This window comes from Phoenix dactylifera, chromosome 16 (genome assembly GCF_051530095.1).
Source record: "Phoenix dactylifera cultivar Ajwa chromosome 16, Ajwa_hap1_PhDact_Kaust_v1.1, whole genome shotgun sequence".
Classification (NCBI taxonomy): domain Eukaryota; kingdom Viridiplantae; phylum Streptophyta; class Magnoliopsida; order Arecales; family Arecaceae; genus Phoenix; species Phoenix dactylifera.
In genome coordinates this window covers 4,765,981-4,838,069 of record NC_143205.1, presented here as the reverse complement: position 1 = coordinate 4,838,069, position 72,089 = coordinate 4,765,981, and the positions used below count along the sequence as shown (strand labels likewise).

Sequence of the window (72,089 nt, the reverse complement as noted above, 5' to 3'; positions counted from 1 at the left end):
AAAGGAGCTTCACTTCCTTATGGTATGGTCTTAACTCAAGTTCTCTGTTACTTCAATATAAATCTAGAAGGAGAAACCAAGAAAGAATTATTGTCTTCTGATGTTTACAATGACAAATCACTGAAGAGGATGGGATTTGTCAAATCTGAGGAAAAATGGACTCATAAAGGGAAGGGAATTCAAGATGCAAGTGGTCAAGACACTCCTACACCACACAAAGGCAAAAGAATTCCTACACAAGCACCTCCAACAGAACCTTCAATCAGTCAGCCTCCACCTATTCAAAGGCCATCCGATCCTCCACTCAGACTTGAGAAATGGCAATTAAAAGCTATTGGGGACAATATTATTACAGCACTACTTAATTCTGGAGTCAGTTTTAGCAAAGTCAATCATCTCACTAACATGACCTAAGAAGTGAAAGCAGAACTGCAAGGTTTAAAGCAACTTGCAGCTAATCAACAAAGAAGAATGGTAGCAATTGAAGAGCAACTTAGGATTCAAAGAAATTCTGTTCAAGGTTCTGTACAAGCATTGAAAGAAGAACACACTCAGCTCAATTGCTCCATCACTGCACTGAACAGTAAAATTGACAAGCTGATGGGAGAGCCAAAGGAAGATCAGTCTGGACTATCATCTTCAAAATCTTGAACCTAGACTGACCTTAAACTGAACCTAACCAGAGCTTAGACTGAAACCCATGTTTTCAAAACATAACCTTGTACTAAGCTGAGTTTCATGATTTTTTTTGGCACACTTGTATGCTGTCTGATACAAATTAATCTCAATTGTAATCTTTTTGATTTATCAAGTGTACTTTATTTATCAATTGTAATTAATGCTTACCCTTCTTGAAATGCAGTGAATGTCTTTATTGGTTTGTATGCTGCTCTGATACATATTGAATCAATCCTTAATCCTTAATGTTTGTATCAAAAATTATTTTTAATTTCCTTCCTTTTGTTGATGACAAAAAGAAGGAGAAATATATGAAAAAGAATTCTAAACTGAGAGATAAGAAATGTGAAAAGAATTCAGAATACAAATCCGAAGAAATAGATGAAAAAGAATTCTAATCTGAGATATAAGAAATGTGAAAAGAATTCAGAATACCAATCTCTACATTAAAGATAATATATAGGGGGAGATTTAAATTATGATGGTAAACAAAACTTAAGAAAAGATGAAGAACAAGAACTCCGCATAATTCAAATGTTTATAATTGATAAGGGGAGACTTTTCTCCTTAATTTGGTGAAATTATGCATATATCTCTGAATGTCATATTTGCTCTTAACTTCATTATAAAATTCTGATAATTGTTGTGAAATTTATTGCAAAATTTTTTTTAACTCAATAGTTTTGTCATCATCAAAAAGGGGGAGATTCTCAACCCTAAAGAATGAATTTTGATGATTACAAAACACTTGAGATGATGTTGTATACTAATGACATTGGCTTAATTGTGAAGTTTTATAAGTCAAGAAAAATCAGAAGAATTGAAGCACTGCAAAATCTTAAGTTCTTTGCAAATATCTCATTGGATATGTTCTAAAAGGAAATGATCTTAATCTAATCCATGAAGATCGGAGATGAAGTCTAAAGTTTTCTGATTGAAAGACTTGAGTCAACTCCTAAGCAAAAAGGACAAGTTTAAGTTGATTCCGATAAGTTTTATTCAAGGAACACAGTCAATGAGTCGACCCCCGCAAAATATGAGTCGACCTTTGTGTAGTTTAAAGTAAACAGAAAGTTCTTACCGCTTGAGAAAAGCTTGAAGAGTTGACCCTCGTTCAAAATGAGCCGACCCCCAAAATTGAAGAGTCGACCCTTGCATTTGAAGAGTCAACCCCTGCTCAGTCTCAGCGCCGGCCAAAAAACCAAAGCATGAGCCGACCCTTATGTTTAAAGAGGTGACTCCTGATGAAGATGAGCCAACACTTAAGGATAAAGAGTCGACCCTTTGCAAAAATCACAGCATAAGCCCTCTCGACATTTTGAAGTGCCGATCCAGAATGAACATGAGTCGACCCATGAGATACATGAGTCGACCCTTGTACTGCCGGGACCATAACGGGAAGCTATGAATAACTTTTGTCTTCTTCTGTAACAGAAAAAGATTCTCATCAAAACGGAAAGAAAGGAATTCAAATCCCGCCGAAGAATTTGTCTATAAATACGAGGGAACCTCAGAATGGAAACAACAAGGAAAGAAAAAAGATTCTGCTGAAAACAAAAGATTTCCACTAAAAAAAAGAGAAGAAAAAGCTTAACAGTTCATCATCCTCACTAGCATTGTAATCTGAAACTTTCTCTTGTGAGGAGATCAGTTGAAGTTTCTCACTGCATCGTGAAGAGCTGCTGTTCGGACATTGGAACATCCTTCCACAGCCAACTTCTTCATCGGCTTCAGCTTTTACTTTCATTGATTTATTCTTTATATGCTCTGAAGCTTTAAGTTTTCTAGTTACAACATTCTTTTTGTTGGATTAATTGCTACTGTAATAGTTTCATTGATTTGAGACTTGTGATGGCTCTTCCAAACCTCGATTGGAAGTTGCTAAATTGGGAATAGTCAGCAAGAAAAAAGTTTTCGGTTGGTTTATCTGAAAACCAACTGGGTTGTTTGTGAGCCCGGAAAAACAAACGGTGTAAAGTTTTTAGTTGGTTTGTCTGAAAACCAACTGGGTTGTTTGTGATCTCGGAAAACAAAAGGTTTTCGGTTGGTTGCCTAGAAAAACCAACTGGGTTTTGATTGTGAGACCGGAAAATAATCAGGTTGTAATCTGCTGGGTTATGGTGAAATCTCAAGCTAGGCTTGAGGAGCGGATGTAGGTGCTGGGAGTGCACCGGACCACTATAAACCTTGGTGTTTATGATTGTGGTTCTTCTCTTCCTTTCCTCTGCATATTCCTGACTGCTTTCCTAACTTTATTCACTGTCGAATTTGTGCAATCTTATTTCCGCTGCTGAAACTATAAGATAATAGTAACTCATACTCTCCATACGTTTTAACTTTAATTATTTTTAAAGAGACCCAATTCACCCCTCCTCTTGGGCTGCACCTCTGGGCAACAGAGCAACCTTTGGGTTTCACTTCCAGTGATGGAGATCACAAAGTCTGCAAGCTGCAAAGGTTCATCTATGGACTAAAGCAAGCATCTCGGAGTTGGAACACTCGTTTCAATGATGCGATCAAATCGTTTGATTTCATTAAGAACGAATAGAAACCGTATGTTTATAAGAAGGTTAGTGGGAGTACTGTCGTGTTCCTCGTATTGTATGTGGACGACATTCTCTTGATTGGAAACGATATTTCCATGCTAACCTCGGTCAAGGTCTAATTGTCAAAAGAGTTCTCCATGAAAGACCTTGGAGAAGCATCCTACATTTTGGGGATTAAGGTCTATAAAGATAGATCTAAGAGGATGCTTGGCCAATCACAGAAAATGTACATAGGGGAGGTGCTGAAGAGGTTCAACATGGAAAAATCCAAAAGGGGCCTATTACCCCTTAGGCATGGGATTCATCCCTCCAAGAAGATATGCCCCAACACATCTGAAGAGATACAATGCATGAGCAAGATCCCTTATGCTTCGGCAATAGGGAGCCTCATGTAGTCATGCTGTGTACACGACCTGATATAACCCTTGCTGTGAGTGTTACTAGCAGATATCGGTCGAATCCAGGTGAAGAGCACTGGACAGCTGTGAAGAACATTCTTAAATACTTGAGAAGAACTAAAGATTTGTTCTTGGTCTTTGGGGGAGCATCAGAGTTAAAGATAGAAGGATACACAGATTCAGACTTCATGACTGATATTACTGATAGAAAATCTACATCTGGATATGTGTTCTTGTGCAATGGTGGTACGGTAAATTGGAAGAGTTCCAAAGAACCGATCATTGCTGATTCTACCATGAAAACTGATGAGAATACAAAATGTCATATTTTTCTTTCTTAATGTTTAGTCTTGTATACTTATTTTGTGCCTAAATGTACTCATTATTCTTATATTTTGATTTAGGAAGCAAATGGAAGCGTTAAGTACAAAACGAAGCTAATTGGATGATTTTGGACAGTTTCGACATTGCTTCGTAATCTAAGCATAACTTTCTCATCCGAGCTCTGATTGAGATGATTCAAGATGCTGTGGAATGCCAAGAAAATGTTCTACAACTTTCATGTTTTGAGTTTTGATAGATACTAATTTTATCAAGGTCCAAATTGGTCTCGAAGTTGCTGCACGTCCTTAGCCTGCAATACGTGGATTTGACTCGGTCAATTTTCAGAAGTTTCCAGATTTGATGCACGAAAATCCCAGCTGGAAACACCACTTTCCCAGTTATATTAGGACTTTATTTTATTTTCCGTAATTAGTCAGATTTGAATATTTGTTAGGAGATTTTTTTGGAAGGGATAAAGGTGAAAGAAAAGGGGCTGCAAAGGGGGCTGCAAAAGGGGGCTCTTTCTCTTTTCTCTTGGAGGACTCCTCTTTCTCTTTTCTCCTTGGAAGTTTGCATCCATGGCTCTGCGTGGCTAAAGCTTTTATTGGTCTAAGAAAACAGAAGCCTCGGAATCAATAAAACTGTGAGATCTGAATTTGTTTTAATTGTTCAATTCATGCTTTGATGTCGAATGTCCTTCTGTGCATATTTTCATGATTATTTTTGTTTAATGACTAGGAGGCCTACTAGTTTATTATTCGTTGCAATCTACTGCTAGGTTAGATATCAAATCCGTAATTGTTTGATTCCTCTAATCTGTGAAGCAATTAAGATCTAATAATTTGCTGCGTCAGAAATTTTCAGATCTTAGGAAGAATACTCGGCTAAATCAAATGCAACCGCTTGTGTTTGTGTTGTTTAGTTTCATCGATCTCTCTAATTCTTAAGGCTGCTACTAGATTAAACCTTTAGCGCTTGTCTTGGGTTGTTTAGTAGTTAGGGTTAATTAGAACGCTTGTTTTTAATTAACTACAACTAAGAAGAGATAGAAAAATATTTCTATCGGTGGACATTCAAAGTGCAAATTGATATCTTTGCATCAATGATCAGTTGTAAAATTCCGATGGTGGATGTTGACTTAGACCAAGATTTGTTCTTTTGATTGATTTCAATACTTAAATCTGAATTCTTCTTTAGTTGTTTTATTATTTTCGTTATACTCAAACTCCCCCTCCGTCCTTGTTCAAGTTGCATAAAACTAGGCTAGATACTCTCCGTGGGAACGATCCTTACTCGCACTACTACATATATATTTTTAGGAGTATAGGTTTTATTTTTGGTTGCCTGCGACAGCACACCAGAAACTGAGTATATCGCCGTCTCTGAAGCTGCAAAGGAAGCCTTCTGGTTTAAGAAATTCATTGCAGAGCTAGATGTAATACCATCAGATTGCCATAACACTCTACTGCTATAATAATGGCGCCATAGCTTTCGCTAAAGAGCCGAGGTCTCATTAGAAGTCCAAGCACATAGAGCGGCGCTTTCATCTCATACGTGACTACCTCGAGAAAAAATATGTCGAGGTGCAAAGAGTAGACTCCGCGGATAATTTGACGGACCCGCTCACTAAGCAGCTAAGTCAGCAGAAGACTGAAGCCCACCTTGAGAAAATGGAACTTAGATATATGACTGATTGGCTTTAGTGCAAGTGGAAGATTGTTAGATGTATGCCCTAAAAGCCAATCTGGCTGACACATTATTAATTCTAAAACATAATTTTGTACTTTACTTTATTATTATTGAATAATAAATGGGCATCTTTTTCATTCATATCATTTATGTGTCTATGGATCGTCCAAAAAATTAATAAGATGATGATACATATTCTCAAGAGTTGAGAATTTGAGCTATGTATCATTGGTAATTAAGTTCTAAATGCTCCTGATCAATGAAACATCACAAGGACGGAGATTGATCCGATGAAGATTCGAGTTCACAGTGTAGGGATACTGAAGTGATAGTACAGGTGCTTGTTAGAGAACAAGGGTACTGAGCATGACCAAGATAAGAAATCACTTGGATGTCTATCCACTTGTCAGTGACTTGCTTGATGTTGCAGTAGTGTGACTGGTCCTTTGACCTGCGATGCTTCGGCTACTCAAGTGAGGTTATTTTAGTTTGACTATACATATACATGGTCTCTAGTCATATGGGTCCTTGTAGTGTAAATTGGCTACAGTAGGTTTACTGTAGGAGTAGAGTATGCACCTATATGGAATCTATCGACCTTGATAGATGAAGAGTGATCCTATGTGATTTATAAGACTGAGTTCATAAGACCTTGGCCAGGGCAGTACGTACAGTGGAGAAAGAGTTTTCCACTCTCGAACTTAAGTCGAATAAATCTAGACATATGACAGACGACGGGGTTTGACGAGTTATCCATAACCTCTAGTCTGTAGGGATCCACGATAGAAGGACTGTATCATACGATAACTGCACCTAGAGGTTCATCATTCCATTCTGCTGGGTAGCCACTACATGCTGCTAGGTGTCACTGGTGGATGGTGAGACTCACAGGGACCATCTTGATGGTCGATAATCCCTGATGAGTTGAGTTGGAATTGTTCCAACCCATTGAAAGGAGTTTTCAATGATATTGTGATAGAGATTGCAATATATCTCCCTACCAGACAAAATAGAACCTATGGGGTCACACACATTAGAGGTATTGACTGATTCGATGGTTGAATTGTGATTTATGAAGTGATTGATTATATCCCTATTTGATTTTGATGAGCTCAAAGCATTTGAGTATATTTCATGTTGTACTAATAAATTCAATCTAGTGTGTCAGGCGAATATATATGTGATTTATCTTTAAGAGCATCGAGCCTTGGTTCAAAGTAATTTGGCTAAGTGTTGAACTCAATTGAGCCAAAGTCTGAAGCTCGAGTCGACTCCGAAAGATTGCGAGTCGACTCTAAGTGTTTCAGAGGGTCTGGCACAAGCTCGAGTCGACTCCGGTACACTACGAGTCGACTCCGACTGAGAACAGACAGAAGGACAGAAAGATGAATTTCAGACCCTGTCACCGAGTCGACCCCGAAGATTTCGAGTCGACTCTGATGCTTGCCGAGTCGACTCCCGACGGTTCCGAGTCGACTCCAAAGGGTAATAGACAGTAAGACAGAACGATGATTTTTAGACCCTGTTACCGAGTCGACTCCAGAAGGCTTCGAGTCGACTCCGATGCTTGACGAGTCGACTCTCTACAGATCCGAGTCGACTCCAAGGAGTAACAGACAGAAAGATAGAGAGGTGTTTTCTAGACCCTATTACCGAGTCGACTCTAGAAGAATACGAGTCGACTCCAACATTTGGCGAGTCGACTCCTAATCATGCAAGAGTCGACTCTCAGAGGAAAGCGGACTGAAAGGCAGAAAACCAAACTCAGTGAGCCTGTGAACGAGTCGACTCCGAGAATTCGAGAGTCGACCCCAAGCTAGCCGAGTCGACCCCAACAAAGTGCGAGTCGACTCCGAGGCAGCTCAGATCAACAGACACAGGATCGATTTTTCGGGCTCTGAGAGCCGAGTCGACTCCAAGAGAATCCGAGTCGACTCGAGAGAGAAATGCAGAAAAATAGATCTCTGAAATCCTGAGAACGAGCTATCTCCAAAATGCTGAGTCATCTCCAGATCTTGGCGAGTCGACTCCAGGGTTGGACCGAGTCGACTCCAGGTTGGGACGGCACTTTAATTCAAATCCTAAACAGTGGGCGAGTCGTCTCCAGTAAAGCATGAGTCGACTCCAGCAACAGCCAAGTCGACTCCAGATCGAGCGAGTCGACTCCAACCCCAACGGATACATTATCAGGAGGTGCAGACTGTGCAGAACAGCTACAAATCAATGTCTAACGGCTATTTTTCAAAAGGGATTGTTTAAATAGATAGAGTAAACAGTAGTAGACAATAAGAGAGTTACTCCATCTGTGCATTAAGGCATTTCCAACTACCAAGAGTCCATTGAGAGAAAAGACAAGCAAAAGAAGGAAGAAACGCATTCATTTCATTCCTAGAAGTTTTTCCTTCGCATTCAAGGCTCTTCTTCTGACATCAAATCTTCAGTGCACTCAAAGAGAAGACTCAGAGTTCGAGAAGCCCTTTCTTCCTCTTTCAAAATCTGTTTGAGGGCTTCTAACTTTACTCTACTCATATTGATTCATATTTGCTTTTTAAGAAGCTTTCCTTGTATCTTTTTCCAAACTATTTTTCTTACTTGATTCAATCAGAAGATTGAATCAAGGGTTGTAAGGTTTGTTGGTGAGCCAAAGTTAAAACCAACGGTGTAAGGGTTTGATTGTGATCCCGGAAAAATAATTGGGTGGTTCTAGTCAGTGAGCCTGTGAAAACCGACCGAGTTCGTTGTGATCTCGCGAAAATAACAAGTTGGGTTGTGAACTTGTAAAACAACCGGCTGTAATCCAAGGAATTATAGTGAACTCCCAAGTGAAGCTTGGAGAGTGGACGTAGGAGCAAGGGTTGGCTCCGAACCACTATAAAATTTACTTGTGTTTGCATTGGCTATTCGTCTCTTCCAATCTCCTCATCAAGTAGCTTAATTAACCTGCTTGCATTAGAATTAAATAATTACTCATCAAGTTTTAATTTGTCAATAATTAATCCAAACCCAATTCATCCCCCCTCTTGGGTTGTCTCCTTGGGCAACAAGTGGTATCAGAGCAGGTGCTCTCATATCGATTGATGTTCCAATCCGTAAATAGAGTCAAAGATTAAGATGACAACCCCTTTTGGGTCTTCCTTTAGTGAAGGGCAATCCACCAATAGACCTCCATTGTTTAATGGAGCTAGTTATACCTATTGAAAGGCTAGAATAAAGATATCTATCCAAGCTCAAGATTATGATGTTTGGGAGATCATAATTAATGGACCACATATCCCTTCTATCTATGTTGATAACATTGCTATACCCAAGCTTGAGAAAGATTGGGATAATAATGGTAGATGGAAGGCACAACTAAATGCTAAAGCAATGAATGTTCTTTATTGTGCCTTAGACCATAATGAATTCAATAGAATCTCTACTTGCAATTCTGCAAAAGAGATATGGGATAGACTCGAAGTGACCCACAAGGGCACAAATCAAGTTAAAGAAACTAAAATTAACATGCTAGTTCATAAATATGAACTATTTAAAATGGACTCTAGTGAAACCATCTCTTGCATGTTTACTCGATTTACTGATATTGTCAACGGCCTAAAAAGCCTTGGCAAAAGTTATACTAACAGTGATCTTGTCAGAAAAATTCTTCGCTCTTTACCAAGGTCATAGGAAGCCAAAGTCACGGCAATCCAAGAAGCAAGGAACTTGAAGCTGCCACTCGAGGAGTTTCTTGGATTCCTAATGACGCATGAGCTCACAATGAAACAACACAGCGAAGAAGAATCCTCTCATAAGAAAAAGGTAATTGCCCTCAAATCCACTTCTTCTAACAAGGAACTATCGTGCAGTGGCAGCAGTGAAGAAGAAGACAATGAGGGAGATGAAGAAGAGGCTCTTCTCGTGCGAAAGTTCAGAAGATTCATCAACCGGAAGAAGTCCTTTCATCAGAGGAGAGGTCCCTCAAGTTCCTTCAACAAGGATAAAGGTAAGGAAAAGGAAAGTGAGGGAATTGGATGCTATGAATGCAAGAAGCCGGGACATTTCAAAGTTGACTGTCCCTTGCTAAAGAAAAGCTACAAACTCAAGAAGAAGAAAGCTCTTGTCTCCACCTTGACAGATTCCGATCAATCATCATCATCATCGAAAGAAGAACAAGAGGAAAAGGCCAACTTCTGTTTTATGGCAAATAAAAATGAGGTAATATCTGAAGCACATTTAGATTTTACTTTTGATGAATTGTATGATGCTTTTAATGAACTAATGGATGAATATAAGTCAATAAACCTTAAAAATAAAGAATTGAAGCTAACTAATCAATCTTACATCCATAAATACGATAAATTAATTAAGGACAAGGACTCTATCATCAAAAAAAACTTAGAACTTAAAACAAGCAACCAATTGCTAACTCAAAAAACTAATACCTTAATTAAAGATAATGAAAGACTAACTAAAGAAGTTTCAGAACTTAAAAACAGTAACCAAACTATAAAAGATAACTTTACTAAAGATCTAAATTTACTAAAAACTGAAAAACTGAACTTAACAAAAGAACTTGAAAAATATAAACCTATAGTTGAGAAGTTTACTTTTAGTTCTGAAAAATTAGAAATGATTCTTAATAGTCAAAGAGCTATTTTTAATAAAGCCGGTTTAGGGTATAAGCCTAACAACAAACAAAAATTTCTTAAAATTTTTTTTGTAAAAGCCGGAGAAAATAAAATCAAAAATATAACTTATTTTTGTTGTGGTAAAGTAGGACATATAGCAAATGTATGTAACCACAAAAAAATTGAAGTTAAAAGGAAGCTTAAAAAGATTTGGGTTTCAAAAGGAACCAACGTTACTAACCTTGAAGGACCCAAGAAAACTTGGGTACCTAAAATTATATGATTTTCTTGTGTACGAGTGTCTTGCAACCAAGGTCAACAAACACTATTGGTACTTGGATAGTGGCTGCTGAAGACATATGACGGGTGACAAGGAGCAATTCTTCACCCTAGAGCCAAAAAGGGGAGCTGTGGTGATTTTTGGAAACAATAACCAAGGTCACATAATTGGTATAGGTAAAGTACAAATCACCCCTTCAACCTACGTTGATAATGTACGATTTGTAGATGGGCTTAAGCATAACTTACTTAGCGTTAGTCAATTATGTGATAGAGATTTTGATGTTTTGTTTAAGCCATCTTTATGCATCATAACCAACTCAATTGACAATAGCTTAGTATTCAAAGGAATAAGATGTGGCAACGTCTATGTAGTAGATCTTGAAGATTTTGCCAAAAATAGCCGTTGCTTAGTAGCTAGTGATACTAAGGTCAATGATGCAAGTTGGTTATGGCACCGTAAATTAGGTCATGCAAGTATGGACACAATATCTAAATTAGTTAAAAGAGATTCTGTGATTGGTTTGCCAAAGATAAAGTTTGAGAAAAATAAAATTTGTGAAGTTTGTCAATATGGCAAACAATCTAGAAGTTCTTTTAAATCCATAAATTGTGTCTCTACTACTAGACCCCTTGAACTACTTTACATGGATCTATTTGGACCAACTAGAACCACAAGCCTTGGTGGAAACAAGTATGGTCTTCTTATTGTAGATGATTTCTCTAGATACACATGGGTCATGTTTTTAGCTCATAAAGATGAAGCATTTTCAGTATTTAAGAAATTCCATAAGGAAGTAACTAACACAAGAAATACTTTAGTTATAGCTATCAGAAGTGATCATGGAACGGAATTTGAAAATCATCTGTTTGAAAAATTTTGCAGTAAGAAGGGGATAACTCATAATTTTTCTGCACCTAGGACTCCACAACAAAATGGAGTGGTGGAAAGAAAGAATAAAACCTTAGAGAAAATGGCTAGGACCATGTTATGTGTAAGTAATCTTCCAAAATATTTTTAGGAAGAAGCTATTAACACATCATGTCATATAATAAATAGAGTTCTATTAAGACCAATTATAAAGAAAACACCTTACGAACTTTGGAGAGATAGAAAGCCCAAAGTAAACTATTTTCATGTGTTTGGGTGTAGATGTTTCATTCACAATAATGGCAAATCTAATTTAGGTAAATTTGATTTCAAATCTGATGAAGGTATATTTTTGGGATACTCTACATCAAGTAAGGCTTATAGAGTCTTCAACAAAAGAAGTCTTATTATTGAAGAATCCATTCATGTTATTTTTGATGAGTCTAATGATGCTTCCTCCAGCAAGAGAGTAGCATTTGATGATGATGTAGGAATAATTGAAGAAAAGATGGATGACATGATCATACAAGAAGATGAACCAAAGCAAATTGAAGAGGGCTCAACAAGTTAAGAGGAAATGGCTGAACATGGACTTACTAAGGCTTGGAGGTATGCTCACGGTCATCCTAAATAGTTAATCCTAGATGATCCATCTCAGCCCATTAGAACTAGAGCCTCACTTAGAAACTTAAATAATCATCTTGCATTTGTTTCACATCAAGAACCTAAAAACCTTGATGAAGCTGAAAGTGATGTAAATTGAGTAAATGCTATGCAAGAAGAACTAAACCAATTTACAAGGAACAAAGTATGGAATTTAGTAGAAAGACCCACTGAATACCCGATAATTGGAACTAAATGGGTATACAAAAATAAACTTGATGAAAATGGAGTTGTAGTTAGGAACAAGGCTAGACTAGTAGCAAAGGGTTATAATCAAGAAGAAGGTTTAGATTTTAATGAGACCTTTGCTCCTGTGGCTAGACTTGAGGCAATTAGATTGTTGTTAGCATTTGCATGTTTTAAAGACTTCAAATTATTTTAAATGGATGTGAAAAGTGCTTTCTTGAATGGGTATATTAATGAGGAGGTTTATGTAGAACAACCTCCTGATTTTGAAAATCATCAATACCCCAATCATGTTTACAAACTAGAAAAAGTACTTTGTGGTCTAAAACAAGCCCCTAGAGCATGGTATGAAAGACTTAGCAAATTTCTGTTAGACCATAAATTTTCTAGAGGGAATGTTGATACAACACTATTTTTAAAAAGAAAAAACAAAGATATGTTAGTAGTGCAGATTTATGTAGATGATATTATTTTTGGTGCTACTAACAATCGCCTATGCAAAGAATTTGCTGTTTTAATGCAGAGTGAATTTGAAATGAGCATAATGGGAGATCTGAATTATTTTTTCGAGCTTCAAATCAAACAATCTAAGAAAGGGATCTTCATCAATCAAGCTAAATAATCAAGAAGATGCTAAAGAAGTTTGATATGGATGGAAACAAACCAATCAGCACACCCATAAGCTCATCATGCAAATTAGACAAAGATGAATCAGGTAAGTTAGTAGATCAAAAGCTGTATAGAGGTATGATAGGTTCATTATTATATCTTACAGCAAGTAGACCTGATATTATGTTTAGTGGATGCATGTGTGCTAGATATCAATCTAATCCTAAGGAATCACACCTAATTGTAGTTAAGAGAATTTTTAAATATCTAATAGGAACAAAAAACATAGGTCTATGGTACTCTAAAGAATCAAGCATAAACTTAATAGGATACACTGATTCTGACTTCGCTGGTTGTAAACTTGATAAAAAAAGCACCAGCAGGTCATGTCAATTCTTAGGAGAAAACTTAATCTCATGGTTTAGCAAGAAATAAAACTCGGTTGCACTATCTACGGTGGAAGCCGAATATGTTGCTGCCGAGAGTTGTTGTGCTCAAATTTTGTGGATCAAGCAACAACTTGAAGATTATGGCATTAAACAAGATAAGATTTCCATAAATTGTGATAATACAAGTGCCATAAATCTAACTAAAAATTCAATTCAGCACTCAAGAACTAAACATATTGAGATAAGACATCACTTCATAAGAGATCATGTGTTAAATGGTGAAGTGATGCTTGAATTTGTGTGTACTGATGATCAACTTGCTGACATCTTCACAAAACCCTTAAGTGAAGATCGTTTTTGTATTCTTAGAAGAGGATTAGGAGTGATTGATCCATTCGACTGATACTCCCCTATAATTCATTAATTTTGATGATTAGTTTATGTTGGATATTGGATTTCACCTCAGTGATCATCAAATCATTGCATAAATTCTAAGGATTTCTACATTTCTTACATTTTGAGCAGAATTGATTAAGACTCTAAGCGTGTGCCAGAGTTCGAGTCGACTCGAATAGATTTTAGAGTCGGCTCGTGAAGGAGTTGACTCGTGCATATTTAGGAGTCGACTCGCAACTTACCGGAGTCGACTCGAGGTCGAAAATCCGACTTTTAACCCTAAGCGAAATGTCTTTTTCTCCACTTCTATTTTCAGCCGCCACTGTTCAAAAGTCCTAGAGTCGTCTCCTACATCGTCCCCGACCCATTTTCGGCCCTTTTTCTCGTGTTTTCTCCCATTTTCTCTTGTCCTTCCCTCGGTTTTAGGTCAAAATGCTTAGGAAAGCCATTGTCCCGAGCCGGAAGAGACCTCTCACCGCGAGCAGCGCCGAGAGACGGTCCAAGGCACGGAACGAACCCGTGAGGCCAACACCTCCAGTTTCTTCTCCGCCTAGGCCGGTTCCCTCGCGTCCGTGCGCCGGGAGGGTTGTCTCTACCGGAAGGAAAGTCAACTTTGACTTCCTCTCCCGAGAAGGGTTCACCTTAGGGCATCGTCTTAGGGCCCAGGGCTTAGAGTACTTTTGTTCACTTGACCTCCCTACATACCCAGGGTTAGTTAGGAAATTTTACGAGACCGTCACACGGGGTGGCGGTGGTATCCAAGGGACTGTAGTAGATGTCCCTATTTTCATTTCGGAGGACTTCATTGCTCGAGTCCTCCATCTCTCCCAAGAGGGGATTGCTCCCACACATCCATCTGATAGGACTGAGGCCCTTACGGCCATCTTAGGGAGCCCACCTCAATCCCCTATAGAGGAGGTGTGTGCAAATCAGTTTTCAGCTTAAATGCGACTCCTCCTAAGTATCTTATCTAGGACTCTCTTTCCTGAGACCGGGAGGTTTGACTTCATTTCTGAGAGAGACCTAGGCTTTATGTTCCACATTCTACAGGACATCTCCCTGAACTTCCCCAAACTCATCTATAGATATATCTATGAACCCCTAGACAAACCTAGGTTGAGTCTCCCATATGGCATGCTTTTCATACTCATCTTTAGGGAGTTAGAAGTCCCTATCCCTGAGGGAGAACACTCTCGCTCCCTCAGATACACTGACCACCTGGGTGAGGGGACTCTCCACCGAATGGGTTTCCACAAGGTGGAGGGTGTCTGGGTTAGGAAAACATCCACACCATCTGACCCCACTACTCATCATTCCCCTAGCTCTGATCATGACCAGGACCACTACACAGCTCCTCCCACCTTTCCATCCACCTCTGGTCCCTCATTCCCAACTGAACCATCCACTTCAGCTGGACCATCTACAGCTCCACCACCTCAGCAGCCCCTAGAGGTCAGGATCAGCACTGAGCAGCTTCGGGAGCTGAGAGATGACATAGTGAGGGAGCTGAGAGGTGACATAGTGAGGGAGCTGAGAGGTTCACACAGTGCACCCTCCACTGACGTCATTCCCTCCACAGCAGCGGTGTCCATGATGATAGCAGACCTTAAGGAGGAAATGTCCAACATAAGGAGCCTAGTCCAGGGTCAATACTGGAGCCTTAGCGACATAAAGGAAGACACGAGGAAGATGCGAGACAGCATCAGAGAAGAGATGGGAAGCCAGAGTCAAGGTGCAGAAAGGCTTGCAAATGCCTTAATCCTCAAGCTTGACACTATTCAAGAGACTATGATCCAGCTAACTGAGATACAATCTAAGGCTACCTCTGAGATCATCGCACATCTAGGAAATGTATCTGAGGGGATAAGCTTGCTCATGCGACATACTAGACTGAGTACAGGAGCCACATCCTCCACTACTAAACGACCCTAGTGTATTTTTGTTTTTATGATGTATAGTCCCTTGAGGACTTTTCTGATATGTATTCATTTTTGTACTCAATCTTGACTTTAATACAATGAATAGAAATTTCCTTTCAAAAAAAAAACTGTGCAATTTGACTTGTTATCTCTTTCTGTGTTACGTGCCTTTTTGTCATGATGACAAAAAGGAGGAGAAAGTATGATGAATTGAAATATAAAGGGAATCACTAAACAAAAAAAAAATTCTTAAAGCAAAATGTAATTTGTTCTTAGTGGATTCGATACCTCGAGGCTCATGATCTCTCTGTTGGGGCTCCTCAAGTAATAATCTCCAGAATCTATTCAAGGAACATTCGGAGAGTAGTTGAACATACTCAAGAACAAATTGTCAGATTTTTCCTCTGAAAGTAAGAATTTAAGCTCAAAAGTTTCAAAACATTAAAAAAAAATTCAGAAAACTTAAACAAAATTGAATGCATATGTTGAGGGGGAGAATCTGAAATCTTAAGAAAACAAATTCATTAAACACATATAAGTCAAACAATTGATTGCATGATTTGAAGGCTTATATAATTCCAAATGAAAGGGGGAGCTTTAATTTCGGGATTTACTGATTCATACCTTTCAATTTTGGATAAATTAAATGACTAGACATTTGAATTCATTTCAAAACTTTACAATAAATCACCTCTTGGTTGAGCAATTCGCTTTACAAATACTCAATGTTTTGTCATCATCAAAAAGGGAGAGATTGTGGAGTGATTGATTATACCCCTATTTGATTTTGATGAGCTCAAAGCATTTGAGTATATTTCATGTTGTACTAATGAATTCAATCTAGTGTGTCAGGCAAATATATATGTGAATTTATCTTTAAGAGCATCGAGCCTTGGTTCAAAGTAATTTGGCTAAGTGTTGAACTCAATTGAGCCAAAGTCTGAAGCTCGAGTCGACTCCGAAAGATTGCGAGTCGACTCTAAGTGTTTCAGAGGGTCTGGCACAAGCTCGAGTCGACTCCGGTACACTACGAGTCGACTCCGACTGAGAACAGACAGAAGGACAGAAAGATGAATTTCAGACCCTGTCACCGAGTCGACCCCGAAGATTTCGAGTCGACTCTGATGCTTGCCGAGTCGACTCCCGACGGTTCCGAATCAACTCCAAAGGGTAACAGACAGTAAGACAGAACGATGGTTTTTAGACCCTGTTACCGAGTTGACTCCAGAAGGCTTCGAGTCGACTTCGATGTTTGACGAGTCGACTCTCTACAGATCCGAGTCGACTCCAAGGAGTAACAGACAGAAAGACAGAGAGGTGTTTTCTAGACCCTGTTACCGAGTCGACTCCAGAAGGATACGAGTCGACTCCAACGTTTGGCGAGTCGACTCCTAATCATGCAAGAGTCGACTCTCAGAGGAAAGCGGACTGAAAGGCAGAAAACCAAACTCAGTGAGCCTGTGAACGAGTCGACTCCGAGAATTCGAGAGTCGACCCCAAGCTAGCCGAGTCGACCCCAACAAAGTGCGAGTCGACTCCGAGGCAGCTCAGATCAACAGACACAGGATCGGTTTTTTGGGCTCTGATAGCCGAGTCGACTCCAAGAGGATCCGAGTCGACTCGAGAGAGAAATGCAGAAAAATAGATCTCTGGAATTCTGAGAACGAGCCGTTTCCAAAATGTCGAGTCATCTCTAGATCTTGGCGAGTCGACTCCAGGGTTGGACCGAGTCGACTCCAGGTTGGGACGGCACTTTAATTCAAATCCTGAACAGTGGGCGAGTCGTCTCCAGTAAAGCATGAGTCGACTCCAGCAACAGCCGAGTCGACTCCAGATCGAGCGAGTCGACTCTAACCCCAACGGATACATTGTCAGGAGGTGCAAACTGTGCAGAACGGCTACAAATCAGTGTCTAACGGCTATTTTTCAAAAGGGACTGTTTAAATAGCTAGAGTAAACAGTAGTAGACAATAAGAGAGTTACTCCATCTGTGCATTAAGGCATTTCCAACAACCAAGAGTCCATTGAGAGAAAAGACAAGCAAAAGAAGGAAGAAACGCATTCATTTCATTCCTAGAAGTTTTTCCTTCGCATTCAAGGCTCTTCTTCTGACATCAAATCTTCAGTGCACTCAAAGAGGAGACTCAGAGTTCGAGAAGCCCTTTCTTTCTCTTCCGAAATCTGTTTGAGGGCTTCTAACTTTACTCTACTCATATTGATTCATATTTGCTTTTTAAGAAGCTTTCCTTGTATCTTTTTCCAAACTGTTTTTCTTACTTGATTCAATCAGGGGATTGAATCAAGGGTTGTAACGTTTATTGGTGAGCCAAAGTTAAAACCAACGGTGTAAGGTGTTGATTGTGATCCCGGAAAAACAATCGGGTGGTTTTAGTCGGTGAGCTTGTGAAAACCAACCGAGTTCGTTGTGATCTCGCGAAAACAACAAGTTAGGTTGTGAACTTGTAAAACAACCGGCTGTAATCCAAGAGATTATAGTGAACTCCCAAGTGAAGCTTGGAGAGTGGACGTAGGAGCAAGGGTTGGCTCCAAACCACTATAAAATTTTCTTGTGTTTGCATTGGCTATTCGTCTCTTCCAATCTCCTCATCAAGTAGCTTAATTAACCTGCTTGCATTAGAATTAAATAATTACTCATCAAGTTTTAATTTGTCAATAATTAATCCAAACCCAATTCACCCCCCCCCCCCCCTCTCCTGGGTTGTCTCCTTGGGCAACATGATTAGAAATCACAAATAATCAATTTGATTGATAATTAGTTAACCCGCTAAGAGTTAATGAGTTGAAGAAGAAATAATTGCAATTGGATTGTAATTTAATTTAATTAATTAGATTTAATTAATTGGACTTGATCACGAGTCCTACTTGGAGTAGGATTCTTGGAGTCTTAATTGGATTAGGATTTCAAATTAAATTAGAGTCCTACTTAGAGTTGGATTTCTAAAGTCCTAATTGGATTAGGACTAAAATTTTAGTAGTCCTAATTAGATTAGGAGTTCTTAATTCCTAATTAATTTTAATCTAATTAAACCAATGACTCCTAATTAGATTAGGATTTAAGAGTTCAATTGAGTCATGATTTAATAGAATCCTAATTGGATTAGGATTTGGAGGAAATTGAAATGGGTCCACTAATCCAATTTTGAATAGGATTGACCCATGCATTGGACCCAACCCTCTCCACTTAATTTGATTAAGTGGGGGCTGACCAAATGGGATAAGAGGGAGGGGCGTACGCCCGTCCCTTGGCTGAATGCGTGAGATAAAAGGAGGGGCGTATGCCCCTCCTCTTTTGATTTCAAAAGGGATAAAGATGAGCTCCTAAAATTTAGGAGCTCATCTCTATCCACACGCCATCAAAAATGGGGTTCAAAGGAGCTGCCGATTTGTGGTGTTTTTCTCTCCTTTCAGCCTTGAACCCCTCCTCCCCTCTTCTTCCTTTGAGCTGCAAGCAATAAGGGAAAAAGGAAGCTTTGGCGTGGCCTCCTTCCTCCATTTGATTCCAAAGCAAGGAAAAAGAAAAAGCTGCGAAAGGGCCTTTAGATCTTCTTCCTTGGCTCTTCCTTCTTCTTCCTTCTCTCAAGGCAATCAAGAGTTGATTCAAATGAGAAGATATCAGCCATCAAAAGTCTTCTCTACAAGGGAGCTAGCACCCCGGGGAGATTCAAAGACGCAGATCGATCCACTGCCTCGTGTGGATACCTATAGAGGCCGGACATGTGTGCAGCTTCCATCAAACCTCCATCAAATCCACGAATATCAGATTTGCGGTGATTATCTACCCGCACAAGGTGAAGATCTGATCTTCCTAATGATTTAAAATGATTTAAAAGAATTTAATTCTAATCTATCTACGAACGATGTTTTAAAATAAGTTCATGCGATGAACGGGATCTCGCGCATGCCTTTCCGCTGCGCATTGAATTTTTCTAAAATTTTCTACAGCGTGCGAGGGATCCTAACACTTTGGCTATCCAAAGGATGTCATTTTGTTATCACAACAATGAATAGAAATGACTTTGGCCTATACTTTTTTGCCTCATTCTGCTTGAGCTTGTGCGTGAGAATGTTTGTTGATCCACTAAAGTAGCATAGATCGGCTTTGCTCTCAATCATCCTAATCAACTCTTAGGTTAGAACTTTTGAGGCAACGTATGGACCCATCCTTAATAGATTGTAGGAGTCGTTCTCCCCATTCTCAACTATGCTTGGATGAAGATGAAGACTTGCACTCATTCAAGGAACATCCGAAGGATCGGCAAGCTCATTGACGGTTTTGCGGACCTTGCCCCCTACTCCGGACTTCACCTAGCTGGTACTTGAGACATTAAACTATTTTTAAAAAGGGCCTCATTTCTCGAGCCATTTAGACTCAAGAGTCCCGTTGCAGTCGGCGGAAGCTCATTGCAGTCGATGGGGGAATCTAGTTAAACCCTCATTGGTTTGAAAGTCATCATCTCTATCTAAGCCATCTTGATTTTGAGAGATTGGTTGGCTCACTAGGTCTTCAGCACTAGGGTCAATTCAGGATAAAAGTGTTGCCTCCTTAGGGCCCTAGTATGGTTCGCCCAAATTGTGCACCCGAGCTGCCAAGATCTTGATGGATTGGTTAGCTCACCAAACCTTCAATGTGAGGGCCAACTTAGGATAGAGGTGTTACCTCCTGAGGGCTATAGAATGGCTCACTTGACATGTGCACCCAGACCATTCCGACCTTGGAGAATCAGTTCGCTCACCAAGTCTTCAATGTGAGAGCTAGTCCAAGATAGAGGTGTTACATCTATGCGGCTATAGAATGGCTCGCCTAGCCTGTGCACCCAAAGGTTCTTTCATTGGTGGTTAGTGAAAAGACTTGCCCAACTAGAATGACTTAGGTGTGCTTTCATTGTGGGTATTACAATCAATGGGTTTTTACGAACAACCCATTCTCCTACAGCTAATTGAAGAGTGAGTTTCCCAACCTAAAACACTCTTGACAACTTTTGGAAGAAATAAAGTTTCATTTATTGAGGCCAGATTTTTATAAGACATTTCTTATTGATAATACACTTAGAGATTGGCTAAATTCCATATCTGAAATACAGGTTTCCCATCAAGATATTACAGGCGATAAGTCCAAGGTGAACAACCTCTAATTGCCGGTATGGTCCTTCCCAATTAAGTTTAAGCTTGCATTGTTCTACTAGTTGGGCGACGTCGGTCCTTCGGAACACTAGATTTTCAGGCCAGAAGAACTTAACTTTCACACCAAACAGCAAATGGTGATGACCACTTCCCAATGAGTCATCCGGGTTGCTTAGTTATCATTAGCCTAATAAAGACTGATATTTTGAAAGATTTGCAAGAGAACAGGTTTTGTTGTTTCTTCTTCAAAATTTTCATGCTAGTTTTTTACTGGATCTTTGTCACAAGTTATCAAATTACAAGAAATTTAAGAAGTTCAAAAGCTTGGAAGTAGCTAGGCAAGGATTTTTGTCTCATTGCTGCATAGATCACTTGTTGACGTGGAGGGAAGCGTGGGATAAAGATTCAGCCCTAATTTTGTCCATGTAAAAATGATATATTAATTTATGCCTTCAAATACTTGGTGCTAGTTTAAAATCTCACTTCATGCTAAGTGTAATTATTGATACAAGGATTGCCATCTCTAGAGAAACATGAACATTAAAATAAGCCCAAATGAATGAAGATATCTCGTTATGTTCCAAATGATACCACTCAGAGGTGCTGTCATTTGTGATACTTAATTCTTCATCTGTTCACCTTGCAAATATTTGAACACTCCATATGCAACTGTGCCACCCACAAACAAGAAGACGGTTGGAGTGAAGGAAGGATATAGATACTTCACGAAAAAATTATCCCATTCCTCTGGCAGGAAGCCTGCACATGCAGAAATCCTAGGGTTATGGAAAAGCAGTGCCATGTAAAAAATTTGAAAGTGTGAGAAAACTGAAACAAGGAATTCTCAAACCCATTTAATCTCCTTTCAACATTTTGGTGCATACTGTTCTAGTAACCTCAACAAAACGGCTAAGTTGGATGTTAGGTGGTGATTGCACAATGAGTTTTGCTATCTTAATCGTATCATTAGTTACTTCATGATAAAGAAAATTGCTAGAGATCACCCCCATATCATGCTCGGTTCATAGGTCCTATATGGAAATTGGTAATTGACAGAACAATATTTGGGATGCCGAGCAAAATCACCTACCTCCTAATGCACCATACCAATCCCTGACCGCCACAGCCAGTTAAACCGAGTGGTGATTTGGCAAGTGATCACTAGCAACAGTCCATGATAAAGTAGGTGAATCCCCTTACCTATCAATTAGCCTTTTAATTATAATGGCAGGCTCATCTGTCACACGGTTGTCCAAAGACAGCAATTAAGTGACAAATCTAGAGGGTTGACATCAAAACAAGAGCTGCTTGTGACATGTTTTCAGCTTTAATTGGATCATATGTCAAGCCATAGAGATTTCCTTATAGATAAAATGAAGCACATTAATTAAGGTCAAAACATTAATTATTAAAAATCATATTCCACCCAAGGATCACCAAAATCATCCCACTTCTTTTAAACTTGCTGAAGTGAACGACCTAAAAGAAAGACTCGCATAGAGATCCTGTTTTAATCATATGCACAGTAGATACTAACATACTGCAACATCGGCAATGCCCATAATATTCCAGAGACTAAGTACCTAATACAACAAACTATAATCAACCTATCTGGTAGGCATTTGTGATGCAAGAGATAGAGCCTTTTGCTTAAATTTCTTAATCCTTTATAACAGAGCTACTCATTAAAGACCTTGCCAGTAGCTACCACCTCTATCTTTCACCTTGGTATTACAAACATCCTCATGTCACCCAAATATTCAGAAGCAAATTCCATCTATCGGTTAGATTCCACTAATTAATGCTGGTGGGTATCATGTGAGATGAATAGAACTAAATCAAGATGAAATAATTTAATGATGCTGCGAATCTTATGAACCAAAAACATGTCTGCATTATAATATTTGCCATCTTTTTTCTTTTCAAAAAAAAAAATGTCAATAACAAAAATACTCCCAATTTTTGTTAGCCTACTTTTGCCTGTATCTTTGAAACATAAACATTGAAGAGAGACAATTAATGAGAGACCAATCCACCAGGAGGTCTTGATCAGGAGCATGAGACACAAAAAAGGACACAAAAAGGCCATTAACACGTTGTCTTGGCTTGTGGATTATTCCAACCAAGAGAGCGATTCATCAAGTAGAGACTTCACATCCATAAAGGAACAACAGAGAGATTATCAACGCAAAACGTGTCCGTGCCATTATCCATGGCTCAGGTTGCTTGCTGATCAGAGGATTTTTCCAGCAGTAAGTCTTAGGACATGTCTTATGGTGTTAGAAAAGCAACAGAAATTTTTAGGGCCTGTTTGGCTGTTCAAAGATCTTATTGGTTAAGATCCGACTGACCTAATAGGATCTTCTGGCAGGGGTTTCTATATCGAAATACAATGAAATGTAGATGAGAGAAAGAGAAGTTGGAAGAGCCGATAACTAATCCCAATTAATGGAAACTGCTAGATGGGCAATTTACATTATCCCAGAAAAAATAGGGATAATTTGTGATCAGGTGGGCTTCCTAACCACTTTCAATCCCACATAGTTTTAGACGAGAAGGTGGTACCATGACCTTATTGGACAATAACATCACCCGATGTCCAAAAAGGCCCTTAAGGTGCTTTGATGGGCATACCTATGTTCTCATTTATATTCCGTTTTTAATTCTTATTTAGAAAAGCTCCAGACGTCATAAGGACAGGTTTCGAAATCTGTACTGGTACTCGTTTCAAATTGAAATTCTTTTGTGAACTCTAACTTGAATAAACATACAAAATCTAGGGGCTAGCTAGTAAATATAAAAAGTTGTTTGGTCAGCTGGTAAAATAATTTGGGAGTTATTTTGATTAAATGAAAGACAACGAAGAGTTTGTAACCATCGCCAATCCCCTCTCCCTCTATTTTTGAGATGATGGGTAAGGCCCATCAAAGTTTATTGTGATTATAAATTGTTGCAAGATGAGACTTGTGGTAATGGGTACCCAAACCCCAGTGACTGTACCCACTGAATTAGTTGGCACCCTTAATTCTTCCCTTTTTCGAATTCTTCTCCGCAATAAACTTTCTCTAAATCCCTTTTCCTTTCTTAACTTCTTTTTTTGTTAATAAAGACCCTTGATCTGAACAAAGCTTCAACATATTTGAGTTGTTTTCAGCATTCTATTTCTTTGATCATTTACAAGTATTGAGATCCAGGATAAATTAAAGTCAAAACCCAAACAGAACGTTAGAATCCTGTCACATACCTTCTTTTGGTATGCCCATTAAATATTGATTGGCCCACATATGTATTAAATTCAGCAAAAAAGTCCTATGTTGATTAGGATTAACTTTGAATCTTGAATAAGGCCACAAAACACTACAAGTTTTACTATTCAACTAGAGCCAAATTTGAAGATCCAAACTAGAGTATTGTCTCATATGGGAAACTCATTTAGTTGCATATTATTTATTTTATCATAGATTTTAGGTAGTTCATCAAGACAGAGTGAGTGAGAGGTAGTTCAAATCCATGAAAGGCTCCTATTAGATAAGGCCATAATAGACTAGCACATGTGATCTGAGAAAGGATGGAATCTCATTCGTGAAGAGATCGAAGTACATTGAACATTGTAATGCAAAAAAAGAAGGTAGCCTCAAATTAATATATTGATAACAAATAAGAATTCAAGGATAGATTGGTCACTTCTGAGGGACAACTAGAAACACTTTGCAATCTTTTTCCATTGTAAACAAATATTTGCCTTGCAGTGGTAGTTCTCTCGAGGCTTGGATTGAATAAGCTCCCAAACTGATTGATCACTTTTGCCACAAGGCTGCTTTCATGGTTATGACAGTCGAAGACAAACTCAAAGGAGGCCTCTCTGCTAGAGCTAGCACAATGGTGACTAAGAGTGAAGGCAACCATAAGAAAAATTTGCATCATAGTGCTCCCCTCAAGCTATAAGCACTAAAAGAATGGCAGACTGGAGCAACAATTTCGAGACATGTTATAACATGCAATTGTTCACTATGGTTATCAACTCTGGAAGTTGTCTTAATGTGGTGTAAGTGGATGGCAGTTCGAATGCAATGGCTCACATATGAAGCCCAAGAAGGTCATGTGGGCCTAAAATGCCATCAAACATTACTAGAGGATTCATTGAGATGAAATGCATCATGCTACATGTGAAGGTGTGGCATGAATTGCTCTAAGCATGAATACTGCCAAACGAAGTACATATAAGCTCAAGACTTGCCACCAATAAGCTCAAGAAAACTATAAGCTGTACAGCACAAGACTGATCAATCAATCAATCAATCAGGTTATGTGCCCATGATGACAGCATATCAAAGATCAAATCGCTGTACAATGACTCAAACTGCTTGTTAATGCAAAGACTGCTAGCAGTCCAAGCGTAACTGATTCCTAAAGTGGTGTTTTCTGAAAGAATCTGAAATTTTTTTGGAGGATTTTACTAGCCATAACTGTTTAGAAAATTTTCTGATGTTCCAGGAGGCTGATATAGGTGCTCAATATAGGAGGTTTATTCTTTTGTGATGTCCAGGATGGACTCATATATGAATTTTAGTGTGAGCAAATAAGAGAAGGAGTTGTTTGGCTTGCTGTTAAGATGATTTTATTTTGGCTCAAGAAGGGAAAACTGAGGCTCGACTATTTTCTTTTCTGTTCCTAGTCCTCTCTCTCACACACACACATTAGTTCCTCTCTTTGATCTGCCCAGTTCGGGACAGTTCCGCCGGCCCTAGTTTGCACTTATTCATAAACTCTGAACCACAACTACTAAAAAAGCGGTCATTACACTAGCAAAGCCTCAGAAAAACATTCTTAAAGTTTTCATACCTACATCATACCTCAAACAACCAGCTCTTAATCCTAGAACCATAGATAGGCCCTCCATTTTCTTCTTATATCTGAAACTTTGGATCATACCAAAACTTGTCCTTTTTCAGTGTGGTCATATTGATCGGTTGTCATCACAAATCCTCTACAACTCCATGAAAATAGCAGCAGTTGCTTGATTATGGGTGTGCATATGACAAACCACCACTGTATGACTAATAACTTAACAAACATGAGAAGATGGATGGGACTAATCAAAAGGGATATCCATGAAAACTAATGAATTCTTTTTTTTTCATATTTCACCTATCAGAAGGTCTAGGGGTTTAAGTTTAAAATCTACAAAGATATAAGTTTAAAAGATAAGTGCGAAGGAATAGATAGCCTTTAGTAGCTGTGAATTGTTTTGAGTCATTGATACAAGGAACTCATATCAAAAATTAAAAGTAATTAATGGTTTTAGAGTTGTGATTCACTTAGAACTAGTGCTTCATCAAATACTTCTATAGTTATTGGTGTTTCACCAATCTAATGTTTTATAGGACTTTATCATTATCATCATCATCATCAGTATATTTTGTTTTGTTTCTTTTTGAAATTTAAATTATATTTGACATCCGAATTTTTGGAATTTTTAATGTGACTCTTGATGGTAGAAACCAAGTTCTGATAATAATTCCCATGTGACACCATGAAGTTAGATTATCCAACAGTTACTATTCAATTTGCAAAGAAATACGATCGTAATGTGTCATTCTCTTAGATAGAACCCAAGACTTCTTCCCAAGAAGGGAAGATGTACCAGTTGGAACAACTTGCTTGGAATAAGTGAATGGACTTACGGACTACTAACCAAAAAAAAAATTGTATCCTTATATTTTTATAAAGTTAAATTATTTAACAATCAATATTTGGATTCTATGCATTTTACACATGTAGTTTTACTAGTCAAGTTTAAAAGTTTAAATAAGTAGATATTTCCCATTGTCATAGAATTTTGATGCACACAAAGACGTGTGCATGGGCACCTCACATGCACATGTACCTGTGCATATACAACACAATGCAGACCTCCCACACCCCTGAACATGCATACATGTATGCACCAACAAACATATATGCATGCATGCACACATACATACGCAGACACACTATCCACCAGCTTTCACTCCCTTAAGGAAATCCTAGAATTTACTAATTTGTTTGCCTATAGGTCTATGGTAAATTTAAACTTCACTAGCTTTGCATCAACAAAGCCATACATGGCTTTGAAAGCATCCAAGAGTTCTTTGGAACTTTCCATAAAATATATATATATATATATATATATATATATATATGTTGCCCAAGGTGACAAGCCAGGAGGGGGGGGTTGAATTGGTTTCTCTAAATTTTTTACTACCTTGATTGAGTCAATTGATGAGTGAGTGAAGTTAAAACAATACACAATGCAAACACACAAGAAGTATAGTGGTTCGGTGCTCTCCTAAGCACCTACGTCTACTCCCCAAGCGATCCCTTGGGAATTCACTATAATCCCGCGGATTACAGTTGGATTGTTTTCCGGGCTCACAATCCAAAAATCTTTACACTTTGGTTTTTCGGGATCACCAAAAACCTATGTTGGTTTTACGGGCTCACCAACAAACCTTCACAGTTAGTTTTACGGGTTTACCAACAAACCTACACCGTTGGTTTTACGGGCTCACCAACAAACCTTTACAAGATAATTAAGAAGAGAAAAGCTGAAACTCCTAGATGAGCAAATATAACAACTATGAGCTACAAAGAAGAGTTTAGAATATAGTTATCGCTTTGATGAGACTTCTCTCTTCTTTGTCAAGATTGCTTCACTCTTCAAGGGTTGATGGAGCTCTTAATGTCTCTTAGAATCTGCTCAACCACTTCCTTTTGGCTCTTTGAATGAAGCACTTGGATGAAGAAAATTAGGGCTCTTTTCTTTCTTGTGTAAGCTTTGATATTTTGCAAAAGGATGTCTTCTCTGATGAATAGTGTCACTTTAAATACTTTTCCTCATCCATTGGGCACCCCCCATTAGTTAGATTTCAAAAACTAGCCGTTACTTGCTGTTGGAAGGTCAAAAAGTACTTCTGCAGAACTAGCCGTTATGCTTCTGCCCGTGCTGGGGTCGACCCAAACTTTCCTGGGGTCGACTCAAACCACTATTCATCAGACTTGGGGTCGACTCAACTTCCAGTGGGGTCGACCCAACTTTCACTGGGGTCGACTCCTGCTACAGTGGAGTCGACCCTCTCAGGGATAACAGAACCTTGTATTTCAGCTGTTTTTCACTGGGGTCGACTCAAGTTCCATTGGGGTTGACCCTCTCAGGGATTACAGAGACACAGTATTGAACGACCTAGCCTTAGGGTCGACTCCATTGGGGTCGACTCAAGCATTCCTGGGGTCGACTCCATCTGGGGTCGGCTCAAGGAAGGTTGGAGTCGGCCCTCTCAGTAAATTCTAGAGACTTGTTTTCTTGAGGCTTAAAGATGGGGTCGACTCAAGCATACTTGGGGTCGACTCCACTACTGTTCATCCATGCCATTTTCCAGAGGTGTGCCTGATGGTTCCATGATGTGCCGGAATCGACTCCACCTTTCTTGGGATCGACTCATTCCACACTTTGCTGCATCCTAAGGTTAGATTCATCCATACATTCAATGAAATATACTTCAAGCAATTTTGAATGTATGCCATGGTAGTACTACATACTATTAACAATAAAAATTACTATTGTGCCCTTAAAAGTACGTTTCACTTGAAACTTTGCTGAATTAGAATTTAGAATTCACTATCCCTTTTCTATCGCAAATTTTATTTCATTATTAATCCTTGAAAGACATCTTGATCTCATTCTTCTAATGGATCGAGAGTGTCGAACTCAGTAATGATGTATCATGTTAACTTGTAATATTTAATTAGATATTTTCTTAATGGTTGTGTTAATCATCAAAATAACACTATCATCCTCAATCTCCCCCTTTTTGATGATTACAATATTGAGTATGAGCAGATTGATACTTATCTTAAAATTAGAAAATTTATTTTAGAAGAGCTCAAGTTGCTGAATTTCAGCTTTTCAAATTTAAAAGTGAAGTCTCCCTCTTTTTCATCCAAATATTGCCAATTTGAACTTTTGATTTTCTCCCCCTTCTTTTATATTTGGTGAAGGATGAAACTTCAAAAATTTGAGATAAAGCAAGAGTTTCAGATTATGTATCGAGGTATGAGAGGTATGTACCAAATTCTAAAATTTTGATTAAAAATTTAGACTTTAAAATTTTCATTGTTACATATTGCTCCCCCTTAAGTGAATATTATTTTCTTTTATAATTTTCAAACTTATTTGTCAACTTATTGCGACTTCTTTCTTTCCTTACTTCTCCCCCTTTTTGTTATCATCAAATAGGTGTATGGCAATAGATAAGTAGAGACAGTAAATAATAAACAGTCAAGTTTCATTGATCAAAATGGAACATTGTAGTACATTAATGCCAAAAAATACACTGTTCTTCAATCAAAGTGCAAAGTACATCAACAAGGCAAAATACATATGAGAGCTAGATAAATCCTAGACACTAATCATAATGCTAACATCAGCCTAGGGGGTATCTAAGGGCTGTGATCTAGTCCTCATCCTCCTAGTATAAGTGGCGAGGGAAGGTCGAGCCTGATGGGACTGAGCCTGATGTGGACCTCGTTGAGCTAGATGACTTTGTGCCGAAACCTCCGACACAGCTGCTCGGGCCACAGATGGACCATGAGCCTCTCTCTCTCTCTGTAATGCCCCCACTTGCTCTCTGAGGTCTCTAATCTCAGCAGTCATAATGTCCATCCTGCTCGTCAATCCGTCAGAGAGAGTCCTCACCTGAGTTGACACAAGCTCAGTCATCCTGCTCCAAAACTCCTCTGTGCACCCCGTGAGTATGGATGACAACGGGCCAGCCTCTGAAGGTGCCGTAGGATGATCCTCAGGTATCTCAGCCTCAGGGATGGGGTCTCCAACCTCTGATGCATCACCCTCCTGTGCATGTATCCCTGCTCCTGCACGCACTCATTGCCCGTTCACCTTCTCATAACCCATGCGAACTAGGGACTGTGCAGTGTAAGTGTCAGTGAATAGGAGATGCCTGGAGATCTCTCCCTCCATAGATATGTCATGCTGTCGGAAGACCAGGATGAGTATCATACCATAGGGCAGAGAAACTCTCGATTTGCATATAGCCTCTCTCATCTGCCTGATCATCATAGCTGGGAGGTTCAGGGGAATGCCCTGAATAACGTGCTCCATAATGACCAAATCTCGCTCAGATATGTGATCAAATCTTCCACTCTTCGGAAACAAAATCCGACCTATGAAGTTGTGCAACAACCTCATCTCAGCTGATAGAGAGCTAGCTATCACAGTTTCGGGGTAATCAAAATTATCTCTCTCAAAGATCAACTGTAGAGCTCTCAACTTGCTTTCCGGCCTTTCTGAAGTTGCACCTTCGCAGGAAAGATGGAGCAACTCACTCAAACTTTCTTTTGAAACCCTAACCCGTGCACCTCGGACCTCAGACACAAGCCCTCCTATTCCAACTTTTAGGAAGGCATAGAACTCACGAACCAAGCCCGGGTAGGTCACCAGGTCTAGGGAGCAAAGATACTCCCATCCTTGTCTTCGGATCCAATCCTCCAGACGAATCCTTCTTGATCCAAAAATTCGGAGTGGATCCTTCTCCCCGTGGTTACCGGTCTCCCCGCATATTTAGCAAGTTGAACTGAAGGGGAAGGAGGTGGAGGAGGCTCAACACGTGTCTCACCTTGTGGGGGAACTGTAGAGGAATCTCTAGCATGTCTATCTACAATGGTTGGGCGTGAGACTCTTCCGGATCTCTTAGCAACGGCTCACTTGGGTCCCATTTTCACCAAATTCTTCCTTAGGTCTTGATCTAACGGCGTAGAGAAGCAATCTAGCACTGTTTGGAGATGATTGGAAGGGATTGGAAAATGAAAAATAGAATTTTAGGAAGAGGACAAGATGAAACAGTGCCCTAGAATAGCTCACGGGTCCCTCTTTAAAAACAGGGTCCCGCCGTTGGGTCGACCCTAGATTTTTCTTGGGTCGACTCAACGTGGGGTCGACCCCATTCTGGCTCGGGTCGGCCCCAGTTCAAGATTTTTTTTTAAAAAAAAAATTCTTTCTTTCCTTCAATCCTTACAAATTCTTTATGCGATAATGATACATGAGTAAGGAGTCTATAAATGGCTAGTTTGACTAATATTTCATGGGTTTTTCGAAATGAGAGGAGAGTATCATGAGACAACTTGTTCCTTTTATATCTCTTCAATCAAAAGGATCACATATGCCTAATTCTCTCCTAAGCATGCAAAATCTATCTTCACTTAAAGGTTTTGTGAATATGTCAGCTAATTGTTTCTCAGTACATAATGCTCAATACATATGTTCTCATTTTGCACATGATCTCTAATGAAATGATACCTTATTTCAATATGTTTGGCTTTAGAGTGCTAAACTAAATTTTTGGTAAGGTTAATGGCACTAGTGTTATCACACTTTATAGGAATGTTATCTAGTTTAATTCCATAATCCTCTAATTGTTGCTTGAGCCATAGTACTTGAGCACAGCAACTCCCGGCAGCTATATATTCGGCCTCAGTCATTGACAATGCTACTGAATTCTGCTTTTTGCTAAACCATGATACTAAGTTATTCCCTAAAAATTGACATGTTCCACTAGTGCTCTTCCTATCTAATTTGCAACCAGCAAAATCTGCATCAGAATATGCAAGTAAATCTAGATAGGAGTCTCTAGAGTACCATAAACCTATGTTTGTGGTTGCTCTCAAATATCTAAGGATTCTTTTGACAGCACTTAGATGTGACTCCTTAGGATCTGACTGGTATCTAGCACATATTCCCACACTAAACACTATGTCTGGCCTACTAGCACTAAGGTAAAGCAAAGATCCAATTAAGCCTCTATAAAGCTTCATATCTATATTTTTCCATTTTTCATCTTTGTCTAGCTTACTAGTGGGATTCATTGGGGTGCCTATTCCTTTGTGATTTTTATTTCCAAACTTCTTTAATATTTTCTTTGTGTACTTAGTTTGATGAATAAAGATACCTTCCTTAGTTTGCTTGATTTGTAATCCAAGAAAGAAATTTAGTTCTCCCATCATACTCATCTCGAATTCTCCTTGCATTAATTTAGCAAACTCTTTGTAAAGATTATCATTAGTGGCACCAAAGATTATGTCATCTACATATATTTGTACTACTAGCAGATTTTTGTCTTTTCTTTTGAGAAAAAGTGTTTTATCTCCATTTTCTCTACTGAAATCATTATCCAGTAGAAATTTGCTTAGTCGATCATACCAAGCCCTAGGTGCTTGTTTCAATCCATATAATGCCTTATGTAATCCAAACACATGATTTGGCAATCCATGATTCTCAAAACCAGGAGGTTGCTCTACATATACTTCTTCCTCTATAAAATCGTTTAAGAAGACACTTTTTACATCTATTTGATACAATTTGAAATCCATAAAGCATGCAAAAGCTAGAAGTAATCTAATAGCTTCTAATCTGGCCACGGGAGCAAATGTTTCCTCAAAATCTATCCCTTCTTCTTGATTGTATCTCTTAGCTACAAGTCTAGCTTTATTTCTTATAACTACCCCATTTTCATCTAATTTATTTCTAAAGATCCATTTTGTTCCAATTACAGAGTTATGCTTTGGTCTCTCAGTTAATGTCCATACATTGCTTCTTTTGAATTGATTTAATTCTTCTTGCATAGCATTTATCCAATTTATGTCTTTTTCAGCTTCTTCATAAGTCTTAGGTTCTATTTGTGAAACAAAAGCAAGATAGTCATTTAAATTTCTAAGAAAAGATCGAGTTCTTACCCCTTGAGATGGATCACCAATGATTAAGTCTTTAGGGTGTCCATGTGCATACCTCCATTCCTTTGGCAAGTCTTGAGATTGTGGTGGCACTCGATCATTTTCCTTTTCTTGATTTGGCACGTCATCAAGATTCAATTTTTCAAAGTCAATAATTCCTGCATCATCATCAAGAGTATTTTCTCTCCTAGGAGACTCACAATCAGACTCATCAAAAATGATATTAATTGACTCTTCAACTACAAGAGTTCTTTTGTTGAACACTCTGTATGCCCTGCTAAATGTAGAGTATCCTAAGAAGATACCTTCATCTGACTTGGCATCAAATTTACTTAGATCCTCCTTGCCATTGTTTAAAATGAAACATCTACATCCAAATACTCTAAGATATTTAGCAGTTGGTTTCTTATTCTTCCAAAGTTCATAAGAAATTTTCCTGATTATAGGTCGTATTAAAACCCGATTTAGAATATGGCAAGCAGTACTTATAGCTTCAGCCCAAAAGTATTTTGGAAGATTTGACTCCCACAACATTGTGCGTGCAATTTCTGCCAAGGTCCTATTTTTTCTTTCAACAACCCCATTTTGTTGAGGCGTTCTAGGTGCTGAAAATTGATGTGAGATACCATTTTCATTACAAAATTCTTCAAAGTGTTGATTTTCAAATTCAGTTCCATGATCACTTCGAATTGCTATTAAGGTGAGCTTCTTTTTAGTTATGATATTTTTATAATATTTCAAGAATGCTGAAAATGCTTCATTCTTATGTGCAAGAAATGAAACCCATGTATATCTTGAAAAATCATCTACTATAACTAGTCCATACTTCTTCCCTCCTAGACTCGCGGTTCTAGTAGGTCCAAATAGATCCATGTGTATGAGTTCAAAAGGCCTAGTGGTTGATACTATATTCTTTGATTTGAAGGATGATTTTGTTTGCTTTCCTAATGAGCATGGTCCACAGATTTTGTCCTTTTCAAAGATCAATTTTGGCACATCTTTTATCAAATCCTTCTTGACTAGTTTTGATATTAAGTCCATACTAGCATGTCCTAGTCTACGATGCCAAAGCCAACTTGTTTCATTTTTCCTTCTTCATTAGTAATTAAACATAATCCATTTTTCTTGCCTAAATCATGAATATCTACCATGTAAATATTTCCATGCCTTTGTCCTATAAGTACAATGCTATTATCTTTAGGATTTGTGATTATGCATACTGAGGCTTCAAATGTGACTTTAAAACCTTTATCACAAAATTGACTTATGCTAAGTAGGTTATGTTTCAGACCATTAACTAATAAAATATTTTCTATAAAGGTGGATGGAGTAATATAAATTTTACCCTTTCCAATGATAAGTCCTTTTCCATTATCTCCATAGGTTACCACTCCACCCTTCTTAGATTCCAAGGTGACAAATTGTTCTACGTCACCTGTCATGTGTCTTAAACAGCCGCTATCTAGATACCATCGTTTATCCCCCTTATTAGCTGCAAGACACCCCCGCAATCAAATCAAGAATATGCTTTAGGTACCCAAACTATGTTGGGTCATTTAGGTTTAGTACTTAATGTTCCTTTTGGAACCCAAATTTTCTTGAATTTTAGCTTATAATTATCACTCAATTTGTTGTAGCTAGACTTTCTATAATTACATTCATATGCTTTATGTCCTACTTTATTGCAGCAATGACAAGTTATATTTTTATTTTTGGCTTTCACAAATATGTTCTTTAAGTATTTTTGTTTCCTATTTGTTTTATATCCTAACCCAGCTTTATCATATACAGCTTTTTGACTATCAAGAATCATATTTAATTTAGTTGAGCTAAGTGTAAGCTTGTCCACTAAGGATTTGTATTTTTCTGCATCTCCTTTTAACTTGACATTTTCAGCAATTTGACTTTTGGTTTCATTGGTGAATCTCTTACTTAATGTTTCATAGTCATTAGATAATTTTAGCTTTTCTTTGATAAGAGATTGATTTTCATCTTTTAGAACTTTATTTTTATTGATTAATTTCTTGTGTTCTTCCATGAGTTCTAAAAATGCATCATGTAACTCTTCTACTGTAAAATCACATTCAAGTTCAGAATCTACCTCATCGTCATTAGCCATGTAGCAGATTTGGACCGTCTCTTGTTGATCTTCCTCTTTCAAACTTGACTCCTCACTTTCACTCCATTCAGCCATGAGGTTCCTCTTCTTAAGTTTTCTTACCATCCATTTCAATTCCGGACAATCTATCTTGAAATGCCCAGGCTTGTTACACTCATAGCAAATTGGCGTTTCCCTTTCCTTTTCTTTGTCCTTACCCTTTTCCTTGCTTGAGCTACCTTTGAGGAAGGGCTTCCTTTTATGAAATTTCTTCTTTGCTCTCATAAATTTTCTGAATTTTCTTGCAAGCATAGTCATTCCTTCTTCATCATATTCCTCCTCATCATCAGATTCTTCTTATTCAGTTTCCTGCTTTGGAGTGGTAGATTTCAAGACAATGGTCTTTCTTTTCTTGACCTCATCTTCTGAATTTTGCCTCATGGTCAACTCATGGGTCATAAGTGATCCTAGAAGTTCTTCCAATTGCAGTGTATTGAGGTCATTTGCTTCTTGAATTCCAGTTACCTTGGCCTCCCAAACTCTTGGTAGAGACCCCAGAATTTTTCGCACTAGTTCAGAGTTAGTATAAGACTTTCCTAAGCTCTTCAGCCCATTTATGATTTTCGTGAATCAAGTAAACATTTCAGTTATGAACTCAGTGGATTCCATTTTAAACAACTCATACTTATGTACTAATATATTTATTTTTGACTCCTTGACTTGATTAGTTCCTTCATGTGTAACCTCCAGTTTATCCCAAATTTCTTTCGCGGAGATGCACGTAGATATTATATGAAATTCACTTACATCTAGTGAACAGTAAAGTACATTAATTGCTTTAGCATTTAGTTGTGCTAGTCTTCTATCACTCTCATTCCAATCCATTTCTGGTTTGGGAATGATTGTGCCCTCTATACTAATTGTAGGTGTGTGTGGTCCTCTAGTTATGATATTCCACAAGTCATAGTCTAGAGCTTGAATGAATATCCTCATCCTAGCCTTCCAGTATGTGTAATTAGTGTCATTAAACAGAGGAGGTCTATTTGTGGATTGCCCCTCTCATAGACCATCCTACTTGGGTTGTCATGATCTTTGTCTCTTGATTGTAAGATCAACAAATACTATGAGAGCACCTTGCTCTGATACCACTTGTTGCCCAAGGTGACAAGCCAAGAGGGGGAGTGAAGTTAAAACAATACACAATGCAAACACACAAGAAGTATAGTGGTTCGGTGCTCTCCTAAGCACCTACGTCCACTCCCCAAGCGACCCCTTGGGAATTCACTATAATCCCGCGGATTACAGTTGGATTGTTTTCCGGGCTCACAATCCAAAAACCTTTACATTTTGGTTTTCCGGGATCACCAAAAACCTATGTTGGTTTTACGGGCTCACCAACAAACCTTCACAGTTGGTTTTACGGGTTCACCAACAAACCTACACCGTTGGTTTTACAGGCTCACCAACAAACTTTTACAAGATAATTAAGAATAGAAAAGCTGAAACTCCTAGATGAGTAAATATAACAACTATGAGCTACAAAGAAGAGTTTAGAATATAGTTATCGCTTTGATGAGACTTCTCTCTTCTTTGTCAAGATTGCTTCACTCTTCAAGGGTTGATGGAGCTCTTAATGTCTCTTAGAATCTGCTCAACCACTTCCTTTTGGCTCTTTGAATGAAGCACTTGGATGAAGAAAATTAGGGCTCTTTTCTTTCTTGTGTAAGCTTTGATATTTTGCAAAAGGATGTCTTCTCTGATGAATAGTGTCACTTTAAATACTTTTCCTCATCCATTGGCCACCCTCCATTGGTTAGATTTAAAAAACTAGCCGTTACTTGCTGTTGGGAGGTCAAAAAGTACTTATGCAGAACCAGCCGTTATGCTTCTGCCCGTGCTGGGGTCGACCCAAACTTTTCTGGGGTCGACTCAAACCACTGTTCATCAGACTTGGGGTCGACTCAACTTCCAGTGGGGTCGACCCAACTTTCACTGGGGTTGACTCCTGCTACAGTGGGGTCGACCCTCTCAGGGATAACAGAACCTTGTATTTCAGCTATTTTTCACTATGGTCGACTCAACACTTTTTGGGGTCGACTCAAGTTCCATTAGGGTCGACCCTCTCAGGGATTCCAGAGACAGTTTTGAACGACCTAGCCTTGGGGTCGACTCATGTTCAGTTGGGGTCGACTCCATTGGGGTCGACTCAAGCATTCCTGGGATCGGCTCCATCTGGGGTCGGCTCAAGGAAGGTTGAGGTCGGCCCTCTCAGTAAATTTCAGAGACTTGTTTTCTTGAGGCTTGAAGATGGGGTCGACTCAAGCATACTTGGGGTCGACTCCACTACTGTTCATCCGTGCCATTTTCCAGAGGTGTGCCTGATGGTTCCATGATGTGCCAGGGTCGACTCCACCTTTCTTAGGGTCGACTCATTCCACACTTTGCTGCATCTTAAGGTTAGATTCATCCATACATTCAATGAAATATACTTCAAGCAATTTTGAATGTATGCCATGGTAGTGCTACATACTATTAACAATGAAAATTACTATTGTGCCCTTAAGAGTACGTTTCACTTGAAACTTTGCTGAATTAGAATTTAGAATTCACTATCTCTTTTCTATCGCAAATTTTATCTCATTATTAATCCTTGAAAGACATCTTGATCTCATTCTTCTAATGTATCGAGAGTGTCGAACTCAATAATGATGTATCATGTTAACTTGTAGTATTTAATTAGATATTTTCTTAATGGTTGTGTTAATAATCAAAATAACACTATCATCCTCTATATATATATATATATATATATCACACAAGCAGTCCAATAGTGCATTTGATTTTTGCATTGATTATCTATTTCTTCAAGGGCTCTAGCTATGGATTGAGCATGCCTGGAGTGAATCTTAAGGGTATAGATGGAAGGTGGAGGATTGACAGCTTTTGAAGCATCTCAAAGTTCTTTGGAATTTTTCCTCAGAAATTAAAAATCATAAAAGCAATCCAATAGTGCACCTGAATGTTGCTATGGTAATCTAGCTATAGATTGGGTGTGCTTAGAATCGATTTTAAGAGTAAAAGTGGAAGGTGAAGGGCCAAGTATGGGGATCCAGCGGATCCGACAATGTTCCGAGTGGGTCGGCACAGCTCCTTTCTTTGGAGGAAGATATGCTCCCGTGCTCCCTTGGTGACTCCGGAGATCGGATGGGAGATTGGCAATGGGCGTGCGGTGGATGCTTTGGGGGACTGCTGGCTGGCTGACGTACCTTTGAGCAGATGGCCCACCTATGTTGACCTAGGCGAGCTGAAGAGGTGCAGGGTCAGTGACCTATTTGCCCCTGGCGAGTGAGACTGGGATGTGGACCTTGTACGGCAGACATTTGGAGGGTAGTTGGCAGAGCGGGTGCTGATGGTGCTAATCCCGGTAGGCGAGGCGGAGGATAAAAGGGTGTGGGGTAGGACTGGCAGACCGGAGGTGCGGAATCGAGATCTTCTCAAGCTATTCAGGACTACAGCACGACAGATTGAGGGGAGGTGGATCTGGAGGCTGCACATCCACCTCCGAGTGGCCATGTTTATCTGAAAGCTGGCCTGGGGTTGTCTGTCCACCAGGGGAGTGTTAGCACAACAGAGGGTGGACATCTCTCTAGGTTGTTGGGCCTGTCAGGAGGCAGAGGAGACTATCCACCATGTCCTTTTCGACTGTCAGCGGGCTACTATGATCTGAGAGTGCGTCCCGGCTTCAATGGGGTTGCGTCTAGGATGGATATCGACAAAGGACTTCTTAGCTAAGTCCTCTCGACGACCTGGACTTCTGGAGCAGGAGACTCGAGCAACCTATCTAGCTTACCATTGCTGGCTAGATAGGAATGCCCGAGTATTTGAGGACCGGGGTGCGCACCCGAGAGTGGTGGTGAACAGGTCCCTACTTCATGCAACAAAGGTCCTTGATACTACTGCGTCATCTTTCCTTGGGTTGGCTAGAAAAATCTAGGGCTCTCATTCCGCTCTAGCAGCGTCCAGAATTATCCCACTCCCTGGTTTCTCAAGATGAATTTCGATGGTAGTGTAAAGGAAGAGGGTTGCTACCGCATCAGCTTTGTTATCAGGAATCAGTAGGCCAGACTCGTGGCAGCCGAAAGACGGCGGATCTTCGATCAGTCTATCACTGGTACCGAGATCAGAGCTGCCTAGAAGGGTGTCTCCTATGCAAGACGGATGCTGAGGACGGACCGTTTCATCCTCAAGAGGGACTTCACAACAGTGATTGAGGGGATCCAGGGTCTCAAGAGTGCTGTCGGGGGGATGGGATTGCTCCATAGCATTCGCCGTCTCTTAGACAAATGCGGCGCCTCTCAAGCTACCCATGTGTTCAGAGAGGCCAACAGTGCAGCAAATTGGGTAGCATCCTATGCGGCTCATCACTCCGGAGGTTTTATCTGGAAGAACCATGCTTATGTTTTATCTCTATTGCATTGTCTTTTATTATCTGACTCTTTGGGCAGTACTCACACCCGTTGTGTGGGCCGCCGATGTATCCAAAAAAAAAAAAAAGAAGATGAAGGATTAGCACACTACCATGTGCATTATTAAATCCTCTCTCTGGCTCACTACAAGGTGTAGGGTATAATATGGCTGACAAAAGCTATGTTGAGCCAATATCCTGTTTAATTTTGTCATCTGCTTAGAACTACTGAGATCATAAAAAGAGGCTATTTTCGATTGGTTTTAAATATACTTAACAAGGCTGATGTTTTAACAAATAAGGGTATATACAGCAAGGTTTGGCAGATCACAAGATTTAATATATTCTTGAAAACACGCTATTCTTGTCCGTAACCATAGATGGAAGAGATTTATAATTACAAGATTAAAATTCACAAATAAATAATTTATAATACCTGTAATAAAAGATGTTATTCAGAGAAGTTTACGACTTAATGCCTTTAATTTTGGATCTAGTGACTGAGGGGCGCTTTAAATTTTAGATCTAAGTTTCTGAAATTAGGAGATTATATTTTCACGCTTGTTATGTAGGGGTTTGAAATCTAATTAAGTTTAATTGTCCCTAGGTTCCATCTATAATTTCAGATATCTATTACTGTTTTCCTGCTTTGAGGGTTTGTGATGCGGTTGGATCCACTAGACCGCCTCGGACTTAATCATTTGGTTATTTTGCTTTTGAATCCTTGATGTTAATTTCATTTCAGCATAGCCTTGCTCGGGTTAGCCGACTTGGCCTTTATTAGAGTCGCTTTGGGTTTAGTTGTTTCTTGAATTCAATTAGATCAAGTCAAGTTAAGGGGTCAGGTAGCCACCTATAAATAGATGTGGTGAGCACCTATTTCAGCATGCAAAAATTAATTGAAAGGCTTTTGCCCTAGCTCTCTTCCCTTCTCTCTTCTCTTCTTGCGACGCCTTCCCCCTCTCCCTAGGCCGCCGTCCAAGGCCGCCGCCCCCTCCTTCATCCGGCTGCCCCACCTCTGTCCCGAGAGGCCAGCCACCTCCTCCCTCTTCTTCCTCTCCTCCTTGATCCCTTCCAGCCTCTACAAACAACTCCATCCCGTTGGATTATCAGCCCGTCCTTTCCTGCGCAGTCATCAGTCGGAGGCTGATATCTTAAGATCCCGACATCCTCTCTAGACTCACGACCTACCGCTGGAAAGCTAACGCGGAGATCTACAACATATCCAAAATTGAGATCGATCTGACGGACGGATCTTTAAAAATCGTGTCTGCAATCAGGTCGGAACTATCCTTCCAGAAATCAAGAAGAGTCAAGAATCTTGGGATACGGATCAAATTCTATCGGATCGCATCAATTTGGTATCAGAGCAGTTCAATCCTTGGCCTTGGAAGATGGTGAACACCCGCTCTACAATCTCGAAGCAGCAAGAAGCGGCATCTTCAAGGGGCGTCGACCCACATCGAGAAGGCTCGCGATCACCCGCGGCCTCGGCGGACCTGAGACCCGATCTTGATTCCACCGACCGTCTCTTGGAGTTCTTGCGTGGGAATCAAACAACTATGCAGCAGAGCCAACAACAATTGATGGAGAAGATGGATACCACGCAACGCCATATCGAGATGATGTTGCAACTATTGCTAAATCAGCGGCAAGAAACTCCACCGGGGGGAGCTCCGCGTCGGACCTGGGTGGAATCTCCGACCCCTACCCGTGGACGACCAGGACGGAGGGGACCCCCTCCTCGTGAGCCTCTCCTTCCCAACCCACCAGAGGAGATGCGGCTGGACCAAGGAGAAGATCGACCTAGACCTCGACCCGAGCTCATACCGATTGGCGCACGTGCTAGGGCTCGGGGGATGAGCCCGATTGGCATCGACGACGGGTCGGATATGGAGGATGATCCCAACCAGAATTTTCAGATGAGGAACCAGCGTGTGGGGGAGTACCCACGCCGAGGATATGAACGAGATCGGGACCGTAATGGAGATCGAGAGGGAGGAAATCGCGGACTGACTCTTAGGCTGAAATTTCCCAAGTTTAAAGACGGCGATCCTCTCGATTGGTGTATCGAGCTGAGCGGTTCTTTCACTACCATGGCACAGCGGAGGACCAAAAGGTATTGATCTCATCTTTTCACCTAGAAGAGACCGCCCTGCGATGGTTTCAAACCGCCGACCGAGCCCGACCTTTCAACGGTTAGGAGGATTTTTCTGCAGCAATTTGTCGGCGTTTCGGCCCTACCGAGTACGATGACTTCCAGTCTATGCTATCAAGGGTCACCCAAAAGACTACTGTTAGAGCCTTTCAAGAGGAGTTTGAGAGGATCAGCAACCGAGTGGTGGGGTGGAGCGACTCCGCATTGAAAAGCGTATACCTCGGAGGACTTCGTGTCGACATTCAAGCCGAGGTGAGGACTTTGCGGCCACAATCTCTGGAGGATGCCTTTGCCTTGGCCCTAATGGTGGAAGAGAAGATCAAGACCACTCGATCAGCGGCACGGGGCAGCTGGACCAACCCCCGGGCCGGCCAAACCGCAGGGGGCTCCATCGGCCAGCCGAGAGCGCCGACGGTTGCAGCAGCCAACACAGGGCCGAGGACCCCTCTTCGCTTGTCAGGTGACGTCAAGAGGGTTGAGCGTCCACCCGGGAGGACCTTGACACCAGCACAAGTGGAGGAACGTCGAGCAAAAGGCCTATGTTTTCGCTGCGATGAGAAATTTACACCGGGACACCGGTGTGCGCGGCCCGTCGGAGCGGTGATGTTGATCGATGGATTGGAGGACGAGGCCGTGGCTGAAGATGGTGATGAGGTTGCTGAGGACGAGCCCCAAGATTTAGAGGCCAAGGAAAAGGACGTGCCACCTCAGATTTCATTGCATGCCTACTCCGGATCGGCGACACCGAAAACGCTACGCGTGGACGGCATGATCAAAAGACGTGTGGTGCGTATCCTCATAGATACGGGCAGCACCCACAATTTTTTGGATGAGAGGCTCGTCAAACAGATCGGTCTCATAGCAGAGCCGACATTGGGCTTCGACGTGGCATTGGGTGACGGAGCCACGTTGAGGGCGGAGGGCATATGCCGAGGCATCACTTTGACGATCCAGGGCAGCCAATTCAAGCTCGATCTCTATCCGTTGGCATTACGAGGAGCTGATTTGGTCCTTGGTACGCAATGGCTGCAGAGTCTTGGCCCGGTTACATTCGACTTCGCCGAGATGTGGGTGACTTTCAGACGGAGCGGACGGCGAGTTAGATTGGATGGCATTCGGCCTAGCCCAAGGGCTGCACTTCAGCCCCTAGTCGGCTTGCCCGGACCCGGCGCGCACAGCTACTTGATGCAGCTCTTACCTCTGTCGACGGAGACCACGACGGAGGCAGGTATACCTACTGATTTGGCTGCTCTCTTACCGGGGTTCGCAGATTTATTTGAGGAGCCTCATGGTCTTCCACCCGAGAGGGAGCACGATCATCACATAGAGATTGTACCGAGAGCAGAACCGGCGAATGTGAGGCCTTACCGCTACCCGCACGTTCAGAAGATCTCAAAGATGGTACGAGAGATGTTGGAGAGCAGCATCATTCAGCCCAGTAAAAGCTCATATTCATCGCCGGTGCTGCTGGTACATAAGAAGGACGGGACGTGGCGATTCTGCGTCGACTACCGGGCACTTAACGCGATCACCGTTAAGGATCGGTATCCGATTCCAGTCATTGAGGAGCTGTTGGATGAGCTTGCTGGTGCGGAATACTTCAGCAAACTTGATCTCCGTGCCGGATACCACCAGATCCGTGTCAGGCCCGAAGATGTGCACAAGACGGCGTTTCGGACACACGATGGCCATTATGAGTTCCGGGTGATGCCGTTCGGCCTCACCAATGCACCAGCGACATTCCAGGGGCTCATGAATGACATATTCAGACCATTACTACGATGGTATGTCCTTGTATTCTTCGATGACATACTGGTTTACAGTCGTTCATGGCAGGAGCACCTAGAGCACTTAGAGGAAGTGCTGAAAATTCTGCGCAGAAATCAATTGAAGGTAAAGCGATCCAAGTGCCTATGGGCCGAGCCGAAGGTCGAGTACCTAGGCCATGTCATCTCTGCTGCAGGTGTGGAGCCGGACCAAGCAAAGATATATTGCATGACCGAGTGGCCGCTACCCAAGAACCAAAAGGAGCTGCGAGGATTTTTGGGCCTAACCGGTTATTACCGCCGGTTTGTGGAGGGATATGGAAAGATCGCCGCGCCACTGACCCTGTTGCTGCGAAAGGGCGAGTTTAGATGGACCGAGGCAGCGATGGAAGCGTTCGAGAAGCTCAAGGAAGCCATGACGACGGCCCCGGTTTTGGCGCTACCCGATTTCGCCAAACCGTTTGTAGTCGAGTGCGATGCTTCCGGTGCCGGCATTGGTGCTGTTTTGATGCAGGAGGGACGGCCAATTGCTTTCATGAGCAAGGCGTTGTCCCCTAGGACCCGCTCGCTGTCCACATATGAGAGGGAGATGATGGCGGTCATCCATGGAGTCACAAAGTGGAGGCCGTACCTTATCGGCCGTCGATTCATCGTTCGGACTGATCAGCAGAGCCTTCCATTTTTTCTTGAGCAGCGCATACATACTCCAGCCCACCAGAGGTGGGTGTCGAAGCTTCTCGGCTACGACTATGAGATGGTGTACAAAAAGGACGTAGAAAATCGAGTGGCGGATGCACTATCGCGCCATTCCGAGTCCGGCGAGTTGGTGGCTTTGACTACGCCGGTTTTTTCTTTTATTTCAGACTTGAGGACCGCCACATGCCGGGATCCGGACCTAGTACAGATCCAGAGGGAGTTGGCAGCAGACCCGAGCAGTCATCCCGAGATGGAGGACCGAGATGGGTTGATTCTGGACCATGGGTTGATCCGCCTGCCCACCGATTCAGCCATGCGGCAGGTATTGATCCAGCACTTCCATGATACTCCTTTTGCTGGACACGAGGGATTTTTCAGGACTTACAAGAGGCTGAGCCAGAGCTGTACATGGATAGGCATGAAGGCAGCGGTCAGAGCTTATGTACAGCAATGCGATGTGTGCCAAAGGGCGAAGGCAGATTCACTGCGACCTGCGGGTCTACTTCAGCCTTTACCGATTCCTGATCAGGTTTGGGAGGATGTGTCGATGGACTTCATTGAGGGGCTGCCATTAGTTCGAGGGTACTCAGTGATCATGGTCGTTGTGGACCGCCTCAGCAAGTATGCCCACTTTTCGGCGCTCACACATCCATTTTCTGCTCGACGGGTGGCAGAGGTCTACATACGGGACATTGCTCGATTACATGGTATGCCTCGGACTATTGTTTCTGATCGTGACCGCATTTTTGTTAGCGCATTCTGGCAGGCTTACTTCAAACAGCAAGGGACGAAGCTTGCCATGAGCTCGGCTTACCACCCTCAGACCGATGGGCAGACGGAGGTGGTAAACCGCTGCATCGAGCAGTACTTGCGCTGTATGATTGGTGATCGGCCCCGAGAGTGGCTTTCTTATTTACCTTGGGCCGAGTATTCGTACAACACCGCTTTCCACTCAGCCATAGGGATGACACCCTTTGAGGCGGTGTATGGACGAGTACCACCAACGCTGCGAGTTTATGATCCACTGTCACATGCGGACCGGACAGAGGCAGATTTTGAGCTCTTAGACCACGATGCTACCTTACGGCGGTTAAAGTTCCACATAACGACTGCGCAGAACAGGATGAAGCAGCTGCATGATCGGAAGCACAGAGATCCAGTATACGAGGTGGGCGACTGGGTATACATCAAGGTGCAGCCTTATCGACAGTTGACACTGCGGCCCATGGCGAACCAGAAGCTCTCTCATCGCTTGTATGGGCCCTTTCAGATAATGGAGCGCATTGGACCCGTGGCATATCGCTTGGACTTGCCGACTACATCGAGAGTTCACCCGGTATTCCACGTGTCGCTTCTGAGGGCCCGGCTTGGACCCAAGACATCTGTCGGCCCAATCATACATGAGCCACCGGAGGACGAGGTAGTGGAGCCGGTTCGAGTGCTGGCGAAGCGCAGAATACGAGTAGAAGGACGACTGGAAACCCAGATACTAGTGGAGTGGCTGGGGAGAGCAGCAGACCAGGCCACATGGGAGTTTGAGACTGAGATACTTGATCGTTTCCCTGACTTTCGACCTTGAGGACAAGGTTAAGGGAAGCGTGGTGGAGTGATGCGGTTGGATCCACTAGACCGCCTCGGACTTAATCATTTGGTTATTTTGCTTTTGAGTTCTTGATGTTAATTTCATTTCAGCATAGCCTTGCTCGGGTTAGCCGACTTGGCCTTTATTAGAGTCGCTTTGGGTTTAGTTGTTTCTTGAATTCAATTAGATCAAGTCAAGTTAAGGGGTCAGGTAGCCACCTATAAATAGATGTGGTGAGCACCTATTTCAGCATGCAAAAATTAATTGAAAGGCTTTTGCCCTAGCTCTCTTCCCTTCTCTCTTCTCTTCTTGCGACGCCTTCCCCCTCTCCCTAGGCCGCCGTCCAAGGCCGCCGCCCCCTCCTTCATCCGGCTGCCCCACCTCTGTCCCGAGAGGCCAGCCACCTCCTCCCTCTTCTTCCTCTCCTCCTTGATCTCTTCCAGCCTCTACAAACAACTCCATCCCGTTGGATTATCAGCCCGTCCTTCCCTGCGCAGTCATCAGTCGGAGGCTGATATCTTAAGATCCCGACATCCTCTCTAGACTCACGACCTACCGCTGGAAAGCTAACGCGGAGATCTACAACATATCCAAAATTGAGATCGATCTGACGGACGGATCTTTAGAAATCGTGTCTGCAATCAGGTCGGAACTATCCTTCCAGAAATCAAGAAGAGTCAAGAATCTTGGGATACTGATCAAATTCTATCGGATCGCATCAGTTTGTCTAAGACATGACTACAGAGAATGGAATGTTTTCCAACTGTTTCTAGAAAGAAAACTAACAACCAGCAAGTTAAAGCAGAAAACAAAAGGCAATAAAACAGGTTCAGCAGTGTATAAAATTGAATATTCAATGCTGGACTTTGCTACTAACAAGACCTGAACGTGCAGAGAATAATTTCAGCCTGCATGTAACAGAATTTCAGCAAACATAAACAGGTTCAGCAAATACAAAAATTCTGTAGTAACCTGATACAATTTCAGTAAAACTATAACAGGTTTTAGGTTTCAGAAAATTCCAACAGAAGGAATTCTGCTATATTCTTTTATCGTGTAATTAACATGCTACCACAACCGAATTTACATTCCTTAGCATTTAGCAATTTAACTCATGTAAATCATGATTTAATTCCATCAAATAATTTGCAGAAATAATTTTCAGAATTTTTTTTAGCAGCAAGAAAATTCTAGCCTCAACACAATGGAGAAAGACTTTTCCCAACCTAGCCCATCTCTCACAACATGAGCATAAACCTTGCAAGAGCTCTCTAGCATTGAAAAATTGGAGGTTTACACGAAATATGATCCGGAACCATATTCCACATGAAGGGACATCAGGCAGTTAGCTTCTCGATAATGATCCCAAGTGAATATGAATAAATTCTTAGATGTTGTTGCATCTAGACTTCTGCTCATACTGAAGCATGCTAATAAGTTTCTCTTTATGGCAGGGAATCCCAATTGCTACTGCCATAATGGCCCTCATGATGGTGAAGGACTATGAAAGGACCCATAATGACCATGACAAGACAAAGGCTCTATTTGGATCAAATGGGAACCATTTGATCCTAGATGCATAAAGATTAATACTGATGGTTCTTATCCTGATTACTCTCCTTTTGCAGGAGCTTGTTTGGTAGCTAGACATAACAATTCCCATTTGACCCTAGGTGCATAAAGATTAAAACTAATGGTTCTTATCCCGATTACTCTCCTTTTGCAGGGGCTTGTTTGGTAGCTAGACATAACAAAGAATGCTTAATTTGTGATGCAGGAATGGTTGTTCCTGCAGATTGTCCATTGTTTGCCAAAGCTTGGGCCATGAGGAGAGCTGTCCAATTTGTGCATAAAAACCTAATCAATGCCATCACTAAAAGTGATTCCCTCACCCTACCCAGTGATCAAGCAGGGTGAATGAGTCCCTTGGAGGTCAGACACTGCTAAAGGATATCAAGGTCATGATGAGGATGATGCTGATGTTAAGCATCAAACATGTGTATAGAGAAGCCAATGGATGGTTGACTAGGCCACCAACATTTGTAAGAGCAGCGTACATAGTTCATGGATCAACTCCCCTAGACTCGGGTGAGATTTTGCATTTTGATACCGCAGCCGAACAGTTATATAACTTTTGAAGTGTTGTAAACAATCTCATAATCAAAAAAAAAAAAAGGTAAAAAGGAAGCATTCATCCACCAGTGGTAAAAATAAAATCAAAGGAAAAATTTTGAAAATCTAGAAAGTTGGTTAAATTTATATTGGAAAAGACCCATAGTCCAACAACCTTGATCCAATACTACCTGGACATAGAACTAAACTAATTCTTGGATGGGTAGACTTGAGGTAACAGGTAGGACATACTTAACCTGATCTGACCTGATAGCAACTTCTCCCTGAAACTAGAGTATCCAATTTACCATTTTAATGACCTCATAATAAGAGTAAATATCCTTCTTAAGCCTTGATTAAAAAGAATTCAGTAAGAAGGTCATAGTATTTTAGAAATTGAATATTGCTTCTGGGTAATTCATGTGAGCCTAAACATCAAAAGCAAACAATTGTATATGTATTATCAATGGAAAAGAGACGAGGTTTGTCCTATAATGGACAGTTATCTAGCAACTAAAAATTATATAATTTCTTCAAAAATTAAGTGTGGGTTATGCAGCCAGTCTATATTGGCTCATGCTACAATTGCTATTAAGATAGGGATTAAGTTCAGAAAGCAGAGAGGAGATTAGCTCGGATAGGTGATTGAATTGTATATTGTAAGACTTTTCTCAGATTTCTTCAAGAACTTCTAAAAATATAAAAGACACTGGTAATTGAAATATGAATCAACTATAAATTAGATGAATGATGAATATAAAGCTCTATATGCAAAAGTTCTAGTTTTCACCAATACAGTCCCATATATAGCATGTCTAATGAAACAAATACTTTATTTGGTACATCAAGAGATTCATATACTATCTCTTGAGTTATTCATCTTTTTAGATAGAAATGTCTTAGAAAACACAAGAACAAGATCTTAACATATGGCTGTAAAAATTAAAAAAATTGCATCTTGTTTTCAACTCCAAAACTCCGACAGGAAATATGCTAATTATATGACTTGAGATTTATTGCTGATGAGTAATTTAGAAGCCGTGCAGTCACATAATTTATAGAAAAATGGATCCAGTCATGATTTAATATTTAATTAGAATAATCAAGTTGTGTCCTATTATCCAGACGAATGTATAGAATATGGATCTAAGTATTGAGGATCAAACTCATTGTTAAAAGAGCTCAATATTTTCTCTAAAAGTGGCTACCAAGGAACATCATAAGTATCCAAGTGTCTGATATGTACCAGAGTCAAATATATATCCGACACAGATTTTTGGAGGTGGATACAAAGTGTCCAAGTGTCACAGACATCTTTTGGTCTTGCATGACCAACCATCAGTCTACATCTACTCACCCAACCACTCTTTGACACCCCTTGGTTAACATAACTCCCCCATTGACCGCTCAAATCTCCAATAGATTCTAGTGTAATTCTCCTCAAAGACGTTTATGGTACAACTGCCATTACATCGGGCAGGCAAGCGAAGGGAAGTGGGATGGCTAAGAGATTCAAGGCTTTAGCGTTGGCCTGTTTTCCCCCAATTCTCTCTTCATTCCAGGTGCAGGGGTACACTAGGAATGTTATATTTTTTTTCTGTCACGAAACTGAAGAGATAGAATCGCTCCTACAATTGTGATTCCATGCCAATTTGTAGATCATGGTGAGGAGACATGAAAACTCTATGCATGGCAGCTCCCAAATTCCTATCCCCGTCAATGACTATTCAGGTTCATTTAACAATCAAGCTTAATGCTTTATAACTCCAAAAATGCTGGTTGACAAGATAGAGGCTCTTTTCCAACAAGATAAGAGAAACGAATCTTCCAGACCTAAAACTTCTAGCACTTCTTCCTTTTCCTTAAATGATCGATTGGTTACGAGCAGCAGTGCAGGTCAAAGAAGACGGAGAGTACCTGATGCAGCCAAGGCAACACCCTCGATAAGGATCAGAAAGCCGAGGCCTAACCAGGTGAGGAGAAAGGCGCTCTCGTTGACACTCTGCTGCCCTTGGTCCTCTTTTTTGCTACCCGAGTAGGGCATCGAGGACCTTTTTACCGGAGAGCGTCGGATCACAGAACCCCGTTCTTTACCTCTCTGCTTCTTCTTGGCGTCGAGGCCGCCGCCAAATCCGGTTCCCTTGCCACCCGGCTTCTTGGGTGGAGTTGGAGGAGGCGAGGAAGTGGAGCCTTTGTCAGCGGTCGGCCCCGTCTCGCCCTCCGGCAGCTCCGCCCTGGCGATGAGGGAGACTCCCCGGTAGGGGGCGGTGGTGGGGAGAGAACAAGAGAGGAGGAAGAGAGATGGAAGAGGACAAGGGGAGGGTCTCCGAGAGAAGCATGGCGACGGAGGGAGAGATCGGTGGCGGGTTCCGATCAGCGAGGTGGTTCCATCCATTTGGGTGTCTCTGGTTTCCTCTCCGACGGCTTCTGGGGATTTGCGTTATATCTTGTCCGCGCCACGTTTCAGCGCGTACCAGCTCAGAACTGGGTTCGGGTTGTACTTTTCGTACGAAAAAATGATCCATCTTCTCCCGCGACTTGACCCGTCGGATCGCTATCCGCAAAGATCTCAAAGCATTCCGACTACCGATTCATCGGTCTGCATGGCTCTCAAAGCCACTGTTGCGCAAGCGGGCCCGAGCTATCTAAGACAGATTGGGGAGTGCTTCGATCCTTGCTATTGCGGCATCATTCATTTTTGGAGGCAAAAATCGCAGATTTAGTGAATTACAGAGGATGACAGAAAAACAAGATTCTTCCACCAGTCCATCATCATCCGAAAATAGAGGAGCCGAATCTACAGGATCAGAAACAGTAGTGGTCAGATGACGGAGGATCTGGATGACATTAAACAGACACTGGAGCAGTTTTTTAGGTCGAGGTGGACGGACCTAGAGGGCGGCGAGAGTGTCTCGGAGGAGCTAGCTCCAAGGGCGCGAGTCATGATGGAGGAGAACGTTGCCTTGGTTAGGTTAGCCTAGTGACAGAGGTGGAGGTTCGGGATGCTCTCTAATCCTTGGGCAAGGACAAAGTTCCGGGCTCGGACGGTTTCCCCCAGTCTTCTTCAGGAGTTGTTGGCAGATTGTTAGGCAGGAGGTGACGGCGGCTGTCCAGCAGCTTTTTTTGTCATCGGCGATGCCTAGGGATTGGAAGAGGACATTCATCACCTTGATTCCGAAGAGATAGGACCTAGTAAAGCCAAGCCACTTCCGGCCGATTAGCTTATGCACAACCCTATACAAGGTTGTGGCGAAGATTCTGGTTTAGAGGATAAGAGGGATACTTTCCAAGCTGATTTGCCCCAAGCTGGGGGCCTTTGTGGATGGTCGGTCCATTTCCGATAATGTGCTTGTTGCCCACGAGTTCATGTGTAACCTCCAGAGGGCCTCGAGGAGTCGGAGTCTGATGGGGATCAAGCTTGATATAGAGAGGGCCTACGACAGGATGAGTTAGGAGTTCGTGACACTATCCTTGGAGACTTTTGGCTTTCACCCCTTGTGGATCAAATGGGTTTAGCAGTGTATCCGTTTTCCGACCTTTGTCATTCTGGTGAATGGATCCCCTCACAGTTCTTTGAGTCCTTAGTGGGGCTGCGACAGGGGGTGTCCTCTCTCACCACTACTGTTCATCATCTGCTTCGACTATCTATCTTGAGCGCTTCGTCAGGCCATAGTGCTGCAGGAGGTGGAGGCCTACAGGCTGGCTCTGGAGGCTACCCAGATTTCACACTTGTTGTTTGCTAATGACTGCTTACTGCTATCTCGGGCGACCAGGCAGTCGGCTTAAGGCATCCGAAGGATTCTGAGAGAGTACTATGCGGCCTCGGGGCAGTGGGTCAATCTGGCAAAGTCAACCGTCAGCTTCAACCCGAAGGTCCACCCAGAGGTAAAGGCGACGATCATTGGCATACTACAAATTGGGGAGCTGGAGGGTGCTATGTGTTATCTAGGGGTACTGATCTCTGGCAGACATCTTCAGAGGATGGAGTGTACTCAGATGGAGCAGGGTATTAGACGCAGACTGGAGGGGTGGCAAGTCACGGCACTATCTATGATGGGTAGAGTCATCCTGATTCAATCGGTCCTAAGCTCAATTCATGTGTACTTACTATCCCACACCATGGTGCCGATGGGAGTACTACAATTCAGGAGCTTCCTTTGGGGCCGACTTGGGGGTCGGAGTGGCGTTCATTTGATGGCTTGGGAGACCTCCTATTAGCCGACCAGCAGTGGAGGATTAGGGATTCATTCGCTAACTGAGCAACGGGAGATCCTTGCGACTAGACTAGCAACCAGATTCATCTTAGAGGCGAGCTCTCTCTAGGGCATCCTAATGCAGGAGAAGTATGGGGACCCGTTTAGCCCGGCCGTCTTTCGTACTAGGCACCGTAGCTCATTCATTTGGCATGAGATCTGTGCACGAGCGTCGGTGGTTCTACCAGAGATCAGCTCGGAGATCAAGGATGGTCGGGATATTGATGTTATGGAGGATAGCTGGCTCTCTGAGAGGCCACTCAGTGGATGGCCGACCATACTCAATGTAGGATGCCTGGGGGGTGCAGGGTCTGTGACCTGTTTACCCCGACCAAGCGGGAGTGGGATGAGGAGCAGGTTCGACAGGCTTTTGGGGAGCAGTTGGCCGAGCAAGTTTTATTTATGCCAATCCCGACTGAGGAGATGCCGGACAGAAGGGTCTGGAGCACGACCGGAAACTAGAGGTGAGGGGCCGGGATGTTGCCCAGGTGATCAATAAGGCCCCGATCCGTCAGCTGGAGGGGGGCTGGATCTGAAGGCTTCGTATGTTGGCGTGAGCTGTTAGAATGGAGCAATTATAAGAACCTATTTATTGTTGGCGTGAGCTGTTAGAATGGAGCAATTATAGGAACCCGTTTATTTGTAAAATCCCATACTTCATGGGTCAACCATAATTCTAGCCTTATACAATGTATAGTCTATAATAGGTGCCGAAACTTTCTTCCTGTATCTATATATTACTGTACTTGGTTCTGAAGAGAATATACGAAAAAGGAGAAAACTTCCTGTTAACATGGTATCAGAGCGTGGTACGAAAAACTCTGCTCTACCCACCCCTTGACCAGGAAACACTCCAGACCTTGTGGAATCCATGGAGGATTCATCTGAGATGGTGCAACACCACAACTCCCAGGCCGAATCCATTCTTAATGACCTGATGAAGAAGATGACAGAAGTTCTGATCAGAGCCCAGACCTCCCCACACCCACCGCTTGCAGATTCTTCAACGGCTCCAATCAGCATCAAGTTGGATGGTTCCAGCTATGCCTTGTGGTCCCAGGTTGTCGAGATGTATATCTCTGGCAAAGATAAATTGAGATATATCAATGGAGACTCTCCCCAGCCTCAGGAAACTGACCCATCTTTTCGGAGATGGCGAACCGAGAATGCCATTGTCAAAGGATGGCTAATCAACTCGATGGATTCGTCCTTGATTGCAAACTTCATTCGCCTCCCTACTGCAAAACAGGTATGGGATTCTATTGCTACAACTTATTTTGATGGGACTGATACTTCTCAAGTTTATGATCTCCGACATCGTGTGACTCACATGAGACAAGCCGGTGGATCTATTGAAAAATACTACAGGGACCTTCAAGGATTATGGCGAGAAATTGATTTTCGTCATCCCAATCCTATGGTCTGCCCTGGTGATATCCAGAAATATAACTCAAGCCTACAGGAAGATAGAGTTTATATCTTTCTTCATGGATTGGATGATCGGTTTGACAAGATTCGGAGTGATGTGCTACAGCTGAAACCGTTCCCTACGGTTGAGCAGGCCTATGCTCATGTCCGACGGGAAGATGTTCGGCAGACCGTGATGACCTCAGGTGCGGATTCTAGTCCTAGCGCTGTTATGGCATCTAAAAGAATTAAGACTGGCCAATCGAACACACAGTCGAAAACAGTGTCACTTCCTCTGAGCAATGGAAAGTTGAACCTAAACCTCAAGTCTAAACCGGGCCAATCTGATGGTGGGAAATGCACTCACTGTGGCAACACCAAACATACCCGTGAAACTTGCTTCAAGTTACATGGGTACCCAGATTGGTGGAATGAACTTCAGGCACGAAAAAAATGTGAGACTACAGCCACTGATGAAGGCACGGGTAGAGCTGCTGTGGTTATTGCTGAACCCCGGTTATCTCTCATCTCCCAAGAAGACTATCAGAATGATTCTATGGCTCTCAATGATCAAGGTAACTGTGGTCAGGCGTTTCTTAGCCCTAATCACTGTGATGATGGCGTCTAGATTATCGACTCCGGGGCAACCGATCACATGACGTTTGATTCCAATAATTTCTCTCATGTTACTCCACCAAGACGAAGTCATATTGCTAATGCTAATGGGGTCACATATCCAGTTACAGGGGCTGGAACTGTGACCCTATCCCCTTCTCTTTCTTTATCTCATACTTTACTAGTTCCATCTCTCTCCAATAAACTAATGTCTGTGAGCCAAGTTACTACGAATCTCAATTGTGTGGTACTAATGTATCCTACTTTTGTCTTCTTCAGGATATTCTTACCAAGGAGATCATTGGGCGTGGTACTAAGAGAGGGGGGATTATACTATATGGATGACTTCAGTCCAGGAAGAGCCAATCACATACATCACACGGTTAGTAGCAAGGAGAGGCATATTTGGCTGTTACATCACCGCCTGGGGCATCCATCTTTTGGTTATTTTAGGCACTTATTTCTGGATCTTTTCTCAAATTAAAAACACTCAGACTTTACATGTAATACTTGCATTATAGCCAAAAGTCATAGAGTTCCTTATCCTCTGAGCATGAATAAGAGTGCTACTCCTTTTGCTTTAATACATTCTGATGTATGGGGACGTTCTCCTATTACTACTTTATCTGGTTATCGTTGGTTTGTGATTTTTGTCGATGATTGCACTCGGATGACATGGCTTTATTGGCTGAAACACAAAGATGAAGTTTTTAGTGTTTTTCAATCCTTCCATTTCATGGTTCAAATACAATTTTTAGCTAAGATTCAGATCCTCCGTTTTGACAATGGTGGAGAATATGTAAACCAGCGATTTCAGACATACTTCCAAAACCATGGTCTTCTCCATGAAACCTCATGTTCTCAGACTCCACAACAAAATGGCATTGCCGAAAGGAAGAACCAGCATATCTTAGAAACTGCACGCACTTTGTTGATCGGGGCACATGTGCCTAGTCGCCACTAGGACGATGCGGTCGCCACTGCCATGTACTTACTAAATCGCATGCCTACAAAAGTCTTAAATTTTAAGACTCCCTTACAGGTTCTTTCTAACCATGTTCCCTTGCCTACCATTTTGATGATTCCTCCCCGAATCTTTGGTTGTGTTGCCTTCGTTCATCTTCATAAGAACCAACGCGCTAAGTTGGATCCGGGCGCAGTCCGTTGTCTGTTTTTGGGATATGCCTTACATAAGAAGGGTTACCGGTGCTACGACCCCATCACCAAACATACCTACATCACTATGGATGTTACTTTTCTAGAGTCCGACACTTTTTTTTCACCACCAGTATCCAATTCTCCTCCTCAGGGGGAGATCCGAGATGAAGAGCAGAATTGGTTGAGTGTTGAAGGGTCGGAATTTGCAGAGAACGGAAGGATTTGAAGGTAACTCAAACCCAACCCAACCGAATGATGGAAATAAAGTGATAGAACCGAATGTTGAAGCTGCTTCAGAAGTTGATATGGCTCCACGAGCCGAACCTATTTCATTGGCATTTGAAGATGAATTTCCCCACTCCTTAGTACCCGAAGACCCTACTCCTGAGAATATTCCTGAGGTAAGCTCTCCTACTACACCTTCCCATACTAATGCTTTGGATACACCTGCGGGTTATGTGTTACCTTTCAGACAAAATCGTGGCAAACCACCAAATCGATAGTCTCCGGACGTGGAAGAAAGAAGATCCAAGTATCTGATTGCTAACTATGTGTCCACTCAAAGATTATCTGAACCTCTTAAAGCTTTTGCTCACACGCTATCCTTGTGTCATCCCCAGCAGTGTCGAAGAAGCTTTATCAAATCCAAATTGGGCACAAGCTATCAAAGAGGAATTGGAGATGTTGCAGAAAAATAAAACATGGACGTTGGTCGCTCTACCTGAAGGAAAGAAGATCGTGGGGTGCAAGTGGATTTTCTCCATTAAATACAAGGCGGATGGATCCATCGATCGATACAAAGCAAGACTTGTGGCAAAGGGATATACACAGACATATGGCATTAATTATCAGGAAACTTTCTCACTTGTAGCCAAACTAAATACAGTACGAGTTTTGTTATCTCTTACAGCAAATTTAGATTGGCCGTTGCACCAGTTTGATGTAAAGAATGCCTTTCTCCATGGTGATCTCGAAGAGAAAGTTTACATGAATATTCCACCAGGATACACTGCATCTTCAGAGGCAAAGACTACATGCAAGCTGCATCGAGCTCTGTACAGATTGAAACAATCACCTCGAGCATGGTTTGGTCGATTTAGTTCGGCTATGAGAAAATATGGCTTTCAACAAAGCAATTTGGATCATACTCTCTTCCTAAAACACCGAATGGGAAAAGTGACAACCCTAATAGTCTATGTAGACGACATGATTATTACCGTGGATGATGCAGAAGAGATTACTAGACTCCAAGAGCAATTGTCAACTGAATTTGAAATGAAGAACCTTGGGGGGCTGAAGTATTTTCTTGGAATTGAAGTGGCCAGATCAAAACAAGGCATATTTCTTTTCCAAAGAAAGTACATGCTAGACTTGTTGTCAGAAGTGGGATTACTAGAGTGTAAATGATGGGGACATCAGAGCCCTTCATCCAGATGATCCTGAGCCTCCGGATTGAGCCAGACTCATTTATTTGCATATTTATTTTATTATTTTATTTCTGGGCTTATTTGCATTTTAGGGCTTATTTGTGGTTTATTTGTGTTATTTGTGGGTTTATTAGGATTTATTTCTATGTAAGGGGGTTTATGCAAATTGTGTATTTGGGCCCTATATATAGGAAACTATTTTCATGATTAGGGTTTAATGAAGAATTAAGAAATTTTCTCCCCACCTATTCTCCTCCTCTCTTCTTCTCTTCTCCCTCTTCTCCTCCTCCTCTTTCTCTTCTCCCTCTTCTTCTGTTCTGATTTAAAATCCCACTGAAGTTTTCCTCCAGAATTGGTGCGGCATCAACTTGGTATCAGAGCAATTGGTTTTGCTTCTATTGCCAAAGCCCCGATCCAACAACAATCTTTCTTTCCTCCGGTTCCCATCAACAACAAGATCAGGGTCCTCCTTCCATCAGTTCTGCTCACCAGGAAAAGGGGTCCCTCGCTCTCTCAGTTGTCACAAGAAGGAATAGAGGGGAACAATCCCCCGGTTTCAAAACAAAAAAAAAAAAAACCTTTGCAGGTTCCCTGTTCCCGTGACCACCCGTCACCGCGCTCGCGGCCACCGCTTCCATCCCTCGCCGACGACAACACCAGCGCCGCCGCTTCGATTCGCTGCCGGAGGTCGCCGTGACCCCACGGAAGCCCACCGTCCTGGTGTCAACCGCGCGGCAACCGTCCTGACGGAGGAAGCTCTCGGCCGCGATCCCTGTGGCCACCGTCCGTGGCCAGATCCGGGAGTGGGACACCGCTCTCCTTCTCTGTCGCCGCCCTAACGCCTCCCTCCGCCGCTGCAACCCGGGCCACCCGCGTCTGCCGCCAACCGCCTGCATCGGGTCCATAGAGGGGACCGCCGCCGACCTTCGCCGCAGGCCACAAAGCCGTGGCCGTGATCTCGCCGCCGCCGCAGGTCGTGGAGCCGCCGTCGTGATCCCTGCCCCGGCCCACAGCCGCCGCCGCGAAGATCGACGCCCTCCCAAATCCGTCGGGAGGTTGAAGAAAGAATCAGGGTAACGGAAAGTTCTCAACCCGTTAACCCACAATCCGGTAACCCGGGTCCAAAAAAAAAAAAAAAAAAAACGTTTCACGTGACCCGCACGTGTTGGGTCTGTAAAGGATATCGGATCGGGTCAAACCCGTTAACCCGAATCCTAACGGGTCTGAGTTTTAAAAAAAAAAAAAAATTACCTCTGTTCATCTTCCCCAACCGCACGTTGCGCCGCCGCCCTCGTTGCGCCGCTCCGCCCGTGCCGCCGCCGTCATTGCTGCTTCGTCGTCGCCATTCCGCCTCCGCCGCCCAGCACTCACCATCGCCGCCTCACGCTCTTGCCCGCTTCCCCTCCGCCCGCCCGCAGCGCCGCTCTCTTCCTCTACCGCCCACACGCAGCGCCGCCCCCACGCTGCGACCGCCTCCACTGCAACGCCACCTTGTCTCCCCGCCGCCGCGCTCCGCCCCTTCCTCTTCCACCGTCGCCGCGTCACATCACTGCCAAGTCGCCGCTGTCCGCGTCCACCTCAAGACCCCGCCACCGCCTTGGCTCCCCAAGCACCACCCTCCACCACCCGTCTTCCGAGCCGCTTCGTCGCCTGAGACGCCGCCCACCTGCGGCCAAGCACCTCCATCCCGCGGCCGCCCTCCCGGCTCCATCCCGCTGTTATTCCCCTCTTCCCCACAACCCACTTTGCCCCACCCCAGTGTTCGCACTCACCCAATCCCACCGACCCGCACGCCCCCGTATTTACTTCCCTGGGGCCCAGGTGTCGGGCCCGCGCCAGCTTCCACTTTACAGGCCTCGAACCAGCAGCCCGCAACCCGCAAGTTTCGGGTCCGCCCGGCTGCCTCCCCAGTCCCCACAGGGACAACCAGCAAGGGCTACGCCAAACCGAGATCAGAGTACTTTCTCCCTTCTCTCCTTCAATTGTCAAGCCCAGCAAACTCGCAGAGGCACTGTGAAAAGATCCAAGTAGACGCCAACTGAAAGGGTCCATCAGCTGCAACCGCACTCCTGATCATCGCCCACGAGCACACGATTTTGGTCGACTACTTCACGACAGGTGATAGGTTTCTACTTTTTCTAGCTTGTTCATTTAATTATGTTCTAGTTCTCTTGCATGATAGCCATAGTCTTGAAAATTTATATTGTTGTCAAAAGTCAGAACATTAAACCTTTCGCTTCCGAACCCGTCCTATTACCCTTTAAAATCTGAATATTAAATTAGCACATCCTAGTAACAGGACGTTTCTCAACATTATTCGATCAGATTAATTTAGGATCAGAACAACTGTACTACTTGATTGCAATCTAATTTCTTAAATTGAATAATCTTAATCCTTAATTCTGAATAACCGAAGTAAAAAATCAGCAATATTTAAATTTTAAGTTATTCTTGTGAAGACTTGCTGATTTCTGAAATCATAATAGATTGCATTAGTAGGCTGTCCTGCATTAAATTTGGTTTTACATCATAGTTATTAGGGTTTCATTAGTGACACTGCATTTCACATCATCACCCAGTGTCGTCATTGCATGCCAACCTGTAGTGATATGGAGTACTATCTCAGTCAACCTAAAACCCCTGTAGCTACCATGAATTCCGACATTTTGAGGTCTATCAAGGAACAGATCGTTGCTATGCGGGCTGGATATAAGGAATTCACACAAGAGATCCGTGAGCTCATGCAAAATTCTAGGACCCCTACACCGCCAACCCCTATTGCAGCCCAACCTAAAATCGGTTTGGTTGCACCACCTGTAATCCTTCCCCATTCTCTTGGGCACCAAACCCAATGCTCAATGTGTCAACAATTCGACCACATAGCATTCCAATGTCCCATTAGGACCTACCTGATTACTGAACCAGAAGTTAGGAGCCAAGAGGTCGAATATGTTGAAGAAGTTTATGAACCAAATATAGACCGAACCCGATTCCTCTTGCTCTTCATATATGGGACAAGTGAAGGAAGCTAAGAGAAAGCCAAGCAAGGAGACTATGAAGAAGACTTTGAAGATGAACCTATAGAATTAGATTTTGTTCAAAATGATTCCCAAAGAGAGACTATTAATCTAAGTACAACCAAGCCACTTCACATCACTATTGTGGAAGAGGTAGTGACAGATATTGAGAGCCAGTCACCAGAATTGGCACTTGTAGCTAAAGATACCCATGTGGAGTCCAATCTTGAACATTCCTCTATAGTAGTTTTCCTTCTAGAGGAGTTTAATATTGTAGTCCCTGATGATCTTCCGGATGCACTTTCTCCGATGCGTGATATCCAACACACGATTGATCTAGTTCCCGGAGTATTTCTACCCAACCTTTCACATCATAGGCTCAACCCAAATGCATACGCTAGGACCTGGGATTTAATATTACCAATAGTTGAGTTTGCATATAATAGTTCGGTTCATAAGTCCATAGGCATAAATCCGTTTGGAGTGGTGCATGATTACAAACCTAGGCAACCCATAGACCTGTTTTTCATGTCTCATCAGTATAGAGTCTTTGAGTCTGCACAATCAATTGCATCACATCCACATTCATTGCATCAAGAAATCAGCAATTTTAGTCACTTTAATAACTTAAAATATAAATCCCTTGCTGATTTAACCAGACGTTATAATGAGTTAAGTGAAAGAGATTACGTCATGATAAGAATTAGGTTTGAACGACTTTCTTCGGAAACGTTTAAGAAATTGCAAACTTGTGGTGCAGAACCGTTCAAAATCTTAAAGAAAATCAGTTCGAATGCATATGTTGTAGATCTTCCTGATGACTATGGGATTAGTGCGACATTTAATATTGAAGATTTAGTTCCATACAAAAAGTTAATATTCATGCCTTCTGACCCCTTTATTGATATACCTACCCATGTTGGACACCCTGACCTCTTACCTGCTGTTGAGCCACCACCTCCCAAATCTCATGCACGCAGAGAACAAATAGAACATATATTGGATGAGCAGGTTATTTCAACCAGGAATGGTAGTTACCAACGTTACCTTGTTCGGTGGAAAGGTCGACCAAAGTCTGATGTGACGTGGATTTCCAGAGCACAGTTGCAGCGCCTTGACCCGGATCTTCTGGAGCAGTACAACAGCCGGCCAGACTTGTACTCGACGGGGTCGAGTTTTTCTCACCCGGGAGGAGTTGATGGGGACACAGAGCCCTTCATCCAGATGATCCTGAGCCTCCGGATTGAGCCAGACTCATTTATTTGCATATTTATTTTATTATTTTATTTTTGGGCTTATTTGCATTTTAGGGCTTATTTGTGGTTTATTTGTGTTATTTGTGGGTTTATTAGGATTTATTTCTATGTAGGGGGTTTATGCAAATTGTGTATTTGGGCCCTATATATAGGGAACTATTTTCATGATTAGGGTTTAACGAAGAATTAAGAAATTTTCTCCCCACCTATTCTCCTCCTCTCTTCTTCTCTTCTCCCTCTTCTCCTCCTCCTCTTTCTCTTCTCCCTCTTCTTCTGTTCTGATTTAAAATCCCACTGAAGTTTTCCTCCAGAATTGGTGCGGCATCAGTAAACCAGCTGATACTCCAATTGTTCAGAACCATAAACTTGGAGAATATTCGGATCAGGTGCCAACAAATAAAGAGAGGTACCAAAGGTTAGTTGGTAAACTCATCTATCTATCTCATACTCGGCCAGACATCGCCTATGCTGTGAGTGTAGTGAGTCAATTTATGCACTGCCCAAGTGAAGACCATATGGATGCGGTAACTCGGATTCTTCGATATTTAAAGTCCTCTCCTAGAAAAGGGCTTTTGTTTTCAAAGAATAATCATCTGAACGTTGATGGCTACACAGATGCTGACTGGGCAGGAAATATTTCAGATAGGAAATCGACTTTGGGCTACTTTACTTTTGTAGGAGGCAATCTGGTTATGTCGAGGAGTAAGAAACAAAAGGTGGTGGCATTATCCAGCGCTGAAGCTGAATTCCGAGGAATGGCAAAGAGTCTTTGCGAACTCCTTTGGCTTAGAAGGTTGCTAACTGAGATTGGCTTAGCTCCTAGCTCTGAAATGAACTTGTTTTGTGATAACAAGGTAGCCATTGATATCCCCCATAATCCTGTCCAGCATGATCGTACTAAGCACGTTGAAGTAGACCGGCATTTCATCAAACAGAACCTTGAAGAGAAAATCATTCGGTTCCTTTTTGTCAAATCAGAGGACCAATTGGCAGACATTCTTACGAAGGCAGTGTCCAATAAAAATTTTTATAGCTCACTCGACAAGTTGCGCATTAGAGATATCTATGCACCAACTTGAGGGGGAGTGTTGGCGTGAGCTGTTAAAATGGAGCAATTATAGGAACCCATTTATTGTTGGCGTGAGCTGTTAGAATGGAGCAATTATAGGAACCCGTTTATTTGTAAAATCCCATACTTCATGGGTCAACCATAATTCTAGCCTTAGACAATGTATAGTCTATAATAGGTGCCGAAACTTTCTTCCTGTATCTATATATTATTGTACTTGGTTCTGAAGAGAATATACGAAAAAGAAGAAAACTTCCTGTTAACATCGTATTCATCCTAGAGTCGCTTTTTTTGTCTGGAAGGTGGCTTGGGGGTGTCTGCCTACCAGAGGTCTGCTGGTTCGACGAGGGATGCAGGTGCCCCCGACGTGCGTGGATTGCCCGGAGACGGAGGAGTCTATTTTCCATGTCATCAGAGGGTGCCCGAGGGCTACCCAAATCTAGGGATGTGCTTGGGGTCCCCTTGACCTAGGGCTGGTGTGGTCCACGAGTTAGGACTTTCTGTTCTTTTTGGAGACTTCAATGAGGAGGCCTGACATGGAGACTCTCAGGACCAGGGCTACCTACCTAGCTTACCACTGTTGGCTAGCTAGGAATGCTCGGATCTTCGAGGAAAGTGGGTGCACCCGAGTCTAGCAGCTGAGAGGGCTCTTCTTCACGTGGAGGAGATCATCCGTGGTGCTTTGTTGGCGTCCCTGGGGTTGACGAGGGAAATCTAGGGTTCCTCTACTGCTCATGTAGCGCCTACGACCATTCAGATCTCATTGGAACCCCCACCCCCTGGCTTTCTCAAGGTGAACGTCGATGGCAGCGTTGGCGATGATGGCTGCATTAGAGGTGTGGTTTTTGTTATCAGAGACCACGATGCCCGTCTACTTGCGGCAAGAGGCCGGCGGATCTTCCACGCGTCTGTAGTCAGCACGGAGTTCAGGGCTGCATGGGAGGGAGTCGTGTATGCGAGACAGAAGCTGGGTGCGAACAGCATGGCCGCGGTGGTTGTGTGGATTCAAGATATGGAGTCCAACATCAAGTCGGGACCGCTGATCTGTGACGTTCGTCGACTCGTGGGTGTGGATGGCCTGTCATGGGCCAAACATGTCTATAGGGAGGCAAACAGAGCGGCTGACTGGGTTGCCTCATACGCGGCCCACCACTCAGGAGCCTTCATTTGGAGAGGCCAGGTGCCTGTGCCCCAACCACTGAGCTATCTCTTGTTTTCTGATGCTGCTGGCCACGCCCACCTGCAGCGGGTGTGAATTGCCTTTGCACCCCAAAAAAAACCACTGTTGCGCGATCCAACGGTGGATTCACCCGTAGGAGGATGAATCCTTCTTTCGCCCGAAAAATTTAAACCTGTTCCTCATAACTGTAATCCGTAATTTTCTATTTTCTAATTTTGTTGGTCGCATTCACATCCGCAATATATGAGCTGTCATTGTACAAAGAATTGCAGTCCATTTGCGTGACTATCGAAATGCATTTGCATCCTACATGGCTCACTCTATTTATTAATTACTTGTTTCGGACCATTCATCAAACCGGACATGGATACAATTACTGGTCACTGGTTCAACGTTGTGATGAATCGCAATATCATGATCATACAATAAACATATTAAAATTATCAATATATATAGACAAATTATAAAAATAACTTTTTGATACTTTCTAGCAAGTTTTACTATTCTTTAATCTCTACAAAAATATGACATTACAAAAATGCATAACATTGGTTAAGCATAATATACAGTAATTACATATCAATTATAAAAGAAATCTAATAAGATTGGCATTTTAATTAGTTGCGCTTATTCACTTGAAAATCAAATGAGAGCAAAGAATCCTAGTATTCTAATTTGTAATTACTAAATTCCTCGACTCTCTGGGACTTGAATAAAATTGACAAGTTAAAAACATTATTATTTTTTTATTAATCTGTAACATAAATTAATGTTAGGGACACAAGTTACTATGGTTTAATTGATTGCACTTGAAAGTTTAATAGAATCATTGAATGTTCTCATCTAAGAATGCCACCATGACTAAGAGATTAAGGTTTGTGGAAAGAAGAGGAGGAAGAGTATGATGAATAGAAAAATAATAAAGTAAATTATATTTGGTTGAAGGTTTTTAATAAAAAAGATAGAAAAAATAGCATTTATATGGGAATAAACTTTCTGCCTCTCATGCAGACATGGAAAATGCATTTTCCCATGGCCTCGGAATCGAGGTAAAATCATTTTTTTAAAGAAATGTCACTGATCCTATGGCTTATGCTTTTTTTCAGAAATGCAAATGTTTTCAAAAAATATGCCTTCTATGCTACTTTTCTATGATCAACTAAATATGTCAAAACTACTTTTTTTCGGTATAATAAATCTAGGCATTAGCTTCTCGGGAAATGCACTCTAGTGAGGTAAATTTTTTTCCAAAAACCATATGAGTCCTGGGATGGGAAAGAGAGGGAAAATAGAACATAGCCCATTGGACTGATAGTGCTTTAGAGAGAGAGATGAGAGAAAGAGAGGGAAAATGAGATACTGCCGTTGCCTGCTAATCTGGCAGCAGAGGGAGTAGAGGGATGAAGAGATATGAGAGAGAGAGAGATCTTGAACGTTCAAGATCCACTGCTCAACGGCACTCCTCCACTTGTCATCCGCTGGAGGAAGAGGAAGTTAAGAGGAAGAGATCGTGGAGTGAAGGAGAAGTCTCTTTTAAGGCTTTGACTTCCATGGATCCACTTGCCTTGATTCCCCATCTAAATTGTATCGAATATGCTCTCAGAAAACTGTCTGATTCTTATGAGCCGACACCGATTCGAATGAATCACCGGCTAAACTGGCCCTTTTTATGATTCCTCAAAATTAAGACTATTCTTGAGAAGGAGTAGGTTTAAGGCCTGCCTGGACCGCAAACCTGGTTGGTTGACGTTTTAACTAGTTCAATTAGCTAATCCAATCCGGGTTTTCTTACTTCTTATCAACAAAACTATTTCTCTTTGAGTAATGTGAGAGGCCAAAGGCCTAAAATTAAGGTGTCAATAGAGGTTGATAGCCTGCTACCTCAATCCAAGACCTAGTCAAAATATAGGGTATGTGTATAATGGGTAAACACAAAAAACTACTGGTTTGGGTTTGGATTCCAAAATTAGACTCATAGTTTTATCCGGGTGGGTTTTGGTTTAGATAGATTCATCTATGGAAAACCAAAACCCCAACCCAGTTATTCAAATATAAATAAATATATGTATGTATATATACACATGCATACGCATGTTTGTTGAGTGGATACCCACTTTTAGACAATATTTTATTTTTTTCATTTTTACAGTTTTTTAAAACTTAGGATTATTTAAAAATTGAAGTGGAAGAGATAGGAACTAAGCAAACTCAAACGAAGTGAATTAGGGGGCTGGAGTTAGCGCAGACAAAAAATGATCCAGATCAAACTGCAACTTGGAATTGGCAATAGAGAAGCATGCAATCTTTTAGCCGCAATAGAATCTGACAAGTGGTGGGAGCAATGGAAACTACTTTGAAGGAGAAAATATATTGGTTCTCTCCTTCCAAAGGCATCAGCAGGTGGTGGCAACTAAGCTTTCTGATCCTAACCTCAGCTTGTTGGGTGCATGGGCATCACGCCAAGTAGTCCAAAAGGACTAGAAATAGTCTGGAACTTTCATAGGAGATGAGTCCAAATACCTTTGGAATATTCTGGTCATCGATCTATGTGTGGGCTATTCCATGCCAGCTTCTGGAGGTTGTCGGCCTTCAGAATTTTTACTGAGAAACCTTAACCATATAAAAAATTGGATTTTTTCTAGGACTAGAATCTTCCATGAATACTTCCCCAAATTGGAACAAATTCCACTATCAATTTCGGACCAAGTCGAAGAGGAAGCGCTCGTTCATGTCGTGAAAAATTTGTAGAGGCTTGTTTCTGCAGGCAACTAGTCCAATCCAGGTGCCAAGTTGGTCGTGGTCACTAGTTTATACCCCATCTCAACAATCCGGTTGGTGGCCGAAAGCAAAAGCCATATACATTAGGTTTGATAAAACCAAAGTAGGTGAGAATCACGTAATCTTTGTTAGACCAGACAGAGTTTGACCATGATAAATTTTGCCAAGTATGAAGGTATAGACTAAAGGAAAAGAGTTCGGTCAAAACCAAGCCGAAAGCCTAGAACTTACCCATAATCAATTGCAATATATAGAAATAGATTGAGGTGATTGAAGCAGTCTCAGGGATAGTCTCAAATACAAAGCTATATCTTAGGCTGAAAAAAATATGATCATCGATATGATAGTTTTAGAAAAAATATGCTAACAAACATACAGAGTGGAGGATAACTGATGTTAGTTAGCAGAACTTCCAAAAGTAGAGACCATATGTAGGAGCAACTGTTAGAACATGCATTTATTATATGTTAATTTAAATAAGTAAAAATTGTACTTTATAGTGACCTTAAGATTCTTCGGCAATCAATTCAATGCATCTTTATCTTATCTTAATTTACTTTGCCTTTTGCTCTAGTAGTAGGTGTAAATTAAATTTCTACTATAGCCCTGTACTATACTCTTTATCCATCTCATTTGAACGATAGTGTGATAGTGATGAAAATTCTTAAAGTTCGAAATACCTGGACCTATGCTACTCTCTATCCTCTCTTCGATCACTTTTCGATTGATCTGATACTGGTTGCATGCTTGCACGCACCAACTTATGCCATTTGACTTGTCACCACTCTCATCCACTGCACCTAGATGGGATACCACTAGCAGGCACTGTGACATGTCCGAATAGGATGGAAGGAATCTTGTGGCACAACTAGTGAGACCTCACATAGTCATCATCATACTATTTCTAATAGGACAACTGCATAGTTTCCATCATGCCACTATGGAAGGAAGTCAAGGAAGCAGCTACAGAGAAAGTGGCCACTATACTAAGGCCACTTTTGGATTGATATGTACCATCTTTTGTTTAGCTAATAGAATGGTTTCAAAGACATATTTCCATGATTGAAAGTCGATATGTTCAACCATAGTACATTCTGACACATCCTGTAGAGAAGGGGACTGATCCCATCCTGGCAGAGGAATGAATCAATTGTACCTAAAAGTGCTACATCATATATAGAATCAGAGTTGGAGACTTCGGCTCACCAGGAGATAACAGATGAAGATTATTTAATAGAACCCTCAAAATCTACTAGTTAAGGCATTATAGAAGTAATGCCAACAAAGCTACATCAAGCCAAACTATTGAGGAATGTTTTGGTCAATGCCTCGATATTGTTTGAGACTATCGGTCAAAATGAGCTACAGAAAATCACTAATGAAATCAGAAAATCTTTTTCAATATTAGCTCTTAATCATTTTCCTGTGAATAAAGAGCAAAAATATAACAACTTTATAGCACCAGTTGCAAGCATCACAAGGGTTGGAGGGTAACCTTATCGAGATGCTTCTGGACTTCCATGCGACATATGTTTTAAGTGCATATGTTAAGGGGCAATCTTCTCAAAAGAAGCTTTCAAAGGTTTTCGATGTAATGTGCATTCTGTATGCCGAAGGGCAACATGACAGCACAAGGGCCGATTCAGCCCGGTACAAAGCATTACATATAATTAAAGTCCCTCACATGGATTATGGATAGTTAGATCTTGATGCTATATGAGAAGCCTTTGGAAGATCGAAAAAGTGATGAATTCAATCTAAAAGTGGAATAAATAAATAGTATTGTATTATCTAGTTAGGAATTCCACTCAAATTTTGGCCAATAGGCTAATACAGATAATGATGCTCTTCTATTCTACAGGTATTTCACAACTTCTCAATTTCTTTCACTCATCTTGAAGAACTGTGTATGCTAGTTTGTAATCATCTCCAAAACTAGGGGTGGCAATTGGATCGGATACATGATGGATCAAAAACCTGCCCACCCAAACTTCACCTATTTATTGAATGGATCAAAAATTCAGATCCGAACCTGACCATTTTATTAAACGGGTAATTTAGCTCAGTCTACAACAGGTTAAAATAAGTTAAATGGGCTAAACGATTAACATTGCCACCCCTATTCAAAACTCGTACTTATTAGTGGATATCAATCAGCTATGCTTCGAAGGACTCAATCCGGCTCTTCTGACCAACGTTCAAAATTTTCGACTTGATTTGCCAAAAGGAAGGCCGAGTGATGAAGAATGCTAATGCCCAAGCCATTAATGGGAAGCTTACATTGAAAGAGGCACGTAACAAGGTCGCACTATTTCATTACTATTGGCTAGTTCAATTACACAAGTATGAATATAAGGGCTATTAGATTGACACTCTCTAGGTGTTTACTTAGCTCCTAACTAAGGCTAGTAGGTCCTTCATCGTTGTCTCATCAAAGCTTCAGGATGATTCAGTGATCTACTCATGGCATATCATCATCAATTATAGTAGAGGTAGTTCGAGTGTAGGAAGCTTTGGGCTTAGAAAGCAAGCATAGTTAATAGAAGCAGAAATGCAATAGGTCTGTCTTAACTTATCTAAAGATGGGAATTAACCAAATGTCAACTAAAAAAATATTGACTTGACAATTTGGAAGCCCTCAACTAGGTAACAAGTTAGTGGTAATAGTATTCCAATTCGGCATTGGAATCTGCTTGCAATAGCACCTAATTTGTGATGATATTCGATAAACCAATCAAAAATTGGTTGATCAAAAGAAATGGGTTGTGCTCCTGAATACTTAGTCTCACTCACCATGATAAGTGAAAGGAGATCAGGAGGAGGCATGAGGTTAGTCAGGAGAAAGAATAGGGATGAGCACCAAAGAGAGGAATGCAAGGACTATTTATAGAGAAGAGAACATGTGAAAGAAAGGAGCAGCCTATTAATGGAAGATAATATCGGATCCCTACGAATGTGGAAGATTTCTTAAATAATCTGAAGGCTATTTTGGTTCCTAGAAGCGCATTTCATAATGGAAGGTGTGATAGGAGCAGAAAGCTCCAAGGAATTGGAAGGGATGCAAATATATTACTAAAATTAGAAATAATGCTTTGATAAAAGGGCGCACTCGAGCAACAGATCAAAAACATAATTATGAGATTTCTACTCTATAGGTATCAAGGAGGTGATTTCTACCACAAAAAAAAGAGGCGATGGCGGACATCTCATCAACCTTTTGATCATCGATCGATGAGATGTGGGGGCACTATTTACACCCCATGTCAACAATCTAGCTAGCGACCGAGAGCAAGAGCCATGTGGATTATATTTGATGAAATCTGAGTAGGTGAGAATTATATGAACCTTGCTAGTCTAGGAAGAGTTCAACCATGATAAATTTCACTGAGTATGGAGGTATAGACCAGAGAAGGAGAGTTCGATCAAAAGTAGGTGAAAAGTCCAGAAGTTGGCCATAATCAACTGCAATATATAGAAATAGACTAAGCTAATTAAAGCAGTCACAAGGATAGTTTCAAATAGAGAACTATATCTTAAACCAAAAAAAATATGATTATCGGTCAACAGTTGCAAAGCATCCATGCCGATGAACATGTATAGTAGAGGATAACTAACATTAGTTACTAGAATCACCAGTAGTGGAAGCCCGATATAGGAGCAACTGTCAGAGTGTGCAGTTATTATTTGTTAATATAAATAAGTAGATTGTATTTTGTAGTGACCTTGAGATCCTTCAACAATTAAGCCAATGCATCTTTATTTTATCTTAGTTTTACTTTATCTTTTACCCTAAGAGTAGGCATAACTTAGATTTCTACCATAATCCAATACTACACCTATACCATAGCTTAGTGTTATATCTCTTATCCATCTCATTCGAATGGTATAAGATGATGGCGAAAATTCTTGAAAATCAAGGCATCTAGACCCATATTGCTCTCTATCCTCACTTTGATCAATTTCTAGTTGGTCCGCTACTGATGTCACACCTGTGCTTACCAACCTGCATCATTTAGCTTGTGACTATTCTCCTCTATCACATCTGAATGGGACTCCACCAGTGAGCCTTACGACACATCTGGATGGGGCACTTCTTCCGTTCTATTGCTTGAGTTCCCAATGGGGTCACTCAAGATGCATTGGAATGCTTACTTGATATCAAATGGATTAGATTAAGCTTGAGATGCACCTTATAATGACTATGGTAATGCCAGCTTAGGTCCTAATTGGTACTAGACTACAAGTTGACCTATTATTGATATTGCTTGCAAAACTTAAGCTTATTGGATTGCAAGTCAAGCATCACTTCATGTCCTCCTAATTTATCTTGGAAAGGTCCAAAGATCGTCCGAGGGACTTGTAATAGTGAAAAGTGTGGATTCAACCATCGATCTTGTTCGAGCATTAGATCGGTGCTTCCTTAACATCTTCCTCCAAGTTGATGATACTTGACCAATTTCCTTTACCCAATGTAACTTTCAGTCATGAAATTTGAAGAGGGGGACCAGGGTCATGTTACCATAGGCTAGTGCATTTTCAACCTGAATCACATAGCTTTTTGAATGGAAAACATGTAGCTAGAACTATCAGCATTTACTAAAAATAGATAACCTGGGGGAAATAGTAGTATGTGAGGAGAAGTCCTAGGAGATGCTAGAACAAGCTAGCCAATTTGTAGATGGACTCGCCTCTCAAAATGCATGGCTAACATGAGCTTTGATGTCCTTCATATTAGCCAACAAAGTATGAGCATCGACAATAAGAGCGAGCTCCATAATGATCCAATATATGATGTTTTAACATGTGTAGATTATCATCAATAAGATGGATTCTTGATTTAGATGCTTTATCATATTTTAGCATATAGCACAATGGAAACTATTCATTTTTATATCCATATGATACGTATAGAGACTACGAAAATATATACTCTTGATTTTCATGTATTTTTTGTAATATATAGCAAATCAACGGTGTGAATATTTAATTTGGATACTCTATTCTTGATTTTGAACCCAAGAGTAGCAAATAACCTTTCTTATATCTTTTTGTATATATCTATATATGTATACATATACGTATAGAAAGACATACATACATACACATACATACATATATATATATATATATATATATATAGATGTATGTATATATATAGAGAGAGAAGGGGGGGGGAGGGGGGAGGGGATGGAATATTTTTGGGAGCATTTGACTCCAAAACTTCCTAATCAAAACTAATGAAAGGCCTTCCAAAATCAAAATTAGCATAGTAGATGATTACCTAAGATATACAAAATACCTATAGACTAGAAGTTTTCTAATTCTGTAATCTCTTGCCTATGCATCATGCAGGAAAAGAGTGAATTGTAGAAACTATCTAGGGAGGAAAAACATAGTATATGCTATATATTTTCCAATTCTAGACCATTGGCCTATGCACATATAGATCAAATTTCTGGTAATCTGAATATTTTTAAACCATAAATTAAATTGAAACATGATATCATAATATTAAAATGGCCAATTTATTTAATGGATGGGAAAACAACCTCAAAAATGAGCAATTTTTGGGTTTTAATCAGTCTAAAATTTTTAGATCATGACCAAGAATGCCATTTTCCATTTTAAGAGGTCACTCATTATTTCAACTAGGAAGTATTTGGAGTCAAATGCTCTCAAAGTGTCTCCACTATCTTTCTCCCTAGACACAATTGTAAGTTTTTTTTATAGACTAGTCCCTTAAAACTTCTATATTTGCATAATATTCCCTATATTTTCATATTTATATAACAATCAAGTTTTTATTGGCACAAATTGGTTCTGCCTCTAGTTTTCATTGACTAAACCATGGGTAAAGTTGACAAAGATTGCATAAGGATAAAGATACTACTATCTTAAAAGTGAATAGGACTCAAGAGTAGGCCTCTTCTTCCTCATTTTGTCCTCTTCTTGTTAGCCACTAGATAGAGGGTTATGGGTTAAGAGATTGATTAACTTTGAGAGTTAGGGGCAAAAATATCCATCAAATATAAAATTTAACACCATCAATTGAACAAAAGTAGAGCATTCCATTCTTATCTTATTAATTAGATAAGATTTGCCAAATCAGTATCGAAGCTCACATCGGTCGGTTATTGCTTCGGTATAGTACCAGTACATATCGTACCATGCCGATGTGTACCATAGATGAAGAATCAAGAGAAGAGAAGGGGGAAAAGAAAGACAAAGGGGAGAAAGAGAGAGGGGGGGTGGGGAGGGAGAAGGAAAGGGAGTACTAAAGAGGCTTACGACCAATTCGAATGCCTGGAGGGGGATAACATTGGTGTCGATAAAGAGTGATGGCATTGGCACCAATGGAGAGTGATAATGTTAGCTAGGGTTTGAAGAAGAGAGAGGAGAGAGAGAGTGAGAGATCGAAATTAAACGTAGTTGGGAGGGGGGAGGAGGAAAGTGGGCTTTATTATAATCAATTAGTTTAGCCAGCAAACTAAGTTAAAACCATTAGAAACCAAGCAGAACTAGTTGGTTCAACCAATTCGGCCCAATTGTACCCAATTCCATAGTCATTCTATTCA

General features: G+C 41.5%; 1 protein-coding gene across 1 annotated transcript; it reads right to left on the bottom strand.

Moving 5' to 3' along the window:
- Positions 1-21,111: 21,111 nt before the first annotated feature.
- LPA2 (low psii accumulation2) lies at positions 21,112-49,812 on the bottom strand. The gene is made up of 2 exons (XM_039114820.3): positions 49,272-49,812; positions 21,112-21,455 (listed from the first exon to the last, which is right to left on the bottom strand). The coding sequence occupies exons 1-2, from the start codon at positions 49,747-49,749 to the stop codon at positions 21,316-21,318; spliced, it is 618 nt and encodes a 205-aa protein (XP_038970748.1). The 5' UTR covers positions 49,750-49,812; the 3' UTR covers positions 21,112-21,315.
- Positions 49,813-72,089: the final 22,277 nt, after the last annotated feature.

Excerpts from the sequence above, each read along its gene's own strand:
- LPA2 (XM_039114820.3), bottom strand. The coding sequence starts at position 49,749 with ATGGATGGAACCACCTCGCTGATCGGAACCCGCCACCGATCTCTCCCT. Across the intron at positions 21,456-49,271 it reads TGTTGCCTTGGCTGCATCAG|GCTTCCTGCCAGAGGAATGG; the intron begins GTACTCTCCGTC and ends CTGCATGTGCAG.